The following is a 72,089-nucleotide window of genomic DNA, read 5'->3' as shown; positions in this document are numbered from 1 at the left end:
CTACGAGCCTTAATATGACAACTGAGAGTTTTGCTCTCACTAACTATGTTGAAGGCGTGACTATTCGTGTAACAGCCCGATTCTGGGCCTAGTCGGAATAGTGGTTTCGGGACCACAAATCCGACGAGGGAAAATATGGTTATTATTATATTTTTATGGTCTACAATTTCACGGAAAATTTTCGTAAAAATTTCGTTCGAAAATTTCGACGTTTGGGCACTCAATTTAGTCAAAAGGACTAAATTGTAAATAGTCAAAAGTTGAGTTCTACATCTTAGGGGTGTCTAATTGTTATGAAATTTTAAATTGGAGGTCTTTATGTGGTAATTAGACCATTAGTTAGTTGATGGACAAAATAGACATAAGAAATGGGTGAAATAGATTTTTTTTAAATGGGGCATTTTAGTCATTTGGTTATTAAATAGAATTAAATGGGAAAAAGATGGCAAAATATGCTCATCTTCTTCATGGTGAACGAAATCAGCAAGGGGGAAGCCATATTTAGGGTTTTTAAGCTTTCAAGCTCCATAGTAAGTGATTCTAAGCCCCGTTTTTAATGTTCTTCGTATTTTTGGAGTCCCGGTAACTTGGTTTAGCTTATTCTACCATTAATTAGTGTTAGGGTTCATATTTGGAAAAATATCCATAGGTGAAATGTGTTTATTTTGCTGTTTTATGGTGGAATATGAAGCTAGAGATTATGTTAAACAACTTTTGCTAAGCAATTTTAAGCGAAAACGGGTAAATAGACATAATCGGTAAAAATAATTAATATTCAAAAGTATGTGTTGGAGTGGGAATTTGATGTTGCCATAGAAGGAAAAATGTTCAGCATGTTATAAAACTTAAGAATAAGTGATGAAGTTTAATTTCGAGCTTGGGGACAAAAGTGTAATTATGCAAAAGTTTGGGGCAAAATTGTAATTTTCAAAAAGTTGGGTGGTGGATTATTTTAATAAATGTGAATAATAAACGAGTTAAATTTGCTATTATAGATCAAGAAAGACGTGAAGAGTATATCAAGCGGGAAAAGAAAAGATAGTGGAGTAAAGTGCAAAATTACGATATTTTGCACCGAGGTAAGTAAACACGTGACTTAATGTATTATTTTGATATTATTTGATATATGTTGAGATTTATTTGGAATTAAAATAAATGTTTGGCAATATCCTAAAATGTTGTTAAATCGGAAAGGTGATAAAGGGTTGCAATATATGGGTCATGGGTTGAACACTCGAAATAAGTAGGAGTATGTTGTATATAAAAGGGGTTCTTGTGTCTGATTCCCGATTTATGGGTGGTGCTATGTGCGTGATCCACCATATCTTTGAAATGTGAAAGGGGTTGGTATGTGCTGATTCCCCAGGGGTTGCTAAGTCTTGATTCCCGATTTCATTGGTGGTGCTAAGTGCGATATCCACCATATCTTTGAAATGAAAAGGGGGTTGCTATGTCTTTGATTCCCCAGGGGTTGCTAAGTGCTGATTCCCGATTCATTGGTGGTGCTAAGTGCGATATCCACCATATCTTTGAAATAAAAGGGGTTGCTATGTCTTTGATTCCCAGGGGTTGCTAAGTCTTGATTCCCGATTCGGTGGTGGTGCTAAGTCGGGATCCACCAATAACGGCTAACATTCCAGTGTTCAACGAAAAAGTGTGGAAGATGAATATTGCCATATGGTGGAAAATTTTATGGGGTAAATATTGAGTTGAATACTAAATCGACCCATGTATGAGATGGGAGAAAATATCAAAACGCAAAAGGAACGATTTAATTATAAACCGTGTTGAACAACAGCAATTGTGTAACTTTGAAAAATCACCATAAATGGTGGAAAATGAATGGGAAGCTGAATAATATATGAAATTGAAGTTGAATGTATCTATTCTCATATGAAAGAAATAGAATAAGCAAAGGAGTTGTATTTTTGGAGATATCTGAATTTTACTGAAACAGGGCTGGATTGATTTCGAGATCCCCTGTTCTAACTTTGGAAAATTACCAAAAATTGAAAAAAAATAATTATGGCATGAAATTTATATCCCTGGAATCCTTATTGAGTCTATTTTTATTAGAAACAAGTGAAACCATTTTTCAAATTTTGTACAGAGAGTTAAGTGAATTTTAGTGAGTAAGGGTCAGAACCGTTGGGCAGTGAAACAGGGGAAGGTTTAATGAATAAACTCTACTAATTGGCTGGGTTAAAAATTCTGAAATTTTTATGGTGAAATGGTATATGAGTCTAGTTTCAGGGAAAATTTACGGAACTCAATTTGGAGCCCTGTAGCTCCAGATAAAAATAAATTAGCGACTATGACGCAGAAAAACAGCTTGCTGGAAATTGCCTAAACAATAAAGTTATTCATGAATAAGTTTATATTTTGGTGTAGTTATGGGAGTAATTACTTATTTATCATGTGTTTACTTACTAAGCTATATGCTTACTCGATTTTATTTTTCTCTTGGTTATAGTGACTTCCAACAACTCGGAAATTGGAGCGAAGTCGGACAATCATCTACACTATCCTTCACATTTGGGGTATTTTACTACTAGTGTTCAAATTTTATGGCATGTATAGACAATTTATGTAATGTGGGATCATCATGTAAATATATGTTATGGTTCCCTTTTAAATGTAGTGTTTATTAATAGTTAAACTATATGTGTGTTTATACAAATGAAATTGGTTGGTATATTGGAATGTGTTCTAAATTTGCGGAGGTTTAAGCAAAAATAAGTAGGAATGTTTGTCGAAATTTTTTAAAATTTAGTAATACCTCATACTGTTCGGTAAGGAATACGGGTAAGGGTGTTACATTTTAGTGGTATCGAGCTACGGTTTAGTCGGTTCTCGGACCAATAAAATACGTGTGGAAGTCGATCTATACATGCCATAAAATTATTGTGATAGTGTGATGATTTCGACAATTTAAAATTTTGTTTTATATAGTAAATGGATCTGATCAAGTGTGGCGATGATGTTGAAAGTAACGTGCTCTCTCAAGCAAGGGACCGTCTTGAGGAAGAGAGTAGACATGAGACACATGGACAGGATGAGGCTCGGGAAGCCTTCCTCCGAATGATGAGTGATTGGTATATAGAATATGTTCGTGTAAATCCGAATGTTCCTCCTCCTCCACCCCCTCCTATTCCTCAATCGGTCCCCGTAGCTCCACGGAGTGCCGAATTGGTGAGATCAAGTAAGCCACCTGTTGATAGAATTCGAAAGCATGGGGCTGAAGATTTCAGGGCCAATGTTGATGATGATCCGGAAAAAGCCGAGTTTTGGCTTGAAAATACTATTCGGGTATTTGATGAATTATCTTGCACCCCTGAAGAATGTTTGAAATGTGCTGTGTCTTTATTGAAGGATTCGGCATATCGTTGGTGGAAAACATTGATATCGGTGGTTCCAAAAGAAAGAGTTACTTGGGACTTCTTTCAGGAAGAATTTAGAAAGAAATATGTAAGCCAACGATTTATTGATCAAAAACGCAAAGAGTTTCTCGGGTTGAAACAGGGCCGAATGTCCGTAGCAGAATATGAACGGGAGTTTGTTCGGCTTAGTAAATATGCCCAGGAATGTGTGCCTACGGAGGCTATTATGTGTAAAAGATTTGAAGAGGGGCTAAATGAAGACATCAGATTGCATGTTGGGATTTTAGAGTTAAAAGAATTTGTGGTGTTAGTTGATCGGGCCTGTAAAGCTGAAGAACTGAGTAGAGAAAAGAGAAGGGCAGAGATGGAATCTCGAGATGTAAGGAAGAGGACAATGGGCAGAACATTTCAATCTCATCCGAAGAAGTTTAAAGGGATGGATCCACGACCAACTGGTTCAGTTGGGTATTCACGCAGAGACCGAGGGAGGTCGTGACGGAGCTACAACTCGAGCTACCTCTGCAGCAAGTGTGGGCAATGTAGGAAACACCTACTGAATGTCAACAATGTGGCAAAGCGACATATTGGTTAGTGTTGGGGATTTAAACGAGCTTGTTTGGTGTGGTTCCCAAGAGCATTATGTAAGAGATTGCCCGAGAGAAGAGAGGAAGAAAATTTGCCAAGAGTGGATCGGGTGATATTGTTAGTAGAGGAGACCGCCGAGAAATGTGGGAAGCAAAGTCGATGGTAAAAGTGTGATGAAAGATGCAATGGAGGATCGAAATTAGGCGCTGCCGGGACTTATGCCATACGTGCTTTCGAGAGGATGCCTCATCTCTCGATGTGATTCTTGGTACATTTTCTCTTCATGATATAGATGTTATTGCTTTGATTGATCCGGCTCTACTCATTCATATGTATGCATGAAATTGGTATCTAGTAAGAAATTGCTGTTGAAAACACTTGAATATGTAGTTAAAGTATCAAATCCATTAGGCAAGTATGTCTTAGTTGATAAGATTTGCAAGAATTGCCCCGATGATTCAAGGTCCTTTGTTTCTGGCTAATTTGATGTTGTTACCATTTGATGAGTTCGATGTTATTTTGGGGATGGATTGGTTGATATTGCATGATGCCAAGGTGAATTGTAGACGAAAATTCTTGAATTAAAGTGTGAAAATGGTGAAATTCTCGGATTGAAGCAGAGGAGCCGAATAAGTTGCCTATGGTGATTTCGCACATGTCCTTTCGAAATACTTGAGAAAGGGATGTGAAGTTTATCTTGCTTATGTGTTGAATCTTGATATAATCGGGTGAAGCTTGAATCGGTCTTAGATAGTCCGTGAATTTCGGATATATTTCGGAGGAATTGCAGGTTACCTCCGATTAGAGAAGTTGAGTTTTCTATTGTTACGTTACACTGCATCGCACCGATTTCTATTGCACCGTATCGAATGGCTCAATCGAGTTGAAGGAATTAAAAGCCCGATTACAAGAGTTGTGAGATAAAGGATTTGTGAGACCGAGTTTTTCTCCTTGGGGTGCTCTGTGTTATTTGTGAAAAGAAGGACGGCTCTATGAGACTTTGTATTGACTATCGTCACTCAATAAGGTGACCATAAAGAACAAGTATCCTTTGCCGAGAATTGATGATTTGTTTGATCAATTAAAAGGAACATGATGTTCTCCAAGATCGATCCGAGGTCCGGTTACTATCGGTTGAGAGTTAAAGAGTCGATGTGCGAAAACCGCCTTTAGAACGAGGTATGGACACTATGAATTTCGGTAATGCCTTTTGGGTTGACTAATGCTCCACTATTTTATGGACTTGATGAACCGAATTTTTAATTTGTACTTAGACAAGTTCGTGGTGGTGTTCATAGATGATATTTTAATCTATTCTCGGATGAATCGAACATGCGAACATTTGAGAAGCGTGTTGCGATTCGAGAGAAAAGAAATTGTATGCTAAATTCAGCAAAAGTGAGTTTTGGCTTCGTGAGGTTGGATTCTTGGGACATATAGTTTCAAGTGAAGGTATTCGGGTTGATCCAAGCAAAATTTCAGCAATTGTTGATTGGGAGCCACCAAAGAATGTGGTGAAGTTAGAAGCTTCCTGGGCTTAGCTAGGTATTACAGACGGTTTGTCAAGGGATTCTCGATGATTGCTTCTCCTATGACTAAGTTACTGCAGAAGAATGTCAAGTTTGAATGGACCGATAAATGTCAACGAGTTTTGAAAAGTTGAAGGCATTATTGGTGAGGCGCCGGTGTTGGTGCAACTTTGAGTCCGGAAGGAGTTTGTAATTCTGATGATGCATCGTTGAATGGCCTTGGGTGTGTGTTAATGCAAGAGGGCAAAGTAATAGCTTATGCTTGAGACAGTTGAAACCGCATGAGAAGAATTATCCGACGCATGATTTAGAATTGGCGCCATTGTTTTTGCTTTAAAATTTGGCGTCATTATTTGTATGGTGAAAAGTGCGAATCTTCACCGATCATAAGAGTTTGAAATATTTGATGAGTCAAAAGACTTGAATTTGCGGCAACGAAGATGGCTCGAGCTAATCAAAGACTATGAGCTAGTGATTGATTATCACCCCGGAAAGCTAATGTGGTTCTTGATGCCTTGAGCGAAAATCTTTATTTGCTTTGAGAGCTATGGGTACGATGTTAACTTTATCTGATGATGGCTCAATGTTGGTTGAATTGAGAGCTAGACCGTTATTTCTTCAGCAAATTCGGGAATCTCAAAAGAATGACAGTAAATTGCAAGCCAAGAGAGCTCGATGTGAAGCGGTGTTGACTCGATTTTCAAATTGGTTCGAGATGATTGCACGATGTTCGAGGGACGTAATATGTGTACCGAGAAATGATGAGCTAATTCGGACTATTTTAGGTGAGGCACACAGTGGTGATTTATCAGTCCATCCGGGTAGTGTGAAAATGTACAATGATTTGAGGAAGTTGTATTGGTGGCCGGGCATGAAAAAGGATATCTCGGAATTTGTAACAAAATGTTTAATCATCAACAAGTGAAGGTGAGCATCAAGTGCCATCGGGTTTACTTCAACCGATAACGATTCCGAATGGAAGTGGGACAGTATCACGATGGATTTCGTGACAGGATTGCCTTTAACTCCAAAGAAGAAAGATGCTATTTGGGTAATTGTGGATAGATTGACAAAGTCAGCCCATTTTATTCCGATACGCATTGATTATTCACTTGACAGGTTGGCGGAATTATATGTTGCTGAAATAGTGAGACTACATGGGGTGCCTAAATCTATTATATCGGATAGAGATCCGAGATTTACTTCGAGGTTTTGGATAAAGTTACAGGAAGCTTTGGGTACGAAATTGAATTTCAAGATCGCATTTCATCATAAACCGACGGGCAATCGAAAGGGTGATTCAAGTTCTTGAAGACATGCTCGGTGTTGTATTTTAGAAATGAAGGACAGTTGGGAGAAATATCTACCATGGTTGAATTTGCTTATAATAATAGTTATCGATCAAGTATACAAATGGCACCGTATGAAGCATTATATGGGCGTAAATGTAGAACCCTTTATATTGGGTGAACTCGGTGAGAATCGGATTCATGGAGTCGACACGGTGAAAGAAGCGAAGAAAAGGTGAAAATAATCCGTGATTGCCTAAAAGTCGCCTCAGATCGGCAAAAGTCGTATGCGGATTTAAAGAGAAAAGAAATTGAGTTTCAAGTGGGTGATAAAGTGTTCTTGAAAGTATCCCCATGGAAGAAGATTCGAGATTTGGTCGAAGGCAAACTAAGTCCACGTTTTATTGGACCATATGAAGTTACTGAGAGAGTTGGCCTCAGTAGCATATCGGTTAGCTTTACCGCCAGAGTTGGAAAAGATACATAATGTATTTCATGTGTCGTTGTTGCGACGTTATCGTTCGGATCCTTCACATATAGTTTCTCCTCGAGAGATTGAGGTTCGACCGGATATGACTTATGAAGAAGAACCCATAAAGATTTTGGCTCGGGAGGTCAAACAGTTAAGAAATAAAAGTGTAGCCTTAGTGAAAGTGTTGTGGCAAAAACATGGAATGGAAGAGGCTACGTGGGAACGGAAGAAATTATGAGGAAACAGTACCCAAACCTCTTTTAGGTAAGATTTTGGGACGAAAATCCCTAAAGGGGAGAGTTATAATGACCGGATTGGGCCTAGTGGAATAGTGGTTTCGGGACCACAAATCCGACGAGGAAAATATGGTTATTATTATATTTTTATGGTCTACAATTTCACGGAAAATTTTCGTAAAAATTTCGTTCGAAAATTTCGACGTTTAGCACTCAATTTAGTCAAAAGGACTAAATTGTAAATAGTCAAAAGTTGAGTTCTACATCTTAGGGGTGTCTAATTGTTATGAAATTTTAAATTGGAGGTCTTTATGTGGTAATTAGACCATTAGTTAGTTGATGGACAAAATAGACATAAGAAATGGGTGAAATAGATTTTTTTAATGGGGGCATTTTAGTCATTTGGTTATTAAATAGAATTAAATGGGAAAAAGATGGCAAAATATGCTCATCTTCTTCATGGTGAACGAAATCAGCAAGGGGAAGCCATATTTAGGGTTTTAAGCTTTCAAGCTCCATAGTAAGTGATTCTAAGCCCGCTTTTAATGTTCTTCGTATTTTTGAGTCCTTAACTTGGTTTAGCTTATTCTACCATTAATTGTGTTAGGGTTCATATTTGGAAAAATATCCATAGGTGAAATGTGTTTATTTTGCTGTTTTATGGTGGAATATGAAGCTAGAGATTATGTTAAACAACTTTGCTAAGCAATTTTAAGCTTAAAAGGTAAATAGACATAATCGGTAAAAATAATTAATATTCAAAAGTATGTGTTGGAGAGGAATTTGATGTTGCCATAGAAGGAAAAATGTTCAGCATGTTATAAAACTTAAGAATAAGTGATGAAGTTTAATTTCCGAGCTTGGGGACAAAAGTGTAATTATGCAAAAGTTTGGGGGCAAAATTGTAATTTTCAAAAAGTTGGGTGGTGGATTATTTTAATAAATGTGAATAATAAACGAGTTAAATTTGCTATTATAGATCAAGAAAGACGTGAAGAGTATATCAAACGGGGAAAAGAAAAGATAGTGGAGTAAAGTGCAAAATTACGATATTTTGCACCGAGGTAAGTAAACACGTGACTTAATGTATTATTTTGATATTATTTGATATATGTTGAGATTTATTTGGAATTAAAATAAATGTTTGGCAATATCCTAAAAATGTTGTTAAATCGGAAAGGTGATAAAGGGTTGCAATATATGGGTCATGGGTTGAACACTCGGAATAAGCGGAGTATGTTGTATATAAAAGGGGTTCTTTGTGTCTGATTCCCGATTTATGGGTGGTGCTATGTGCGTGATCCACCATATCTTTGAAATGTGAAAGGGGTTGGTATGTGCTGATTCCCAGGGGTTGCTAAGTCTTGATTCCCGATTTCATTGGTGGTGCTAAGTGCGATATCCACCATATCTTTGAAATGAAAAGGGGGTTGCTATGTCTTTGATTCCCCGAGGGTTGCTAAGTGCTGATTCCCGATTCATTGGTGGTGCTAAGTGCGATATCCACCATATCTTTGAAATAAAAGGGGTTGCTATGTCTTTGATTCCCAGGGGTTGCTAAGTCTTGATTCCCGATTCAATTGGTGGTGCTAAAAAGGGATCCACCAATAACGGCTAACATTCGAGTGTTCAACGAAAAAGTGTGGAAGATGAATATTGCCATATGGTGGAAAATTTTATGGGGTAAATATTGAGTTGAATACTAAATCGACCCATGTATGAGATGGGAGAAAATATCAAAAGCATAAAAGGAACGATTTAATTATAAACTGTGTTGAACAACAGCAATTGGGTAACTTTGAAAAATCACCATAAATGGTGGAAAATGAATGGGAAGCTGAATAATATATGAAATTGAAGTTGAATGTATCTATTCTCATATGAAAGAAATAGAATAAGCAAAGGAGTTGTATTTTGGAGATATCTGAATTTTACTGAAACAGGGCTGGATTGATTTCGAGATCCCTGTTCTAACTTTGGAAAATTACCAAAATTGAAAAAAATAATTATGGCATGAAATTTATATCCCTGGAATCCTTATTGAGTCTATTTTATTAGAAACAAGAGAAACCATTTTTCAAATTTTTACAGAGAGTTAAGTGAATTTTAGTGAGTAAGGGTCAGAACCGTTGGGCAGTGAAACAGGGAAGGTTTAATGAATAAACTGTACTAATTGGCTGGGTTAAAATTCTGAGATTTTATGGTGAAATGGTATATGAGTCTAGTTTCAGGAAAATTTACGGAACTCAATTTAGAGCCCTGTAGCTCCAGATAAAAATAAATTAGCGACTATGACGCAGAAAAACAGCTTGCTGGAAATTGCCTAAACAATAAAGTTATTCATGAATAAGTTTATATTTTGGTGTAGTTATGGGAGTAATTACTTATTTATCATGTGTTTACTTACTAAGCTATATGCTTACTCGATTTTATTTTTCTCTTGGTTATAGTGACTTCCAACAACTCGGAAATTGGAACGAAGTCAGACAATCATCTACACTATCCTTCACATTTGGGGTATTTTACTACTAGTGTTCCGAAATTTTATGGCATGTATAGACAATTTATGTAATGTGGGATCATCATGTAAATATATGTTATGGTTCCTTTTAAATGTAGTGTTTATTAATAGTTAAACTATATGTGTGTTTATACAAATGAAATTGGTTGGTATATTGGAATGTGTTCTAAATTTGCGGAGGTTTAAGCAAAATAAGTAGGAATCTTTGTCGAAATTTTTTAAAAATTTAGTAATACCTCATACTCTGTTCCGGTAAGGAATACGGGTAAGGGGTGTTACAATTCGCCTGCGAGCCTTAATATGAAAGTTGGGAGCTTTGCTCTCACTAACTGCGTTGGAGGCTGCAGCTCTTCGCTTGCAAGCCTTGATATGACAGTTGGGAGCTTTGCTCTCTATAACTATTTTAGAGGTTACGACTCTTCGCATGCTAGCCTTAATATGACAGCTGGGAGCTTTGCTCTCGCTAACTGTGTTGGAGGCTACGACTCTTCATTTGTAAGCCTTAATATGAAAATTGAGAGCTTTTCTCTCGCTAACTGTGTTGGAGGCTACGACTCTTCGCCTGTAAGCCCTAATGACATCTGGAGCTTTGCTCTCGCTAACTGTATTCAAGGTTGCGGCTCTTCACCTGTGAGCCTGAATACGACTCGAATGTTGTCGGGAAAATTTTTTCATTCATAGGATAATGAGTTATACATAGTAGTTTTTGAGATGCCACGCATTACAAGTTCACAGTACCATTGTGCCCTCTATTGTTGCTAGCTTATATGCTCCATAACCTATTTTATCTATTAGTTTGTACGACCCTTCCCAATTTAGAGTCATTTTTCCTCATTGAGGATTGGATAGATTGGCCTCTGTATTTCTTAAGACAAGATCACCCACTTGGAATTACTTGTTTCTGACCTTGGAATTATAATAACGAGCTACCTGTTTTCTCTGAGTTCATCAATCAGATCAAGGTTGAGCTTGAGGGCCTTCTGATTTGCTTCATCATCAAAGTGTTGAGTTCTTTACAACCTCAAACTAATTTCTCTAGGGATTACAACTTCTACACCGTAGACCAAAGAAAAAGTTATTTCTCTTGTCGTAGTGTGGGGTGTAGTTTGTAGGGACCATAAAATTCCCAGTAGTTCTTCCAACCAGACGCCCTTAACTTTGCTAACATTTTTTTTCTTGAGGGCTATTAGAGTTTTCTTGTTCATCGCTTCCATTTGCTTATTAGTCTGTGGCGTTTTCACTGAGGTTTGAGTTAGAGCTATTTGGAGTTTAGTATAAATTTTTTGAATTTTCCCTGAAACTGTGTGTTTTTGTCTATGATGATCGTACGAGGTATCCAACACCTGAAGATAATTGATTTCCAAAGGAAAGAACCCATCTGCTTTTCTTTGATGGTTGCCAAAGCTTCAGCTTCAATCCATTTGGTGAAATAGTCTACAATCACTACTATGAATTTATTTTGTGCCATGGCTATAGGGAATAGACCAAGGATATCAATCCCCCAAGTTGCTAATGGCCAAGGACCTGGCATGACTTGAAAGGGCTTTGCCAGTTGTTGCTGGACTTTGGCATTCTTTTGGCAGAAATCACACGTGCAAACTAACTGATGTGTGTCTTCTTGGACTATAGGCCAGTAGTACCCTTGTCTAAATATTTTCTATGGGAGCAATCTGCCTCCTAAGTGATCCCAAAATTCCCTCATGGATCTCTCTCATAACGTACTCCGCCTCAAATTGCGATAGACACCGTAATAGTGGATGCAAAAATCCTTTTCCTATACAGTACACCCTCCAAGAAGGTGTATCAATCAATCATAGGATAAAAACATTTTCTTAATTCACCATGTAATGAGTTTGAAATAGTCAAATATTTGATTCATATATTGGGGGTTTAGCAAATATTTTTAATTTTTGATAATGACATACATCGCAGCCTTGCATTGTAGTTTTACCAGCTTTTTTCTATCTCAGTTGTCTTGTTCACCTTAGAGTGTGCAAATTATTGGAGCCATCCAGGTCTCCTCTTATGCTATACAAAGTATTCGGGGCGTGTCATAGCTTTGGGTTTCCCTATGCTTGAGTAAGATTTTTCCTCTTTGTTTGATGATGATTGAAGATGCCAATTTTGATAAAGCATCGTGCGCATGTTGTCACTTCTCTTGAGCTGTTTAATTTGAGCTTTGTCTAATCTTGTGAGCAATTGAGTTGCCATTGTATGATATTTTTTAGCACTACTTCTTTCACATCGTATTCGCCATTCATCTGTTTTTTCACCAATTGTGAGTCTGTGTGGATAGTCAGATTCATCTGTTTTTTCACCAATTGAGTTGCCATTGTATGATATGTTTTTTCAGCTTTGCTTATAATTGGCATGCTAATTGCAATCCTGATGATGTTATTTGATGTTTAGAATCCAAAGGACAGTCCGTACTACCATTCATTGCCACTTGGATCGATTATGAGTGCACCTGTCCCTGATCCTGTTTTGGCTGTGGAGCCATCAACATAAACTAGCCAAATTTTTGAATTGTCAGTTGTATGTGCACTTTCTACAGGGGGTTAGCTAGTAAATGACGTTCAACAAATGAAAGAGAAATTTTAGTACAAAATATGGAGCACATGGTGCTTCATCATAAAATATAACTTATTGAATCTTTAGCATGTCATGCTTCGTCACAAAATGTGATGTAATAGATCAAGTTGTTAATATTCATTAATGTTCATGCAATGTACAATATTTACAGGATATACATCATCCAACATTTCGAATTGTAACCTACATTACTTGCTGTGTTGACAATTCTTGGAAAGGAACACTCGACTATGAAATCAACTAGCACCTATCCTTTTATCACGGTTCTTGAGGTGAAGTCTATCCCGTATTCAGCGAGCCTAATAATCCAATTCGTTACCCTTTATGAAGTGTCTACCTTGGATAGCACCTTCTTTATAGGCTGATTGGTAACCATAACAACTATGGGCTTGGAAGTATGGTTGTAACTTGTAAGCTTCAACAATCAAAGCATAGATACACCTTTCTATTTTTAAGTACCTTAGTTCGCCATTTTGGAGTACCTTACTGATGTAATATACTAGGAATTGGTGGACACCCTTTGATTTAACTAGTACTGCTGCGATTTTCTCTTTTGAGGTAGCCAAGTCAATATAGAGTGTTTCTCCTACCTGAAGTGATTTCAGCAGTGTAGGGGAGGTGAGGAATAGTTTCAGTTCCTCGAAGGCTGCCTGACACTCTTCTATCCATGAAAAGGAAGTTCTTAGAGCTTTCAAGAAAGGAAGGCACTAATATGCCATCTTCGAGATAAATCAACTCAATGTTACCACTCTTCCCGCGAGGCGTTGTATGTCCTTAATGGTATGTAGAGGAGACATTTCCATGATTGCTTGGATTTTTTCTGCTTTACCTCTATTCCCCTCTCTGAAATCATAAAGCCTAGGAACCTGCTGGCTCGCACCCTAAAAGCACACTTCTCTGGATTCAATTTCATGCTGTGAGCTTTTAGGACTACGAATGTCTCCGATAAGCTTCGCACATGCTCCCTCATGGACTTGTTTTTCACTAATATGTCTTCAATGTAAACCTCGAGGCCTCAACCTATCTGGTTCTTGAATATCCTATTACTGACCTTTGATAGGTTTCCCCGGTCTTCGTCAGAAATTTATTTTTCATACAGAATGTTGCCTCCACCATCCTCAGTATTAGTCTCCCAAAAATGGGGTTGTATGCCATTGGATGGTCCACCACATAGAACTGAACATATTCCGTGGTGGTATACTCTCTATCCCTAAGGTGACTGGCAAGGTGATTGAACCTTTCACCTCGATCAAGTGGTTCGTAAAACTATATAACGAACTAGCTCTATATAGCACCTGTTCTTTTAGTCCCATATTCTGATACACTTCCCAAGATAGCAACTCCACCGTACTTTCGCTGTCAACAAGTATCCTCTTAACCTCAAAACTAGCGATTGTTGTTGAGACCACCATCGAGTCATTTTTATCCTCATTACGGATCAGTTCTTCATCGTCGCCAAACTTGACACTCTATTTTTCCTATCAGTGTGGCCTCTTGGGAGCACTAACTAACATCATTCTCATGTGGGCCCTTCTTTTTGTGTTGGAACCTGCCCAGACGTCAATCATACCTATAGTCACATGGATGGTGCCTCTAACTTTTTTGTTCCCCTTAGGGTAATTGTGTGAGCTCTAACCTTGCTACAACCACTCTAATTCACGTATTCTATGAGCTATCCATTTCGAACTGCTTCCTCTATGGAATCTTTTAGTGTAGAGCAATCCTCGGTCGTGTGCCCCACGTCGTTGTGGAAAGCACATCGGTCTCTCGAGTTTTCCTTTCTCCCAATACTTCTCATCGAGAGTGGCTTGTGCAAGATGTCGAGGCTCTTAACCTAGCTGAGGATGTAAATGTGCGTAGCATTTAGGGGGTCTAAGCCTCAAACCTTCCCTGCGAGGCGTATCTCATGGCGGGTTCTTGCTAGGGCCCCTAGGGAGTCCTGAGGGTATCACTCTGGGCTTGATTCCTTTTTGGTCTATCATTTTTTACTTGTAATGATTGGCCAGGAGGACCTTGTCGGCAATGGGGTCCCTCTCTATTTCAGAACTGCCTGCCGTCCCTTTAAGACGTGGCACATGATGCTTTCTTTATTTCTTCTGCTTCAGCGAACTTATGAGCTCGCTTATACAAATCAGCTAGACTTAGTGGTCTGTTATCCATAAAGGAATATTGTACGTGGTCATTCTGCACTCCCATGATGAAGGCATCTATTGACCATTGGTCCTCCAAATTTTTTGTGTTGAGGGTCGTTGCATGGAATCTTTTTATGTAATCTTGAAGGGACTCCCCTTCCCTTTACTTTACCGACATCTGGCCTATAGGCGTAGTCACGATTGCCTTATGGGCCCTGAATCTGCCCAAGAACATCTGACCCAACAATGAGAAGTTTCGGATCGAACATTGTGGAAGGGAAAGGTATTAGTCCTTGGCACTCCCATTAACTGTTGTAGAAAAAGCTTTACATTTCATCACGTCTGATGCTCCTAGCACATTCATATAGTTGTTGTACTGTATTAAGTGAACGCGCGAGTCCCTTCTTCCCTTGAACATATCTTTTGGGACCTCAAAGTCATGTTGTAAACTTACTGTTGTGGTTTTGAGGGTTAATGGGTTATTAGAATAGAATAACTAGTCCATGTCTTGTGATTCAGGATGAAACGCCTGCACGCTTCTCCCCAACTCATCCATCTCGCTTTGCCATTATTTCGTTGGGGCATCATCCTACGTGTTTATGTTATCATGGGAACTGGAGTTGTTGACATGCACCTTCTTTCGCAACTCCTCATTCTACTTCAACAGCTCCTATTGGAAAGCCTATTGTTCTACAAACAGTGCTTCCTTAGCATTCATCTATTCCCTCATGAATTTCATCTACTCTTAGAGGACCAGGAATTTCTATGGCGGTGCCTCTTGGCTGGGATGGAGTGGCAACCCTTGACTGGTAGAGATGTTCAAGTCTAAAGGACTAGAAACTCCCTAATAAACCACGTTGCCAAGGTTTTCTGGTATATCGGTGAACCATCCGGCAAATTAGCCTATTTCATTATGCTGGTCGCCAGAACCTAATGCTTTGAGCTATCTTGATGAAGAGTTGTAGGGGAAATTTTTAATCGAGTAAGCCATTTTCTTTTTTAAAACTGAAGAAAACTTAATCAAACTTCAAAAAATATGATGATCAGAAGTCTATCCACGCTCACTGCACCAATTTGTTGAGTAATATTTTCTCGTGTCTTCATTAATGAGAGTGTTTGGGTATTTAAACTTGCTATTGATATTATTACAGCTCAAGATAAGGCCCCATTATTTTTTCTGGACTCCTCTGCCTCTAGTACTAACATTCTCTGTGAACTCTAGGTTTTCTAGGCATGTCTCTATGGAGCACGCGGTCCTTTCTGTTCTTGGGACTAACATTCTAGGCAAGCACCGTATTTTCTGAACATGTGTCTAGGTGGCCTGTGGAGCACGCGGTCCCTTCTACTAGCTCCCTGGTGTATGCGAGCTGAGACAGTGTGCGAGCTGAGACAGTGGCCCTCCTTAGGTTCTTGCAAGTTGGGTCTATGACCTTGCGTTGCGAGATGGGTCCCTGGTTTTGCCTTACGGGTTGAGTCCGAGAACTCGCCTTGTTTGGGGAGACAATCTAAAACAATAATTTTTAAAAAATAACTTACCAGACTTGACTCTCTCATGTGTCAAAGTAGAAATCAACCAATGCACAAAAATTCACAAATATATCCCAAAATAGAATTAATAAAAACTCTAAATTAAAAAAAATTACTTCAATTGCAGCTATGAGAAAATTACTTAAAAAAAACAACAATTTAGGGATTTTATCGCATAAACATGTTAACAACCTCCCCACACTTAAGATGTACATTGTCCTCAATGCACAAAAAATTATAGTTACAGAATAAGCACAATATCATAAAGGAGGGAGAGAACTGAAACAACCCTGAATATGGATGAATTTGCCGAAATACGGAAAACTAGAACTATGGGCAATTCTAAATGAAGTACATTTCTCCAAGCAAACTAATAAGAAAATAGACAGAAATAAATAAGATAAAGAGATAATAAAATTAAAAGAAAACAACCGATAAAACAAGAAAATATAAATTTCAGAATAAAAATAAATTAAAAAAAAGTCTCACAAATAAAATAAAAGAACTAAAAATAAAAATAAAAAAGTAGAAAACTAAATCAGGTAAGTGATCGACATCGTGCGAGGTGTCAGAATCGCGAGGTGCATGATCGGGAGGAGAGATATGGAAATGCTGGCATATCTACTGCATATACACCTTAATGTGATCAATCCACTCTAACTGCCATTGCTCGAAGAGGTCAATCCAAGAAAGTATTGTTGTTTAAAGCACTAAAACCACTCAAAAATATCGTCAAGTGTAACAGTAGGCGCAATAGTAAGGGATTGATCGAAGGACTTTTAATCGGTCATGGTGATGGTAGGGGTCATCGTCTAGAGGCTTATCATCTAAATGCTACTGACTCAGCTGAAGCAACATATACTGATTATCGAAGGGACCAAGCTAATGAGCGACCATCCTCATATGTTTCATAACATTTAAACCTTGTGGTGTCATGTCCTCAACCAAAGTAAGAGTACCAAGCTACATAAGAAGTATGCATCTAAGGTGCCCACAACGCTCGTACTCTCCTTTTGGCCAGTCAAAGTATGAGTTAAAATGGCGTGAATCACATGAGTGATACACTTGTAAACCACATGAGTGATGCAGTTGTAAACCTACTAAAAATTTGACTAACGCAAGTGCATCTATCAATTAATAGTTTAGTTATGGTAAGTAAAGATATCGTTCCCACAAAGACTAAAAGTACTAGTAATTACTATCTTTCTATTATTTAATCGATAAATTCAAATGATTGGTTGAAAACTAAAAATAACTGAATTAATTGCTAATGAACACGACAAAAAAAATTTAGGAAAATAATCAAATAATAACCAAGAAGCTAAACAGTACCCATGAGAGAATTCATCTAGATTTCATCTGTCATTATCAATCTAAATTACTCAATTTCTTCACTTAGTATATTGATTCGTAGAAATCCCTAAATTATGCTAATATCTTTCTTCAAGAATAAGAGCAACTGACTCTAGGTTGATTAATTGAAATTTTTTTCTAATTAAAACTCATATTATCGTATTAACTCAATCCATGGATTCCCCTATTAGATTTGAGTTTAAGCATTTTGTCTTTGTCCATATTTTTGAACCTTTTTAACTTCTTGGCAAGGATGATAACCCTTTCATCATCTTCATCCTCATTATTTCTTTCTTCATGGATGGATGTGTTGGAAAAATCAATTTAGAAACCAATTATTTTAGGTACAATGAAAGTTTTAAATTTTTTTAAATCAAGCCATTGTGTAATTTATAGCAATAAACCTATTGACCAAAATAGTACCTATACTTTGTATGACGTAGTTAAGTTAATCACAAATTTTAATCGATTGACCTTCTCCTCTGTCCTTGAACCACAAATTACCTTGAGTGTGAGCTTGAGCAACACAAACCAAATCATAGAATGAAAATTTTTAATTAACTTTTAGTAGGAAAGTTAATTTTTCTCTATATTAATTTTTCTCTATAACTGATAACTATGCAGTTTTCCGTAAAATAGAATTTATTCTATAAAATAAAATTCCACTACTTTTTGGAAGATTAATGACATCTATGAAGTGTTGTAAAATTTTCAACCAATAGTTCTTATTTATAGAGAAAAAGTACAAGAGTTCTATTTGAGTAAGGTCTAATTAAATAATAATTAAATAAAAAACACAATACTATATTAGAACAAGAGTACAGATTGCAGCAACACCCCTAGTAAAACACTAAGGTTTGCTGCCTTCAACATAGTATAAGGTCGAGTTGGGCTTTCTTGTATTGAATCCAATTATATATGCTTCATGAACTTTAATCCAACACTTATAATTTATCCAAAAAGAAATATTTATTTTTATTACCCAAAATATTATTTATTTAATTTAATTAATTTTCTTTAAATTAATTTCTCAACCCAATTCTAATTTCGTTAAAGTCATTTTAACTTTATTGTATTAGAATCTATAAAGAAATATATTTAATTTTCTTATTCGACAAATTCATAATGACTAATTAATTTAATTCTTTCTTCAAACTTCAATTATTAAATTATAATTAATTAAATAATAATTTGAAGAAATTAAATTAATTCCTAAGTCATTTTTGTACTTAGCGAGAAAACGCATTTATTGCAGATAGCAGTACATGTGATTTATTTTTCTTACTTCGTTATTTTCATTCATTCCATATTATTTGGTTCTAATACAATTCATTTCTAGTTATCTTGAGCTAGCAAAAAGACTGATTGAGCATATATAATTTGTAACAACTCAATTTTCAGTGGTGCCAAAAAAGGTGGCTTTGGAACCCCATTTCCATAAACTGAGTCTGTAAATATTAAATTAAAATATTTATAGAGTTAGTATAATAGAATATTAAAGTTTATTTCTTCAAATTTGTCTATTAATTACTTAATTAATGTACAAAGACTAACTTATAAGTCTTATAGCTATAAATTTTTAATTGGCCAAAGACTTAAGGAATTGAATGGAAATTAACCCAAATTCTAATTTGAAAAATAAACCAACTTGAAGAGATTATAGTGGACATGAAGTGAAATGCTTTAAGCATAATTATTATAAAAATTTAATTAAATTAATTATAAGTATAAAATGTATAAAAATATGACTTAAGTGGAAAGAAAAAGAAGATTCATCTTCTCCATTTTTCCACACTCGAATGTTCAAGAAAATAAACCAAGAAAAATCATCCCTAAGGGTTTCAAGATTTTGGCAATAAATTGATCAAGAATTGAATCAAACTGGAGATAATCGGGAAAAAACTAAAATTATCGATTAGTTCCTTGAGATTCAACTTGTTTGTTGTTTTTTCTGGTAAGTTCATATGGTTTAAATATATTTAAGTTATTATGTATTTGAATTGTGTATGCATGTTTGGTTGTGAATTGAAATGTGGTAAATTGATATAAAAGGTGAGAGTTAGAATAAATTGTAAGGAAATGCTTATATGTGTTAAAGATGCCCGGATGAACTTAGTAAAGTTTAGGATACTATTAACATGCCAATTAGGTTTTGTGTACTCTTTACGAGATTGATTACAGATGATATCGATATCCAACATTTGTTGCGAATTCAAAGATACATATGACATAGGTTTAGCCTGGACTGGTAACCTAATATCGTTTTAAAGGTTTAGTTCGGATGGGTAACCTGACATGTATATATTTAGCTTAGACAAGCAATGAAATGTAAAAAATTGTTATAAAGGTTTAGGATGGACTGGTAAACTAACACGAATATACTTAGTTCGGACGAGCATCTGGTGTGATGTAGATACCTATGTAACCGAGTCCATTTACTAGGGTTTATCAGGCTAAATGGATAAAGTGAAAATGATAAAGTGAAATAACATGCAATTTAGTAATGTCTTTACTTAGTTTTTATCTTTTGCACTTAGAGAATAAAATGAGTAATTTAGGTGTTTTATATGACCTTCTAGGCCAAATTAGGCCTAAGGGTAGACTGACATGTTAGGTGAGTGGGAAAGACATCAAATTAGGACAGAAAGACAATGAACTATTCCTGATGTTGCAACACGACACTTGGATGTCACAACATAACATCCAGAATACACTAAGGCGCTCATTTCCAAGGATGTTACGACATGGACAAGAGGGTGTCGTGACATAGCCTCGAAGACACAACCAAAGAAGTATTCTACCATCAATTTAGCAACACATAATTGAAGGTGTTATAACATCGGCTTGACGTGGCCAATTAAAAGAGCAAGGGTGTTTTCGTTCATAAAATGTAACCTAATGGTTTTTAATCAATCCAATAAGGTCTAAGAGAGCCTGTTAATGTCACAACCTCTTTTGTCAAGCTGGTTTGGTTTGGGAGACTACGCTGGCGAAGGATGTCACGCCATATATTTATTTATTTGTGCTAGTTCATGACACAAGGGATAAAATAACCTAGTGGTTAAGTGTGTGAATTTATTCCAAGTGATCCCAAGTTCAAGACCAAATAATCTCACCTTTTTAATTAAAATTTTGACAACTTAGGCTAGTGTGAACACCCTTGCCATCCAACACATCTTGCCATACTTACAAAGATTGTTTCCTTGATTACAAGGTCAATATTCCCCTTTTTCTCCCATTTTTATTGTCATGATCCCCTTTTCATGCCTTTGTCCCCTCAACATACCAAACTTCCTCCCTTACCTTACCTTGGTCGGCCATGTACCTAGACATATCCATTTCACTTTTTTTTTCATTTTTCTCTCTTCCCCTCTCTTTACCGCCCACCACCTTGCTCTTCCTTTGTTTTCTCTTTTTTCTTCCATTTCACCACCCAAGTCACCTTTTTCTTCTCATTTTTCCTCCACTCCACCAACACATCAGGCCACCGCACCTCCACCTCACCACCATCTCTCGTTTTCCGTCGTCGTACTGCCACCATTGACCACCACAAAAATTCCCTATTTTCTTCATTTCTCCTCCTCTTTTCGTAATTGATTTCTTTAACGTCTCAATTCTGATTTTTGTTCATAAAAATTTTATCCCACTTTCTTTTTTTTCTAACTTTTATTTTTATAATATGATTTTCTACATTTAGTGACGAATCCTTCTCTCCAATCAATATTTCATAGAAAAGGTTGAGTCATTTTCCTCCCTTACTACGTGTATAGTCGACCCTCTGTTCTTGTTACACTCTCGTATATTATATACATACATACTCGATTAAGACAACGCTAACCATTTCGATTTATGGGTGTCGTTGAAGTGTAAATAAAAAAATCTCGAATTCATACCCCCACTTGTAGAAGTGTGCAAATAAGTCGAAAGATTACGTAAGTATCTCACCGAATCGAATAAGTGAAGGATTATTTATTTTAGTAACCCATTCTAATACGTGTGAATGGTTTTAAACTTTGAGGCATGAGAATTGTAAACGGAAAATTATATAGGATTTTTCCTATATAATTCATCACCTTTTTACTTAAAATTGTTGTTAAAACCAAGTAATTGTTTAATAAATAAATGAAATATGTGAAATTATGAAATTAGGACATAGAAATTATTAAAATGTGATTTTATGTTTTATTATATAGTTTGCATGCATAAAATGACTTATTTTATTTTAATTTAAGCATATTATATTTTTAAGCTATGAAGTGGGTCATGCATGATTAAATTAAATAATAAAATATAATGTTATATTTTAATAATTCATTAATAAAAATTGGGTTTAATTAATTAAATAAATTGATTAATTAAAGTTGTTAAATTAATTTATTGGTCCTCTAAACTATTTGCTATCTTTGACAAGTCTAAGGATTTTCTTCTATTTGCAAAACCGTCCAAGTGGGGACTAAGTCAACCAAATTTTAGGTTGCACATGGCTGATTATAAAACAACATTTGGTTTAATTATACAAGGTCCTCGAAGAGTTGAAGAAATTTGAGATTTACCTGAAGATTTGCACTTGATTGAGTCTCAGTCCTAAATTGTTGTGGCATTCAAACTGACAAAAAATCAAGAAAAAATCAGCTTGATTTGCTTGATTTATGGCCAGCTAACCATGGGAGATTTTTCAAAGGATGAACACTCCTATTTTTACTAAACTATTCCCCTCTCTTCACCTATAAATAAAACTCTCTCATTCATTCATCCATCATCCCTCACTTCTCATCATTCTCTCCTCTCTCAACTCTCTTAGCTCTCACACCTATCACCATCCTTGCATAAAGGATTTCAGCAAATTAGCCTCTTAAAGAGCCCTTGGTTGGCCACCTTGGAGAACCATCAGCAAAGGAGCAACGCAAAGAAGCGAAGGAGCCTCGTCAATCAGAGTTTTAGGTGGTAGCCACTCTGAATTGGGTTTAATCTTTCTTTTCTTTAAGTTAATTTAAAGATGTTTGCTATGAGTTCTTTGTTCTTGTTTACAACAATGATAGCTTAATTTTATTTAAGCTAGGATGATTATTTTAATTAAATAATATTTATTTGATTCATGCTTATAATGTTTGTGCCTCAATCGATCATGTTTTCAATTAAAATCAAGTTTGTATTTCGTTCATACGTGATTGAAATGCACCTGAATTAGCTGAGCGATCCTAACCAGACGATGGCTAATGGACGCATAATTGAAATTTGCATGCTCAATTTAGATCTTAACCCGATTAAATTGTAGGTTGCATAACAACCCTAACCAGGCTCTGTTATCTGCATAGTTTTTAGATTTGTGTGATTAAATTGTTTCAAACCTAACACATCCCTGTTACCTCACATGAATGCTAAGAAACCCTTAGTAAATAAGGACCAGTAAAATGCGTATTTACTAAGTAAAGGATCCTAAAAGAACCTAATTTGGTTTCCAAACTCATAAAAGATCGAGTTGCCATGGAATATTTTTTCGAATATTATTAAGCATGATGATAATAAATTGAGTTTAAATAAAGTAATTGTCCTAATTTATTTATGTTATAATTGTTGCAAACTATGTTTAATTTTGCTAAAATCTACTTCATTTATATAGTCTGCATACTTAGGAAAACTTGCATTAGGGATCATTACACTCAATTTAATTTAGACACCACTTCTCAACTACATTGTGTTTTTATTTTTTTTTAAATTGTTAATATAATTTTACAAGTTAAGTGGCTTAGCACAAGCACAATCCCTGTGGAGACGATAACTCGATACTTACTTATTACTTGATAACGACTGTGTATACTTGCACAAACTCGAGTGTTACAAGAATCAAACTCACTCGTTAGAAGTTGGAATCGAGATCATTGCAAACAAAATTACAAAGGTGTGGGGATTTATTTTTGTTAACAATGGTTGATATCATATTTAATCGAGATAAAGATATTATTTCAAATAATTAATCACTGTTTAAATAATTATCTGAAAAGTGTATTGGGTGAATACTTTAAGTGTTCGTATGGATTGGTAAAAATCCGTTAAAAGGGGATTTCAAGTTAGTGCTTCCAAAACTTCAGATCTATGATGAAATATGGGGTTGTGTGATTTTTCTGTTAAAAATATTGATGTGTGATTTCTTTACACTCATGACATGTGAAATATGTTTTGTATGTCATATCACATGCATATGGTTGAGATAATGCGTGCAGAGGAAGTATTTAACAGTATATCTGCAATTTTTGGTGGCTTGACCGCAATATTCTATATCTAGAAATATATTTGCAATTATCTAGTGGCTCAACCACAATATTTTGTTTCTGGCAGCTCAACTACATTATCTGGTGGCTTGCCCACAATATTGGTGTGTTATTGGATGGATAAGTTCTGGAGAACTCATTATGATGTGTACGGAGATAGGTAGGATCTATTTTCTGAAATATTTGTACTAATTTTGAAAAATAATTGCATTGACATTATCATTATGCATTCTGATAAATGTGATTTTGTGAACTAAATATTGTATGAATATGATATGCTTAAACTGATGTTGTTATGAGTTAATTTTTGTTATTATGAATTGCAACCCACACTGGGCTTTTTAAGCTCACTTCTTTTAGTTCTGACTTTTCAGATAATAATCGAGGATAGGATAGGCTCGGCTTACGGAAATGCTCTCGGTCATTTTCAAAAAAAACTTATATATTTGATACTTGATATACTTTGGGGTGTGTTATTATTTTTGTGGACTTTGGTTTGAGACTTTCTTTTGGACCTTGGATTTATTTTGGTTTTTGGTTGGTTTTGTAGGACAAACAATTTAAACTATCACTTACATGTTATATGAATAATAATTGAATGATGGATTTTTCACAATGATATTAATCCATCACAACAATAAAGTTTTCGCACTCAATCCTTCGATTTTCAAAACTCAACACTACTTATTTAGTTAAACTAAAATTTTACAAGATATATCAAATCTAAGTTTTTCAAAATGACGAACTAGTCTAGTTATGATATTTTCCACTGTGACATTTATTTCAAACATGATGATTTCTGAAAACCATCAATACTTAAGGTTTTCTAAAATAGACAAATTCGATAAAATCTTTCAAAAGAAAATTATAAACAATATTTGGTTTCTTTAACTGAAATCACATGACGCTTTAAAAATAAGGACAATTATTGTGAGACAATTATTAAATGGTTTTCTACGCCATCAACATGGCCAATGTAATCTTTGAGATTTGGTCATAAAGTCTAGGCCGGGTTTAGGGGGGTTACAAAGACCTCCTAAGTCGCGAGACTTAGATTGGATAAGGTTGGTAACTTAGTGGTGAATTACTTTGTAAAACTTCGCCAATACTGCAGAGTTTCACTCTACAGAATGGTGAGTTCTTGGTTGTGGCAAAAACCTTATTAGGTGGACTTTCTTGGTAATATGTCCGCCACTTATGTTTTTGTGTCGCTACTGATGTAAGTGTAATAGTTAGTGGGACACGTTTAAGTAATCTTGCATTCTCGTAGAGGCCAAAATATGGTTGGTTGTTTCCACAATACTTTTGGGATGTTTCCATATTTGGACCCTAGCCTTTATCAAAATATTACATTAAGTCGTATCTTAGTGTATCTAGGGTTGAGTGGTCACCCTATATAAGCAACCTTAAGGTCACTGAAATTGGTGTGTAGACTTAGAGACACAATTGTTCAAATTGTTTTTTTTATTATATTTTTTTTGTTTATTTAGTCAGAACTTTTCTATTCCAATGTGAAGACAATTGCAAGTAGCGATTGCTCCAGATTTGCTATTGAAAATAATATCAATAAGCATTCTTTCTACTCTTCTATTTTACTCTTTTATTTATATTTCGTTAGCCTTATCAACTAATATTTGTGTTAATATTAAAATAATATATTGTGTTTTATTCATATATTGCGTGTTTTGTTTATTGAATTGATTAATTCATCAACTTGATTAATTAACAAAAGAATAACGGTTCACAACAGGATTAGTTGGTATAAATTATGGGTTCTTAAGCCCTAGGCTTGACAACCCTAGGAAGTTATCATAGGTTAAACAAGATCGGGAGATAAGTTTATCCGAGTAAATCATAGTTTATCTTGGTGGAGAAAGTGAGGTCGAGAGAGAAGCAAGTATCAACCCATCGATTAATTAATTAGTAGAGGCCGGGAGATAATACTAGTTAATTAATAGCTAATTCATATTACAACCCAAATTATGAAATTAGTTAATCTTCTGTTTATTAATTAGGAATTTAATTGATCATGGGCTAGAGGCTCGCATTGTTAACACTAGGAATAGGAAAGTCCATTAGGTTAATTTAGGTTTAATAATTTAATTAGTCTAATAAATCTATTAATTTGGAATATCACTACTAATTTGTGCCACGATTAGATTAGTAATTATTTTCGTAATTAATTTAATAATAATTTCTCAAATCTACAATCTTTTGGTACAATCCTCTAAATACTTACCAATATTTCGTTGTAAACTTAACTATATTACAATTTGACCCATACCATGGCAAACACCGCTAATTTAATTTCTTATATTTTTGGTGTGATATTTTTACTATAAACGATAACATGTTTATAGGCGGTCACCTAGTAGTGGAGAGAATACTTCTATTTCATCCTCTCTGTTAGTCTTTGTTATCATCGAAGAAACCCAGGAGACTTCTTCATCGTTAATGGGGGTGCTGTGCATTAAGCTTAAAGAATTTCTATCCTAGTTGTCTGCAGGTAAACTCTTAAACCTTCCTTTAAGTTTTACCAGATAGAAAGAATTTTTTGTAAAAGTGGGTTAGTAGGATTTTTATTTGGATACTAGATAGGAAGGAAACTTCTATCCAGAAACTATTTGCATGTCTACAGATTCATGTTATTTCATTAAGTGTTGGTTGTATTTGATGTTTAAAGAAGCCATTTTATTTTCTTTTAGCTAAAGAATTGAGAAAAGTCCCAGTACCACCGTAGAGTAGATAAAGCTCTGTATAAAGAATACTGGTGACTTTTTTCTTACCTTGAGTCTGATATCTATGTTATTCCGTTTAACCTTTATCATTGTACAACCAGGTAAGTGGCTTTGTCCTTTGGCTTTGGTGCTTGTTTCTAAGGAAATGTTCTTAAAGAGTCAGTGTATGTAAGGGTATAAATTGTTAAACGGACCTAGAAATCTGATATATAGAAGGTGTAAATACTCCTTCCTTAGTGTACAATCTCTGTATCTAGACTGGTGTAAAGAGGCAATGGAGGAATGTTGCGTGTGATGATAAAAAAAAGACACAAAATAATATGTTTTGCCTTCGATATGACACTCTGGTGCAAACCACGACTAGTGAAAACCTGACCTTGCGGGGGAATACTGGTGTGTCTGAAAATAATGAAAGATGTTACGGGTACGAAGGTGATGTCTGGTAAATAACCCTGATTAGGAGTATGAAGGTATAGGAAATATGGTTCTTTGGAACTAGGATTAGAAGCTAACACAGGGAAGGGAGTATGTGGGAAAAAGGGTGCATGTGTGTAAAATAAGAAGTGCATGTTGCATGAATTGTAAACAGTAAGCCTGACAGTTAATAAAGGGTAGTCCACACAAGTGGCATACACGTAGAGCAGTTGTGCCTGTGTCTGCCATATGCGAGATTCCAAAATAGTTAGTGTCTACTGGTAGGCTGAGTCTGATCATAGTAGTGTCCTCCAGCTGATACTTCAGATCAAAGAGAGTTGTGTTTGCCAAATATGGCACGCTAGTCTGTAAGTTCAGTCTAATCTCGTAATGTTTAATAGTATTTATTGTAGGATTTATGTTCCGGGAACTCACTAAGTTCTCACGAACTTACCTAGTTATTCTTCTTATTTTTAGGTTCTTAGATTGAGCATTATGCTAGTAGGGAATCAGCCAGATCAGCGGCCCATTTGTGGGCCTTCTTTATTTTTTGTGGGTAACATGTACTTGTTGGGGGTTTTAAAATGGTTGTTAGATACCGCCATTTAAAAGTCATCAAACTGTATTTTGAAAATGATATTTTGTAACATGTTATATGGATCTGGTTGGATCCCTCATAGTGTTGCTAACGAATTTTGTGTATTGTAGCGAAGAAAGAAAGAAGGAAGAATGTTGATAAATTCTAGAAATGCTAAAGTGGAGGAAATAGAAAGCAATACCCCTCCATCAATGAGCAGCCTTGCGCCTTCTGAGAGCTAGGGAGTTTTGGGAACAGAGGCTAAGGAGGCCATGATGGAAATGATGGACTATGCTATGAGACAATGGTTCGATAAATACATGGAAGCTGCACCAACCTCGTCCCACAGATGCCATGGTGAATCTATAAGACCTGAAGAGACGGTGAGGATGGCAGAAATTGTACACCAATGAACCCTACACCTTCATTCCTAGTTGTAGTAGCATATAGAGGGGACCTTTTGGAGACCATTCGTAAGCGACGTGCCAAAGAGTCTCGAGGTGGTAAAAAAGATAATCCAGCTGTAGCTTAAAACTGACTTTCTCAAGTTAGTCATGGAACAGAGGAGCTGTAGTGCTCCCCAACTAAGAGTTTGAGATGTGCCATCTCCTTCCTTGAAGATAAGGCATATCAATGGTGAACTACGGTAATCAACATGGTCCCAAGAGAGTAAGTGACCTGGGAATTCTTCCTAAAAAAGTTTAGAGAAAAGTTCATCAACAGACTATTCGTCGAGTAGATGAAGAAAAGATTTTTGGAACTCAAGCAATGAAGGATGACAATATTTGAATACGTGAAGGAGTTTATCAGATTGAGTAAGTACACCGAGGACTTGGTTCTAGATGAGAAAGGCTTGTGTATTAGGTTCGAAGGAGGATTATATGAAGAGCTTAAGGTGTTTCTATTTGCCCTCGAGAGCAAAGATTTTGCTGCCTTATCTGTGAAGGCTCAAAGAATGGAGAAAACCATTTAGGATAGAAATAAGTTCAGAGACAGAAAAGGAGCAAGTGTGGAGCTTTTAGCGCAGTTTCTTACGCTGGGTTCAAAAGACCCAGAGATGTAAAAGGGTAATTTATTGCCTTATCAAGGGAGTCGCAGGCTGCGGGTTTCCACCGAGAGCGAATGTCACAACCCATTTTTTTCACTTATTGTTAGTTTTTAAACAAGATTGGGTTCTAGCCTAGTGGTTAAGAACAAGTGTAGCTATCCTTAAGACCTAAGTTCGAGTCCCCTCTCTTACATTTTATTTTAATTTTGACACACCCCATTGGTCCACCCTCTTTTCCACCCAAAACACTTGCCATATCATAAGATTCTTTCCACCCTCTTTTTCCTCCTTCCTTACTCCCCTTTTGACTCCTTTTGTAACCTTCCTTTCCTTTTCTTTCCCTGGATTTTCTCCTTTCCATTTTTCCTCCCCTTTGACTATGCTTGTCGTCCCTAGTAGCAAAGAAAACATTCATTTTGTTTTTTCCTCCATCATTTCTCTCTTTTCTCCTTTTTTTTTTACTTCTTCACCACTTGTGTCACTGTATTTTGTTTCCGCTGACACTTTAACCACTATTAGCCACCATTGCACCGCCAATCAACCACCATTTTATCATCATTTTTCCCTTATTTTCCTTTCTTTTTCGCCACCATACCATCACCGGACCTCCACCATTGCCACCGTCGCGTCGCCATCGCCACCACTAATTTTTCTTTCTTTCTCTACCTCTCTTCTTATATTTTTCCATTACTCCTCCCACAACTAAAGTTTTTGGTTAAATCATAATTTTCCAATCTAGCCTGGTAAAGAGTAAGTGATGATTTGTCGACTGTAATGTCAATTCTTTCTTTTATTTGATAGGGTTGAATCTAATGTCTATATATGTACATTATGTTTTTATTAAAGGTTCTAATCTGGATCGCTCGGATTTACTTTAGCGCAAGAGAAATATTTGGATATTCGTTCCAAAGAATAATAGAGTAAGTGATTCTTATTCGATTTCATAAAAGAATTTTATTAGACTATATAGACGAAACTAGCACATATGTATTTATGGTGTTGGTACCATTATTCTATAACCAGATCGAGGCAAGATTTGGTTAGATCTGAAGCGTAGGATTGTGAAGGAGTAGATCTAGTATTGTGGGACTTTCATTCAATGTGTGAGTTCTAGCCATTAGAGAACTCTGGATGTTTCGTCTATAACTAATATATATGTTTAATCAATAATAATGTTAGTATAAAATCTTGGTGTACTTATGACTAATCAATTGCATAAGTGTTCTTAGTGAAAAATAAATCCTTTCTTAGGATTGGCGACAAGTAAATGCCTCTAATCTAAGAAATTTGTGTTGCCGAATATGTATGTATGTTATTATATGATTCCCTAATATTTCGCATGTTTTGTGATGATAAAACACGTACTTGTTTTATTATTGATACTAATAGCATGATAAATCATGTTCACTGAGACTAATAAATCTGATTGCATGTTAAATACGTACCATTGTTTCCATTAAATTCGATTACATGTTAAAAACATGATTACTGATACTAAAATACAAGATGCATGATAAATCATGCCTAATGTTCTGCCACTAATTGCACGTTTAAAATCATGTCTATTGGATTGATCTTATTATTGATATGGCATGTCAAATTGCATTGCATGGGGTTGTGTCGATTATGAAATGAGGAAGTAATGGCAGCTTGTTTGCAACACTGGTGGCTTGACCACATATTATTGGCATCTTGTCTCAATACTGGTGACTTGTCCATAATATTGGCAGCTTATCTGTAATATTGGTGGCTTGTCCACAGTAGTGGCAGCTTGTCTGCAATACTGGTGGCTTGTCCACAATATTGGTAGTTTATTTGTAATACTGGTGGCTTGTCCACAAACTGGTGTGTTATTGGTTGGATAAGTTCTAGGGAACTTTTATTATTATGTGTAGTGGAGTTGGGTAGAAACTTTTCAAAAATACTTAATTGACATGTTCATGCATGTCAATTAAGTAACGAAAGCTTGAATAATCAAGGACCGAAAGCTTGAATAATCAAACCTAACTTCCCCCCCTTTTTTTGTGAAAGAGGATGATGAACCAAGCTAAATAAAAATGTTTTCCTTTTTGTTCTTTGTTTTCCTTTTGGGATTTTATAATATAAATTATATCACAATAATTAAATAAAATCCCACTTACTATCCAACATTATTAAAAATGGTATATTTATCGTTTAAAACCTTTAACAATATTTAATCATGCTTTTTTGTTAATAGAAATCAATAGGGATTAAGTTTTACATCTTTTATGATTTAGTCCTTTTTCCTTAACTAACTAGCCAAACACCAAAATTATTGGATCAAATCTTAATACGACACTTACATAAATTTGTAAGTATTAAATAAATAATATTTACGGATTCGCATGTCAAAATTGTGGTACCGAAACCAATATTTCTAACACTACTAAAATTGGGTTGTTACAATTACAATTTGACACGTATACTAGAGGACACCGCCGATTTGCTTTTATATATTTTTAGTGTGATATTTTTACTATAAATGATAACACATTTATAGGCGGTCACTGGCCTTAAAAGAGTTACTAAATCTCATAGACTAGCTAAAAATGCTCTAATAAGACTAATGTCTCTGTAGGACAATCTATTAGTGCAAATGAAAGTCAGCCTCGGTTGAAGCATGGTAGACCAATCAATTCCAATGATAGAAATCCTCGTAAAAGAAAAGGAGCAAACACTCAATATGATTGTATTGTGGAGGCTAGTACTAATGAAGAAGACCAATACATAACTAATTATAACACCCCAGAAGTGGTTCAGGTTCTTGAAACAATGAAAATGAAGAGATCCCCATAAGTTATGTCTCTACAAGAAAAACATGGAACCGAAATGAAAAAGTTGTTGACAATGTTTTTGCATAAAATACTGCAGTTGAAATAAAGAATGAAAACGAGGATCTTGAACCTAAATCTATTGAAAAATGTAGACACAAAGATGATTGTCTAAAATGGAAAGACGCAATTCAAGCAAAATTAAGTTCACTCTCAAAACATGAAGTTTTTGGACCAATAGTTCAAAATCTTGAAGGAGTAAAACTATTGGTATAAATGGGTATTTGTGAGAGAACAAAATGAGAAAAATGAAGTTGTATAATACAAAGCACGATTAGTAGCACAAGGCTTTTCACAAAGGCTTGATATTGATTATGAGGAGACATATTCTCCGTGGTGGATACAATTGCTTTTAGGTATCTGATGAATTTGGAAGTGTAAGAAATGCTAGATATGCATCTAATGGATGTTGTTACAGCTTATTTATATGGTCCACTTGAAAATGAGATTTATATGAATATCCCTGAAGGATTTAAAATGCTAGAAGCATGTAAAATTTCTTAAGAAAATTATTTGATACGTTTGCATAAATCTCTATATAGATTGAAATAATCTAGGCATTTATGGTATAATCGAATCAGTGAGTATTTGTTGAAGGAAGTTTATAAAAATGATCCAACATGCCCATGTGTATTTATAGAAAGATTAAAATTGAAGTTTGTTATAATTGTTCTTTATGTTGGTGACTTGAATATTATTGGAACTCCTAAAGAGCTTCAAAAGAAAATTTATTATTTGAAGAAAGAATTTGAGATGAAAGATCTTGGAAATACTAAGTTTTGTCAAGGCTTGTAAATCGAGCACTTATCGAGCACTTATCACCGCGCGAGTTTTGAAAATCAAAAGACAAGCTTATTCTTGAGGACTAAAAATGCCGTGTCCTAACGTATTGGGTGTGACATCTTATTACTTTGAGATCAGTCGATCTTTAGCATCCGTTTTGATTTATCCAGGCATCTTTTATAAAATTAACATTAATCAAAAAGGAAGGATCGTATTTTAAAATCTTTTCATATTCTCGACATTAAGACATTAAACAATCAATTCGGTACCAATTTTGGGTGTTACGAGGGTGCTAACCCTTCTTCGTGCGTAACCGACTCCCGACCCTATTTTCTCAAAATTTGTAGACCTAAAATCATTTTCAAGGTGATCTGATCACACCTCTTTAAAATATCGGTGGCGACTCTAATTTTCGTCTTTTAAGTCGACAACTAAATTTTTTTTTCAAAAAAGGTGGTTTCGACAGCTTGGCGACTCCACTGGGGACATTTAGAGAGTTAGGCCGTAAAATTGATTGTTTTTTTTCTTTTTCTTATTGTCAAAAATTGAAAATTTGATTTAAAAAATTACGATCCTCTCATTGCATTGTTTGTGATTGATTACTATGGATTGAGTTTTATATTTTGGCATCATATTGCATAAAGACTGTTTAGTCTTACCCTTTAAGTGGAAGTGAGAAACTACTCCTTCGTGAGGTTTTCACCTCCGTGCAGGATAGTGGATCACTTTCGGAATACATCTATACCTATGTCTTCGTGAGATTTTCATCTCCGTGCAGCCATAGGGAAATGTATTCCCCTGAACCGAACTCGGTCTGTATGAGCCTATAATGGGTGAGGATTGAGGAATCTGCTAGTTCGGGTACCTTGACTTTAGAGCCAAACCGCATGTAGAAGACCTTAGGAACCCATCTTAGGTAGAGCCACTCCAAAACCCTAGTGGTTACCCGACTAGGAACTTTTGTTTTCCTTGCTTGCTTTTGTTTTATACTAACTCCTCTTGTTGTGTTTTGATTATGATTGCATTGCATTTGCATCTTAGAAAAGAGATGTTGATTCAAGTTCGATTACTAGCTTAGAAAGCTTGTCATGGAATACGGATTTCTTGATAAAGTGGTAGATAGTACAGTTGCCCAGATATATTCCAAGAAACATAACAAAAGAAGGGTGATGGAGGAATACATGACTTTACTTCATGGCCCGAGAATACAAGCTGATTATCCGAGAGCCTTCGACATTCCAACTTCTTTAAAGAAGTCGATAAGCAGCACGAGGATGGGTAGATGATGGATCCCAACCAGGATCAAACAAAAAGGAGATAGATGAGACATTCCTATCTAAGTAAGGCTTATCTTAACATCCGGATCGAGGAAAGATTGACGTTGTTTCTTGGAGTATGAGGGTGAGGCCGTACATGCATCTGTTTTTTGTAAAGAAATTTGACTTCTAGTAAAGTTTTCTAAATGTAATTGAATCAGATTCAACGTCTCTTTAGGCATTCATTTCATGCATTTGCATTACATGCATTAAAATCCATTGAAAGAGTCTAATTGAGTAAATTTATTTCTGCTAATCTGGAAAACCAACCAACCAAACACCCTTACAGTACTCGTCGCAAAACTAAAGAAATGGATCAAAGATTAGAGAAACTGGAGCAAATGCAAAAAGAAATGCAAGAACAGCTACAGATGCAAATGAAGGAGCAGTTGGAAAAAATTCAGCAAGATATTAAGGACGAAATGCGAGAGTCTGAAAAAGACATGATGAATCAGTTGACTCAACTATTGACAGGGGAAATGATAAAGGAAAGAGCCCTATGACTAATGCCGAAGAAGGAGACAATGACAAATCTCTCTATCCTCCTAGCTTTACCCCTCCACATGGGCAGACCCAAGTGGAGATGCACCCGTGTAATTCCTCTGTCACAATCAGGCCTCAGCGGTTTCATGCCGGTGTCTCAGTGCCAATGAACTTCCAAAATGGATCAGGAATTAACCCTGGAGATAACCCTGTTAATCTCGCTATCTTTGATTTCGATGAAATGGCTGGAAAGGACAAAGCAAATAAAGAATTGCCAAAACAGCTAGAACAAAGGTGTAAATGGTTGGAGGAAAAATTCAAAGCCTTGGAAAGCGCTGATAGTTATCATGGAATCGACGCTAAAGATCTGAGCTTGGTGCCAGACTTAGTACTTCTTTACAAGTTCAAAATGCCTGAATTTGAAAAATACAATGGAACTAGTTGCCCCGAGGCTCACATCACTATGTTCTGCAAAAGGATGACTGGCTACATCAATAATGATTAACTGCTAATACACTGCTTCCAAGACAGTTTGGTGGGGGCATCGTCTAAATGGTACAATCAATTGAGTCGTACCGATATTAGTTCATGGAGGGACCTAGCATAGGCTTTTATGAGGCAGTACAGTCACGTATCAGAAATGACTCCTGATAGAATCACCGTGTAAAATTTGGAAAAGAAATCGAATGAAAGATTTAGACGGTATGCACAGAGGTGGAGAGAGGTTGCAGTCCAAGTTCAACCGCCACTCCTAGAGAAAGAAATGACGATGCTTTTCATCAACACACTGAAATCCCCGTTCATCACGCACATGTTAGGAAGTGCTTCAAAGAGTTTCTCAGATATAATCATGAATGATGAAATGATTGAAAATGCCATCAGAAGTGGAAGAATAGATGGTGGAGAGAGTGACAAAAAGTCAGTCTCAAGGAGAAAAGAAAATGAGATGAATAACATGTTACTCAAGATCAATTACTGTAAGTCATCCGAGAAAGGGGGTTACTAGTCAACAAGGTTCATTGAGACAAGAGCCCGGAGTGAAGTAAGGTACCGAAAAGCTCCAGTTCACGCCAATTCCAACGCCGTATAAGGAACTGTATCAAAGCTTGTTCAATGCGCACGTTGTTTCCCCTTCTTACTTAAAACCCCCACAACCTCCGTATCCCAAGTGGTATGACGCGAATGCACAATGTGACTATCATGCGGGAATTACGGGGCACTCAATAGAGAATTGTATCACCTTCAAAAAGCTAGTGGAAAAACTCATCAACATGGGTGTTGTCAAGATTGGTGACTCATCTAGTGCAGAGAATCCACTACCCAATCATGATTGACAATGGGGTGAGTGCAAATATATGAAGAGGTGTCGAGAAGTATTCACATCAATGCCATTTATGAAGACACAAATGAAAAAGGGTCATTGTTAGATATTCGCCCTTATCAACTTAGAGGTGTTCTAAATAATTGGACTACGGAAGAAATCCCTATAGTATTTAGAATTTAATTAGAGTAATATTCAGAACACACTTGTTGCTTTTAGCCTAGAATCAATGAGAACTTCTTTGTGAAATAGGCTCATGTCTGAATGTTATTATTTTAATGAAATGCATCCTTGTGATCATTTTTGAGCCAATATTCTTTCAGTCTTTTTGAATAATTATTCTTTCATTCTTTTGGATTTCCTTCCACATCACTCATTCATTCATAATCATATTGTACAAATAATTATTCATAAATTTATACATTCTTTTGTATATTCTTTGGTACTTATTATTATGGGTCTCCAAATATCAATTACATGAATGACGCCGCTATAGACTCAGATTTTCCTTTTGAGTGAGGCATGTGTTTAGAGGGACCTCATGACTTTGAAAATGACATAGATCGTAGCTTATCTCCGGACTTGTTGAGAATGGTAGAATAAAAAGATAGACAGATCATTAGAAATTGTGAGCTTGGTGAAGATTAGAATTGACCTGACCGCAAAGACGAAGCAAGACCTTGTTGAGTTACCTCTAGAGTTCAAAGATGTCTTTGTATGATCATACCAGGATATGTCTGGGTTAACCGCTTATAATGAACTCTAAACAATAGCACGATTTAAGAAGTTTGCAGTATGAACGATGCAATTCTTTGCCGGGGCAATGCCTTTCTCGTTGAGTCAGCATAGCTTTGCCCATTTGAAGTGAGTTTCCATCCTTTCAAGATGTTGTTGGATTTTATCCTGATGGAAGAGGAAGATCAAAAGTTTTCAGTCGTAGTTTCGCCCCAAAAGGCTCTATGAAGGAAATCTGATATCAAATAAGATTCTTCGAAAGGGATAACAAGGATTTGCCTAACCCTATGAGTTCAGATTCAATATAAAAAAATTAAAAAAATAAAAAAGGAGAAAAATCAAAGTCAAAAGAAAAAAAGAAAAATTAATCAAAGTCAAAATAAAAAATGAAAAAATAAAAAATGATGAAAAAGTAAAAATGGAGAGGCTAAGGGGAAAACCCGCAAAGGTCGCCTTGAGACCAAAGGGGAATTGAGTTGAAAACTAGAAAGAGGAGGCTCAAATATTTATCAGAATGGGGCATGAGGTGATTAGAGCAACTCGAATCTTGGTTAGATTGGGGCATATGATAATCTTGCTATACCTGAATCAACAGGAAAGGGTAGGCGACATCTTGGAGTATCGACAAAGCACTGTAGATCTCCTAAACACATGTCAAACTCAGAATGGTTTTTAGAAAGTTTGTGCAGAGAATTTCAAGCTGCGATATCTGGGGCACCCAATTTTTTATACTGTTTATACTAAATTTGTTGTTCTTGGAATATTTCCTTCTTTTCCAAGATACACATTCCCAATCAATTCCTTTGTTATCCTTCTTTACTATTTTTGGTAATTTATTCATTTTGAGCTATGCTCAGAACCAACTTTATTCTTATCCATTGTTATGACCCTTTCTGCAAGCATGTTGCATTAGAATAATGATTAATGGACTAATAAAAATTTCACAAAGAAATTTTTGCATATTAATCTGAAAAGTTTCTAAATAATATAGGAACCTGAAACAGGACTATTGTTTAGAACACACCAAATTTAAAGGTTGGAAATTGGAGAAGGAAGAGTCTAAATTTGGACTTTCTTTTTGGATTTTGTTGTCAAAAACATTGATTGAACAAAATGGCAAGATGTCGGGTTAGTGATAAAGCTTAAATAAACAAGCTAGCAATAATCATCAAGCAATAGGAAGAGGTTACCTCAGAGAAGAGAGCCTTCATTTGCGCATGAGTTTTTGGTACGACACCTTGGGAATAGTGTAAGGAACTAGAACGATTTAGATCCTGTATCCTTGAATTGTGATAGGAAATGATTGAGGAAAAGCCACATATTTCTACCCTTGGATTACAGCAGGAGAATGATGGTACAAATTTTGCGCCCCAATGGATTAAACTTAGAGGTTCACAGTGGAGGGCAACCTGGCTAAATGTTTCTTCAGAAAAGCCAGTCAAGCAAGAAGGCGTTGTAGCACGTCAGTCATAAAGCCTTAATAAACTTTGAACAATGATAACTTAAGCGATAAAGAAAGATCGCTGTCAAAAAAATGACATTCTGCATTCATGCAAACATCATTTAAACATACCTAGTTAGGAGCATTTGACTCATTCTGATCATGACATCCTAATCACTAGGCATAATTAGGTTCATAAAATGAATTATACAGGTCATGTTCCCTAGAGAACAAACCGGTGAAACTATATGTCCTATCTCTTTGAACAGCAGTGGAATAGGTAGAAGATTGTAAGTCCTAGCTCCCTGACCAGCTATGGAATAGGTGGAAGACTTAAAGTCCTAGCTCCCTGAACAGCAGTGGAATAGGCAGAAGATTGTAAATCCTAGCTTCCTGACCAGCAGTGGAATAGGTGGAAGATTGAAAGTCCTAGCTCCCTGTACAGCAATGGAATAGGCGGAAGATTGTAAATCCTAGCTCCCTGACCAGCAGTGGAATAGGTGGAAGACTGAAAGTCCTAGCTCCCTGAACAATAGTGGAATAGGCGGAAGATTGTAAATCCTAGCTCCTTGACCAACAGTGGAATAGGTGGAAGACTGAAAGTCCTAGCTCCCTAAACAGCAGTGGAATGGCGGCAGATTGTAAATCCTAGCTCCCTGACCAGCAGTGGAATAGGTGGAAGACTGTAAGCCCTAGCTCCCTGACAAGCAGTGGAATAGGTAGAAGATTGTAAGTCCTAGCTCCCTGACCAGTAGTGGAAGGTGGAAGACTGTAAGTTCTAGCTCCCTGACCAGCAGTGGAATAGGTAGAAGATTGTAAGTCCTAGCTCCCTGAGCAGATGTGGAGTAGGTTGAAAATTACAGATCTTATCTCCCTCGGTTGTAGTGAAGCAGGTTGAAGATAGCAGATCTTGCCTTCCTGCATCGACAGTGAAGCAGATCGAAGACACAAGCCTTGCCTCCCTCGGTTGTAGTGGAACAGGTTGAAGATAGCAGGTATTGCCTTCTTGCATCGATAGTGAAGCAGATCGAAACCAATGGTCCTATCCCCCTGAAGTTGCAGTGGAGTGGATCAAAGCACAATTCCTATACCTCTGAAGATGCAGTAGGATAAAATTAGGCTACGTGAAGAAGAAGAGTACCAAGGTCCAGCACGACCGGGCAAAATTGGCCCTTTTAAGTTTTTGCTTCGTTCATGTTACACAACAACGAGTAAAGAGGGGCAACTGTAATACCCAATTTGCCCGGCCCAATAAAAGAACAAAAAAAAATATTAAAAATCCATACGTCCATTTACACTGCCCAATTACAACAAAAACTAAACCCAATTACAATGGCCCAAATACCCCAGCACAATTACATTGAAACCCAAAACGGAAAACAATTTTCAGAAACCCTTAGGGTTTCCAGAATATCTCAGTCGCCGCTCCAGCGCCTCTTTGGCTCTCCTCGCAACACGCGTACCTCCATGCCACGCTCCTCCAGGCCGTACCTGCAGCAAACAACAAGCAACCAAAAGGACAAAACAAAAAACAACAAAGGAGCAACAGATTTACAGCGAATTAAATTTTGTAACAAGAGAGAAAAAGAGAAGGAAAAATAGGAAAATAGGGATTTTTGTATTTTCTTTTTGGGCTATATAAATCCAAATACGAAATTTGTAAGGGGTTACACAGAGACATTGAATATAAAAAAAATATTCAGAGAAATCAAAACAAAAAACTCGAAAGGTGATTGCAGATTTTTCTTCTTTCTTTTTCTTCTTTGAATTCTTTTATTTCATTATTCGGTGCAAAATAAAAGAAGAGAGGAGTTAAAGGATAGGAGCTTACCGGCCGTCGGATCTCGACCATCTTCTTGCATAATCGAGTCTTGGGGAGGTCGATATGCGAGAACAGCAGCACCTTCGTGGGTTGGTACCTAGGGTTTTTTTTTTGTTAGGGTGATAAATCAGATTTTAAGTTGTTTTAGGTTTTTTTTTTAAGTTTTTTAAAGCGTGAAACGGCATCGTTTGAGCCTCATTACAATGGCTTCAAAACAGTGCCGTATCGTTCGACACCCGATGACTCGATCCAAATGCAGCGTGACCCGCGTGTTTTGGTAGGTGGAGGGTTATTTGCAACCATGACCCTCCACCTTGTAACAGTATTTCAATTCGATACTTTTTTATTTCATTTTTGTTTCGATTCGATCCGCAACAAAGTGCCGCGTTTTGAGGGACGGGAATATTTCCCTTTTGGTCCCCCTATTATTCGTGTATCTCGTTCAGCCCCCGCATTTTGATTTATTTCCATTTGTTACCTTTAATTCTGCTTTAAGTTAAAATTCGACCCTTATTAAGTTGTTTTATATTTTCTTTTTTAAATATTCGTTATTCCATTATTGTTTAAATATAGAAAATTTTAAATCTAATATTATTTTTAATATTTATACTTCACATCACTTTAAAGTTATTATACATAACATTTATCGTATAATATTATTATGTACTATATTTTAAGTTTACTACATATTATTATTTTAAACCTATTATGCATTTTTTTTATATTTCATCATGTATTATGTATTCATATTTTTGAAGTTATCGTATTATTATTCTAAAATTATTATGTATTATTACTTAAAAGTTATGCTGTATTATTATTTTATTATTTGTACATATTTTTAACGCATTTCATTTTATTTATAGAATTCTCCTTTATATTTTGTTGTGCTTTTTTTTTATTGCTCTTCGTATAAATAAAAAGCTCCCTCTCGGGAATTTGATACGTTGTGTCCTAATGTATTGGGTGTGACATGTTGATTTCTCGAGACGAGAATTTTCCAAAAAATAATGAAGGCAATATTCAATGCTCGTAATTTTGAGAAATTGTGCCCTAACGTATTGGGCTTCGATTTTTCATCTGACTTAAAGCAATTGAATATCCTTTTTAAAACTTCACCGCGCGAGTTTTGAAAATCAAAAGACAAGCTTATTCTCGAGGACTAAAAATGTCGTGTCCTAACATATTAGGTGTGACATTTTATTACTTTGAGATAAGTAGGTCTTTAGAATCCGTTTTGATTTATCCAGACATCTTTTATAAAATTAACATTAATAAAAAAGGAAGGATCGTATTTTAAAATCTTTTCAAATTCTCGACACTAAGACATTAAACAATCAATTCGTTACCAATTTTGGGCGTTACGAGGGTGCTAACCCTTCCTCGTGCGTAACCGACTCCCGAACCTATTTTCTCAAAATTTGTAGACCTAAAATCATTTTCAAGGTGATCTGATCACACCTCTTTAAAAGATCAGTGGCGACTCTAATTTTCTTCTTTTAAGTCTACAACTAAAATTTTTGTTTTTTCAAAAAAGGTAGTTTCGACAGAGTTTTCGTGGTAAGATTTTTTAATGAGACAGCATGATATACATATTATAGATAAGTGTACTTTTTTTCATTCACTAAGATTTTTTTCCCACAAGGGTTTTATCTTAGAAAGGCTTTAATGAGGTACACTATCTACCAATTCATATTTAAGGGAAGTTTATGAATATATTACCATTATGTGGATGCCCATCAATATCAAGATAAAGTTTGATGTATTTTAGAACTCTCTTATTAATTAGAAGTAGAATTTCATTCCATTTATACTTCTTATGTCTATAATATAAATTTTAGAGAAGTATTGTAAACATCCATTGTGATCAATAAAACTAAAAAAAAAAAAAAACATTTCCCACTACAAATTTTTTTCTTAACTATATCAAAATATTCTCGTATAAAATTTCATCTCTTGTGTGTTGAAAATTGTAAGTGGTTAAATTTAAAATGTCATCCAAAAAGATTATGGTGATGAATTTGCACCAAAAATTATAATGATCACACTTCACTGGAGGCTACCGAATTTAGGGTGAGTTTGGATGGGCGGTGCGTTTACCTGCGGTTAGTGTACAAATAGCGGTGGCGGTGAGATTAGATACTGTAGTGATAATGTAGCTTGAGACAAAAAGTAAGCTAAACGCACCACACCATACCCAATCGCCCATCCAAACCCACCCTTAATCAGATAGCAGTCATGGTGTTACTGATGGATTGCAAACGATAAGCTTTCATGACAACTTAAAATTAAGTTCAATGCTAAGTTTTGGATTCCAATCTTTGCGCCTCCTAAAATTGTACAGGGATGGCAACAATGGCGGCTATGAACCTAACATCTTTATAGCAACTTGTCGACAATTAGAATATTTGAAAGGGTTATGCAACTTTTATTAAAAAAAAAAAAGTAGATTGTTAAATTCTATGAGAGGCTAAAAGAAATGAGTTAAAAAAAAGTTGTTTGAAATATGAATGCACCTTGAATTTTAAATTCAAGGCCGAAGTTTAACTCAATTCATTTATTTTTAATATCGTAATATATTATCTAATTTATATAATATAAAATTAAATTTATCATTTTATAATATAATATAAATATTTAAAAATATGATAAGTTGTTTTATGATTATATTTAATAAAAGAAAAATAATAAAATAATTAACTATTAAATTAAAAGTAACATAAATTATTTTTAAAATATTAAAATATGGGTAGACATAAAACGAGCATACAAGTATGGTTAATCTAAGGGCTAGAAAAATGGGGCAGATGGTGGTCTTGACCCTTAAAATTGGTAAAATTTTCTTAAAGCTCCTTCAAATTTTAAAATATTATAAATTAATATAATGATAAATTTACATTTTGACACTCCAAAAATCTATAATTCATTTTTGACTCTCCTAAAACAAATTTTTAATTTCACCCTTAAATTAATTATTTACAAATATAAATAAATTTAAGTAAAATTGAAAATATAAATTATATTATATCATACAATAACTCAATCCACTTCACCAAAGCTTAGCGTTAAATAATAAATTTTCTCTCATTTTCAGTAACTTTAATGAAAAATTTTATTCACAATAGAGGAAATGATGATATTTTCTCCTATTTTACTCCACTTTCCCTTTCCCACCCCAATCGAAATATAGAATTAAATTATAACTCTAAAATTTTATACAAAGAAATACGTTAATAAAGTCTAAATTTTTTTAATATATTTTAAAAATGATAGTGTATAAAGTATAAATTCAAATATGAACTCAAATTTTAATACGCATCGAAAATATTATAGTGAGCAAGCATCATATTCATGTTTTAGAAAACAGTTCAATGACGAATATAAATAGAGTGATTGTTCATATGCAAACAAGCAGAGCAGCAATACCTGAATCAAATCACAAAATAGGGGATTATTCATGGATCCCTAAACTACTTAAGTTTGGTTTGGGGAATATCAAAGATGCGACAACAGTAGGTAGAAACCAGCATTTCAATCAAGAGAGGGAACTGCAACAATGTAAAGAAAGCAATGGGAACGGTTGAAAGAATGATGACCGGAATTGAAACCCAAGCCAGCCGTTCCTGGAGGGTGATGAAAATGGCGGAGCCAAAGGCAACCATCATGGTCACAATAGAGAAGAAAAGAGTGAAGAGACCGAGTATGGATTTCACCGGTAAGGATTGGAGGAAGTCTTTCTCGGCGTAGTGAGACGTTAACACTCCCAGGAACACTAGAACCGAAGTGGAGGAAGAAAAAAGCGAGAGAGAATTGGCGATGACGAAAACCAGGAAAGCATTGGATCGTAGGAAGATGGGGGACCCTGTTTTTTCGTCGATGCCACCCGGAACAGTGAAAGCCGACGTGAACATGACGGCGGAAATGAGAGTAGCTACCACCATGCAGGATGCTGCGTTGTTCTTCATCCACTTCTCCCCTTCTTTCATCAGCTCCTTGTGCTCATGAGAAAATAATGACGCTGGCGTTCTATTGTTTTCGTTCAATTCTTCCTCAAATTTTGGTGGTAGAATCCTCCTCAACTCCTAATCCAACATTATCACACAACTCTTTATATCATTTATGAATCCATTTAATTGTCCACATAAGATAATAACTAAATTTAGATAAAAAAAAAGTAATTGTATACAATATATCACCTCAAACCATTGTAGTTCTCTTTGCATTTGCAGAGCTGCACCAGAGATATGATCAAGTCGAGAAGGAGGGGACAACTTGGCAGCCAGGTGTAAGAAATTATTACGAAAGATATCATGTCGAAGCAATGTTATACGCTGCTTTTCCCCCAATCTGAAGACATGGTTGAAGATCTTCTCTTGACGTAGAACAATGGCGTTTGCAAAAAGGGTACGACCCTTCTTATCTTTCCTCCATATGATTTCAGGATATAGTTCTATAATTTCATCAATAAATTCAAACATGCCATGCTTGATTGCATCATAGATTGCTTTATCCAATCCAATTGTTTCCAGCTGCCGGTTGCTGAGCTTTGGTATCTCTTTAAATATGCATTTAAGGAGTTCCACAGCTTGATCATGTTGTAACTTTGCATCATGAATGTGCTTAAATTCTGGAATTGCAATTTGAAATATATTATAAGTAGACATGTTTATTACTGGGGTTTTGGTCCGAATTTTTTTCTCTCTTAATTAAGGTTCACTAATACTTATTATTTTATAATTAATATGTGTGCTTCATTCAAATAATGACTAATTTCTTTGAATTTGTCGCTATAAAATAAGTTTTTTTATTAAAATTGTATTGAAACAAAAAAAAAAAAGGATAACAATGGAATTAATAAGACAGTAGGCGGCCCGCAAATTTTCACTTATTCTAATTTTATGTTTTCCTGTGAGAATTTTGTGTTTTTTTATTTTATTCCAATTTTGCTAATTTTGTGTTTTGATTGCCTAGTACAATTCAAAAAAATTTCGAATTGTATTTGCATGTTTTAATTTTTTTTCGGGTTGCTAAAGATTAACTGAAAATTGAGTGAAAAAATAATTATTAAAAATTAAATATTAACAATTTCAACACTAAATTTAATTTATAAAATATGTTTGATACATTACTTAAAATTAATTGTGGAATATAATTACATTTTTAATAAATATAAATTTTAAATTATTAAAATTATTCTATATTATATCATTCATTTGTAAACATTTCACCCTATCCCTAGCAAAATTAAATCTTAATCGTACAGTTTTTATAGGATATATAAAATTGAATTGAATTAATTGAAAATATAAATGATAACTAGTTTATCCGCTTATTATTTTCCATACTATTTTACAGAAAAATTCTATTCGATTGTTTTTATTTTGGATTATCAAAGTATATTAAAAATTAAATCATTCAAAATGTTAATTTTCAATTGATTTAAATTTTCGTTAAAATGTGTCTATAGTCTTTGTATTTGTATTTCTAGGAATTTAAGTCCTCTACTTTTTAGATTTCAAAATTCAAGTCTAATTATTAACACTATTAATTTTTTTGTTAAATTCGTTGTTGTGGCAATCAAATAATAAAAACTACTCACTTGATAGCCATGTAATAAAACAATATTGTAATTAACCTGAATTTAATAACAAATTTAATAAAGATTGACAATTGGACCCAATTTCAAATTCTAAAAGGTAGAGAAATTAAATTCTAATTTTTAAAAGTACAAGGACTATGGATATATTTTAACCTCGAACTTTTCAACAATTAACAAACAATGCCTAAATTAAAATTTTCAGTTAAAATGTGCTCCATATCTTGTAATGCCCTAAAACCACTATGCTATATAAGTGAAGAGTTATATTATGCATAGTGAAATTTCTTACTTAAAAGAAATGTGATATATCCATGATAGTACAAAAGGGTATTGGGAACTGGAGAAAGTTGAAATAACTATTATGTTGTGAGATACTAATTCGAGCTATGGACTAAATTGTAAAGAAGTGAAAAGTAAAGGGTGAAAGATTAAAGTTGCAATTATACCAAAAGTGGGAATGACTCAATAGTAAATATTAAAATTTGTTAATGGCAAAATGATAATTTTGCAAGTTTTTAATAAATTACCAAAAATCCCTTGGACTTGTGTATTGAATTTGTTTTATGATGAAGGATTTAATATGAGCCGTTGGATCAAAGATAAATGTTGGCACAAGACGAGACATTGGATCTTAATGAAAAGTGAGATGAAATTATGGTCCTTGGATTGAAATTATGGTGTTGGGATATTTTTATTATTTTATTATTCTTATTGGACAATATTTAAAGAATAAAAATGGAGAATTTTCTCTATAATTCTCCACTTATACGTTCATAAAGAAAGGAAGAAAAGAAACTTTTCCTTTCATTCAATTTGGTCATTCCCCCACCAAATACTATCTTTCCAACTCAAAACCTTTTGAATTTCCATGGAAGCCAAAAAGAAAAATTAATGTTTAGACCTTGGTGAGCAAGGTGACAATAGGAAAGAGAAGAAAGTAAAGTGTAATAGACAAAGGAATGAAAGTGACAAAAGTGTGAAAGGAAGAGAAGAGAAGCAAAGGAAGTGAAATCTAGCTAAAGAAAGGTAAGTACTATAAATCCTACTTGTTTTCTAAAAGACTAGATTGAAATATGTCACAAAATAAGTGTGGTGTATGTGAATTTAATTAAAAATAATATTAGTGCAAATGATTCTATGAGAGTTTATAACTAGAAATTATAAGAATTAAAGTGAGCAAGTGACATGAAACTTAGAAGTATGAACAAATTTATGTGTACATGATATTCAAATTGTTTTGAAAAAAAAAAGGTAGTGGTACAACTTTATAAATTTACCAAAAATTGGAAAGTGAATTAGAATGAGAGCTTTATCTGCTCAGAAAGCTTCGTGAGTCTAGGTTTTAGGCTAGGATAAGCGTTGTTACATTTGTTTTGGCATTAGAGTTATTGTTTAATCGATGTTGGAGAATGCGAGTATATAAGTACATGTCATATAAGAAAACAGAAGTGAAAAGATAAAATGTGATTCCAAAACTTAAAGTGTTAATAAAGTGAGACCTAAATTGTTATCAAGAAAGTAATGATTTTCAATTGAAATTTTGTGGTAGATGTGAAATATAGACTAGAAAGAGATAAAATTCGAATTCATGATAGTGAATGTCTAGTGGGATACTAGTGATAGTAGTGATAGAGGATAGATGAGATAGTAGGTAGTGAATAAGTGAATGAAAGAATCATAATGGAAATTGTGAAATAAATTAGAAAGTATGAGAAAAGAATTATGACAATGTGATTATTCGATTACAAAGATTAAAAAATAAAAAGTGATTGAATCTTTAGGAATGAAAATAACTGGGGCAAGGAAAAAATTGTAGTGAAAGTTAGAAAGTTGCGAGTCGTGAAGTTAAAGAGGAAAACTTTGATAAGAGCAATTACGTCGAGAAATCTATTAGTAACAGTCAATTTAGTAGATTTTAGAGGTTTGGACCAGGGGGACATACTCCTGTCCACAACTGAAATGATTCGAAGATTTTCTAAGATAATTCGAGCTTAGATATCTTTGAATAAGATTTCTTTTCCTCTAGAGAAGATTAAAGGAAGCGTATAAAGGAGTTGTTTAGGAAGATGATAAGTGACTTAGTTATGGTTAAATGATGATAAAAGTGAAGATGAAAGCCTTGAATGCAATGGTAATGCAAAGTTGAGAAAAGTATTAAGCATAGAGACATTGTGGTTAATGTAGTACAAAATTGTCAAGGACTTAAGGCATTTGTTATAGAGTCTAAAGGAATATAGAAATAAGAGAAAACAAGAGGCACTATTTGAAGGAATTTAAAGGAATTACATAATCAAGGAAAAGAAGAATAAGTGATCTAGATGAGTTATCTGGAACTTGTCACACCCAGTTTCTTTAAACCCAAAAATTAGGAATAATTTGGGGATCTAATTGAATAAAACTGTAAACTGGTGGTCTCCACTGAAAAATCAAGAAAATTTAGAAATGAAATTAGACATGGTTGAGTTCCAAATCTAGTTTGGTTAGATTAGATGAGATGAGATTATATTGATGACTATTTGGCTCCATAGAGCAACACTGTGACGATGGACAATAATCTCTATAAGGCAACACTGTGGGAAATCAGTGTATAAGGGAAAATCGTGAAATTCGATAGCCCTTCAAATGATAGGCAATTGATTACAATAGGCTAAAACAGTTAGAACAGATGGGTATGTTACGAAAAAGAGTAAGGTAATGCGAGTAGGATGGGCTATAAGGATGTAATCTGATCTCTATTAAACCCAAGTGAGATTTAGCCCACCAGAGTGGTGTGGAAACTTGTTAGTTATTCCAACGAATGAAATGTGAGAAAATCCTATGGAATTATGGTAAGAAAAGGAGTCCGCCACTACTAAGCAAAATTGAAATAATCACCAAAAGCGAATATACCCAAGGACATATGGAGAGTAGGCCCAAGGGGCCACTATAATAGGACATTGTGAAAACAAGAAACCTACCTAGGGGTAGGGTTGAAAGAAAAGATATAAGTAATGAATGACAGAGTTTGTAGATATGAAGAGTTGTTTGGTAAACCATTAAATCGGTGCGGTTTAGGAAAGGATTGCTTAATGTCCTATCTGCCAAAAGATAAGTTTGAAGATAAATCAGAAATCGTCAGGTCGTATTGAGAGAATTTTCCCCAAATGAGTAAAGAGTTTATTTGTAATTTTAATATTATTTATTTGAACTCTGGCAAGGTGGGGTACGTTTTGTGTAATGTAGAAACTGACTAATTCCATTCGAACATACACGGGGTCAAGAACTCGAGGAGAGACCAAGTTATACCGTGTGAGATCAAGGAGTTCATTAGGAAGATGTCATGCACATAGGAAGGGAGATAAATTCAGAGACCTTGCCAAAGGGGCGTAAATGTTTTAACTAGTTAGTTCTTTTAGAGTCAGGGGTTGAAACAATAGACTTGTATTTTAAATTTTATAGAGTATGTTGTTGAAGTTTTTAATTAATAGGTAATATAGTCTGATTTTAAAAGTTAGTGAGTTCTAAGTATGTACAATTAACCCGATTTAGTTGTGACACTCGTACCTAGATCCGACGATTAGTTCAGGTGTTACAAGTTAAGTGGTATCAGAGCACAATTTAGTTAGTCCTCTGGACCTAGAAATTGGAAAAAGTACTCCTAACATGTATGACGTTTGATCTGGCTAAGTCCATCAAGTCCTTATTTTATTAAGTTATTATATGTGCTAAGTGCAGATATGATTGCTTAAAGTAGTGGTTAGAAATGAGAGTAAAAGCAAATGAATGGGAAAAGGAAATAAGGAAAAGATAAGCAAATACATTGATTGAAAAATACAAGTGCTGAAGAAAGAAAAAATTCATTAAGGAAAAGATACAAAAAGGGAAATAAGTATATTTATTCGCCAAGTGGGTTGTCGCCTCAAATGTATCTTCACCTCCTTGAAAGGGGTGGAAACACTCCTGCTTGCTATTTAGAAAGGAAGATCAAATGAAAGAGTTGAGGAGGAAGGTACACTTGGATGTTAGATTTGGTGTCTATTATACATGCCTTAAGGGATTATAGACCCTCCATTTTATAAGTGCACCTCTTTGTCAGGGTGTAGCTCTCACCAGTTTATTTTCTTATGCAAACCTTCACAAGGTTTGAATTTAGTCCTCTAAGTATGGAGAGCGTAGCGTAGGTAAACCCCCAACTCTGACAGGCAAACTCTTATAAATTAAAGAGATATATACGATGTACTATTCCAGAATGGATGACCCTCTTGAAGTTCAACCTATCTAGCTTCACTTCCACTTTGAAGGGCAGATAAGAATGTAACACCTTGTCAATAGTTGGAAAGAACGCCAGAGCTGATATGGTGGGGAGGTGAACGATGTTGACATAGTTTCCCCATGATGTTACCATATGAGTCACAATAAGTCGAGCCCTGGGGAGGAACAGGGAAGTTGTGGAAAAGAACTTCCCCAAATTTTAAGTTAGAACATTGTTTTATTCTAGAATGATCAAAAATGAAGAATGTTTGTAACCCTATGTGATAAAACATCTCCTCCAGGAAAGGAGGAGGTAGCCAATAGCAACCTCTAGCCAACACTCATCTTAGTTCACCCTAAGGACGAAGACAAATAAGGGAAAATAAATTTCTTGGGGTAATAAGGAAACCTCCATATCATATTCAGTGGGTGTATCCCTATAACTAAGTAATTATCGTCTTGCCTATGCCTTCAATTGTGAATTTGATCAGTGGACAGGCAAGGAAGGCAAAAAAATATTGGATTTGTTTTCGAGGTCTTAATGTCGGAGTGGAAAGGGGAGTGCACTCCAAAAATGTAATTAAAGGGAGAAAAGAATGAGAGACACTAGGAAGGATGATCAAACAAAAGATTTGTGGAGTTGTGACTTTCTTCTTAACATTCAAGTATATTTATAACCAAAGGAAAGCGTGGGGAGTTATCAAAATTTTAATTAATGGTAGGAAACCATTCATGGCTATCAATGCATAAAGGGACCTGTCAACATCAGGAAAATGGAGAATCCTTTAAGATCTCCAAAATAGGGATACTTGCCAACTATTGCCTATTATGAGGTAGCCCTTAGGAAAGTAGAACTAGCCGTAGGACTGTTCAATGACTACCTTATTCGAGTAAAATCGATAAGCCATGGATACGGTTACTATTGGAATAAGAACTCTGGAATCACAACAGTGGCTCTGGTATTCCGTTGAAGTAGAAACGAGAATGTTAGTTGCCCTACGATAGGTAAGGAATTGACCCATTAAAATGGACAGAGTTAGAGTATAAATGAGTCTAAGAATCGTGAGACTATCTACTTGAATTAGGGATAAGAAGATGTTATTCAGGCAATGTTCACTTTAGAGCACTCACCAAAGTTTTGATTTAGGAGAAATTATAGACTGAATACGCTTGATATCGGAATGGTCAGATACCCGCCAATGAGTCGGCATCTATAATTCATTAAGGGTTGAGGGGATCCATAAACTAGGCAGAGCAAGAATAACTTGAACATACAAAAGAGGAACCAATGTGAAGGTTTTGGTAAGGATGAAAGGTGATTGATTATGAGAACCCCACAAGGGAAAGAATAAAAAAGAGTTTCTCTAAGTTTGCCTTTAAGGATGGGCGAGATAGGAAATTTTGAGGATGAAATTTTTTAGGGTGGGAGACTTATCACACCCTATTTCTTTTAGACCCAAAAGTTAGAAACAATTTGGGGATCTAATTGAATAAGATCGTAAGTTGACAGTCTCCACTTAAAATTCAGGAAAAGCTAGAAACAAAATTAGACATGGTTGAGTTCTAAATCTCATTTGGTTGGATTAAAACCAACTGGTCCCTTAGTAGGGGACAAAATGATTGTAAACATATAAATTTTACATGGTTGAAGACTATGCAAGAATGGCTATAAATAGCGGAAAAGTGACTTTCAGGAGGGGATTCCTCTTAATTCTGTTTCATTCTTTCCTCTTATTCATCTTTCATGGTTGCTCCGGGGAAACGATGGTTATGGAAAGCTTTGCATGGAGTGATGATCCTGAGGAATTAGTTAGAAAAATAGGAAATTTGGAGAGCTCGCAAGGTTCTAAAATATAAAGCATGGAGGAGAATGTCGAAAGGATAGATGAAGTTAAGATGGGAAAAATAGGTGATTCTATTAGATACCACCATACGATATTACTGTATGCAAACTAAGATGTGCGAAACTCTGAGACTTGTGGGGGGACATTTCGGTATTCGAGTATCAATGTAAAAATAAGATGAGATGATATTGACGGCTATTAGGTTCTATAGAGCAACAATATGTTGGGAGACAGTAATATCTATAGGGCGACACTGCGATGACAATAAGGTCCTTTGAGACGACACCTCAAAGAGGCATAAGGTGTATGACCAAAGTTTGACTATGACAACCATTAAAGTTCATTGGGACAGTAAACACGGGGATTATAATAATAAAATAGGGTCTATTAGGACATTAATCATGAAGCATATTGTGTAAGACTATAGATAAGCTATGACAGCATACCAAGTCCATCGAGACAATAAATAAGGGATAGTCTGCCAAGACATTAAACATTGGGTGGTCTACCAGGATACTAATCACGGGATAGTCCACTATGACGTTAAATATGAGATTACATTGCATAAGATTCTAGCTCGACTGAGGCAACATACTAGAGTTTGTCGGGACTGAAAACACAGTTGATATTCAGGACAGTAGTTGTGGGAAATCCCAAGAATAAGGAAAAATGGTTGAAGAAATTTGTAAGTAATGGAAAAATCATAGTAAGCCAACGGATTATTGGGAAATCTATTGGATAAAGAAAAAGAAGTAGAAAAGGAAATAGTCTGCTAGCATAGGGATCAGAAAAGGGCTAGTAAGGCTTATAGGTGGTAACTCAGTAAGATTTAGACAAGGGAAATGATGTGCTAGTAATGATTGGGGTAAAAGCAAGCGAGAAAATATGTATCCAAGGATTGCAGATAAGGATTCGCTATTAAGTTTGCCAAAAAGCATTCAATAAATTCGGTATGCAAAGTGAAAAGTGCCAATAAAGGGTACCAAGTGATAGATACGTTTGTCAAAATTGTTTCACTCTTAAGGAATACTATTGAGAAAGTATCAGTCGAATAGTTAGTTCCATAGGAAACTATCATATAAGGGAAAATAATGAAATAAGATAGTCTCTCAAATGACAGTCAGCTGAGTACAACAGGTGAAAGTGGCCATAACAGATGGGCGTGTTACGAAAAAAGTAAGATAACGCGAGTAGGGCGAGTTACAAAAATGTAATCCTATTGCTATTAAACCAAGTGGGATTTAGTCCGTCATAGTGGTGTGTGACCTTGTTATTTATTCCAATAGATGAAATGTGAGAAAATCCTATGGGATTATGGTAGGGAAATGAGCCCGTCATCGACTAAATAGATTTGAAATGATCACCAAAGGGGAATATACCTAAAGGCATATGAAGAGTCAGCCCAAGGGGCCACTATAATAGGACATGGTGAGAAGAAGAAACCCACCCTAAGGTAGGTTTAAAATAAAGGATATAAGTAAAGGAAGGGAAGAGTTTGGGGCAGAGTTTGCAGATATGAGGAGTCGTTCGAGGAACCATTAAACTGATATGGTTGAATAAATGATTGCTTAACTTCCTATCCTCCAATGGATAGGTTCGGAGATAAATCAAAAACCATCGAGAAATTTCCCTAAATGAGCAAGGAGTTTATTTGTAATTTTATTATTATTTATTTTACCCTCGAAATGGTAGGGTACATTTTCGTGTAATGTAGAAACTCACTAAGTTCTTTCGAACATACAAGGGTTTAACATGTGATTATAGGATTCGCAGGGCAAGGAAATCATAGAGGGGCCAAGCTGGACCGTATGAGATCAAGGAATTCATTATGAAGGTGTCACGCACATTGGAATAGGGATACCTTTAGAGACAAAGGGGCGAAAATGTTATTAACCAGTTAAGTCCGGGGTTAAGACAATAAACTTGTATTTTAAAATTTATAGACTTTGTTGATTATGTTTTTAATTAATAGGTAATATAGTCTGATTTTAAGAGTTAGTGAGTTCTAAGTATGTACAGTTAACCTGATTCAATTGTGATACCCATACTCGAATTCGGCGATTAGTTCAGGTAAGAGTGTTACAAAACTCAAATGATAAGGAAGCTTGAGACTTTTGGAGAATGGCATAGAATAAAATAGATAGTGGTGGTGGATTTAAGGAAAGAATACAAGTGTTATGAAATTGTGAAGTGATTGCATATGAGCGTAGTATGAATGAAATTGAAATGATGGTTTCAATAAAATTAAATGAAGCAAGGATTAAAGAGAAGATTTTGTATGACTATGGCAATGAAAGGTTATAGTAATTAGAATAGTAAGAGAGCAAGTTTAAGGAAAAGTGAGAATTCATAGAACAAGTTTTGAGAAAGGAACATGATATACAAGGTAAAGGAATTTTAGAAATATGATAGTGTGAAAGAGGTTATCAAGAAAACATAAAGAAGATAAGAGATTGTGGAATTTTCAAGGAAGAAATTTTTATTAAGGAAGGGGAGAAATGTAACTCCCTAAAACCACTATGCTATATAAGTGAAGAGCTATATTAGGAATATGCATTGTGGAATTTTTCAATTAAAATAAATGTGATATATCAATATAGTAGGGAGGGTATTGAATATCAAAAAAGTTGAAATAAGTAGTATGTTATGATATATTAATTCAAGGTATAGTCTAAATTGTAAAGAAGTAAAAAGTGAAGGGGTCAAATTATAAATAATCAAAACTGGAAAGGTTAAATTAAAATTTTGGAAAGGTTGAAAGACCAAAGTTGCAATATGACAAGAGTGGGAATGACTTGATAGTAAATACTAAAAATATTTAAAGACAAAATGGTCATTTTGGAAGTGAGATAAATTTAATAAATTTATCAAAATGCCTTTAGATATGTGTATTGAATTTCAGGTACTGGATTTGCTTTATATCGATGGAATTAATATGGGCCATTGGATCAAAGATAATTATATTTATTAATTCATGAAACGTTGGCACAATATGAGCCATTGGATCTTGACAAAAGGTGAAATCAATTTATAACCTTTGGATTGAAATTATGGTATTAGGATTTTTTATTATCTTATTATTCTTGTTAGTTAATATTTAAAGAAGAAAAATGGAGAATTTTCTCCATAATTCTCCACTTATACGTTCATAAAGAAAGGAAGAAACTTGTCCTTTCATTCAATTTGGGCTTTCCCCACTAAATACTACCTTTCCAACTCAAAACCTTTGGAATTTCCAGGGAGCCCAAAGAGAAAAATTAATGTTTAGACCTTGGTGAGCTTGGAATCAAGAAAATCAAAGATGGAATTGAAGGAAAGTTAAGAAAGTTTAAGAAATCAAGGTGACATGAGAAAAGAGAAGAAAATAATGAAAATATAATAGAGAAAGGAATGGAAGTGACAAAAGTGTGAAAGGAAGAGAAGAGAAGCCAAGGAAGTGAAATCTAAAGAAAGGTAAGTACTCTTATGAATTCTACTTGTTCTCTAAAGAATTAGATTGAAAGATATGATGAAATAAATGTGGTGTATGTGAATTTAATTGAAAATAATATTAGTGTAAAGTATTACATAATAGTTTATATCTAAAAATTATAAGAATTAAAGTGAGAAAATGATATATTAAGTGACATGAAAAGTGGAAGTGTGAACAAGTTATTGTGTACATAATATGCAAGTTTTTAGAGGAGTTAAAAGTGTAACTGGAACATTTAACCAATGGGAAGGCTCCAGTTACCCTAGCTTCGACCAGTTACATTTTGACTTCTTATTATTTTAAATTTAGTTTTCATAAAGTTTGAGAAAATATATTTTATAAAAGTTTGAATCTAGCAGCTTTTTAAATTTAACTGAAACAGAAAGATTATATATATTAATATAAAAAGAAAACATAACAACAAAATTCAAAATATTGCAGGAAGTAGATGTTGCATACCAAACCGTTTTGTAAGCTTCCAAATAAAATTCATTAGCGAACCACGCACTGCAAGAAAGGTGAAATTTATATGTAAACTTACTATAATAAATAATAATATTTGATGAAACAGAGGAAAATATTTTAAAAGCAAAATAAAGTTAACTGTATAATAATAACTTTCAACATACCATCACTTGGACGCTGATGCTGCATTGTATTGCTCTCTAAATCTCTCCTTAACTCACCCTTGCTTATTTTCTCACCTTCTAATTCTCTGTTTGATATCTTTATACCTGGAGTTACCCACATCACATTTTTCAACAATTATTATACTACGTATATTATTGGCAATAATGAGATAGAAGTATCATAGAGGTTATTGTACAAGAAGTTGAATTACATTTTGCTCTTTATTTAGAAAATGAGCAAATTAATCTCAGAATTAATCTTTCAGTTAAAATTTCATCTGTTTCTATTATTACAAACTGGTCCGATACGTCAAAATAAGATACACATGACATGTCACATGTAATTTTCTAGCTATTTTGTCTATCACACAAGTTTTTTACGGTAGAATTTAATGAAATTTTAATAGAAATAATTAACTAGTTTACTATTTGATCTAATGTATAGGGACTAATTTATCTTTTTCTTATAGAAAGAATAAAATACAATCAGATTCTTATTACATGTATTCATAATAATTTTAGCCACTAATGAAAAAGTATAATTAAAATAAAGAAATTATAAAAATAAAGTATCAAAACTTACAAGAGTCATAGATCCAACGTTTCCAGAAGACGAAACTCTTACTGCTCATGAATGCCGATGGTTTATGGGCCAACAGCTTAATGGCGTAATTATTGTTTATATCTTCTGTAACCCCAAGTTTTGGATATGTTTTCACCAAACTTATCGCTAAATCTACAGTATTCAGTTCACCGTCACCAATCATAAACAATCCAAACCATTTGTTAATGTCTCAGCGATTACTAATTCTACTTGTTTATATTATACATAAAAATATGAACTCACCAAAAATGCCATCAGCGATGAGGGAATTGAGTAGTGTGGCACCGCTTCGATCTTCAGTTTCTGGATTCAGTATTTCCTTTGGTGTAATTTGGTAAAGATAACGAACCATTTCTTTGGCACTGAACAACGAAGCCACAACCACTGGGATCGCCCCATACCGATTCTTCAGCGTCAGCAAGTTGCTGTTCTTCTCCACCATGTCCTCCACCATCTTCCGGGATTCGTTGATGGTAGCAATGGAAAAGGCTGTCTCCCCCATGTCGTTTTTCATTTCCAGCTCCTCTTTTCCCATCATCTCCACCAATACCTTCACAATGTCCGTTCTTCCAGCCAGAACCGCCACGTGAAGCGCCGTGTCATCTTTCAGTGTAATCTTTTCTGTCAGGGCGTTAGGGTTTTCACGAAGGAACTCTTTTACTTCCTCCACTTTACCTTTTTCGATTTTCCGGTATAGCTTATCGTATTGGAAGACATTTGATTCCCCTGCATTGCAATGTATATCGTATTTCTATTGTTTGCTATTATTATAATTATTGATTCGCTAAACATCACGCAAATCAGGTTTTGTTTTTTATGTGCCGAGTGACCATTGAATAGCGGCCCACCGTTTTATCTTCGAATCTAGATAAAGTCTCTCGAATGATTGGATTAAACAGGCAAAATCAACGAACAGGGGACTTGAACCCAACTCTCTTTATTATTATTCAAGTATCTTCATATATAAAGTTCTTCAATTGTCATAGTTTTACCTACTTTTTTTCAGAGTTGGAGATAAAAATTTTAGGATATATTGCTCTTATGTGCAAAGACACTAAAAGATAACAAAATTAGATTTGTATGATGTTTTCAGCATGAACAATAATAAATAGAAAACCATATATAGAGAATTTAATTACCTTGACGGAGCAAGCAGCCACTGCCTTGTGGCAGTGGGGGGGAAACTTTTCTGCCAACCGATCCCACTGGTATTTGGCTGATTGGTTACCTCCGAATTTGGCAATACTGTGAGCCCCGCATGAGATTTGTAAGGCATGCAATGCCTTGGCATTGTTTTTCACCCACAGATCGTATTGGTTTTTATCACTTTGTGGTGGTTCCTTTTCTTCTCCACTCACTATGCCCCAAAGCCCCTGCGATTTCAAATAGCTTTCCAGACATTCCTTCCAATTCTCGTAGTTTTCTTCATTCAGTTTATCACTAACAATGCCTGTAAAAGCCATAGTTGCTTCAATTTATTTGTTATATTGAAAGTTGCTGTGTTTGATTCAGTAAGTGGATTTATGCATAATTGTATTTTTTATATATATATAAATAGAAAACTAGATAGATATATCTGATTTTGTTAAAATAGGTACTTCGTGTTTATCTTCTTAGCTTTGTACTTTGTTCTTCAAAGTAGCATCTAACTTTGAGTTGAGAACAAGTAATGCTTAGCTTCTCTGCTGAAATTCAACTCATGCTACTTTAATCACAAAACAATAAAACGATAGAACTAGAAAAGATTAAGTAAATATTAATTAATCAAACTTTAATTAATATTCCAATTTTGAGTCCTACAGCGTATATATCATATATGGGTTCTCACTTCATATGTCCATATCTATTATGGTTTAGGTCCAAATATATTACAGTTAAGGAGGATCCTTTACATCAATGTAAAGCTAAAATAGTTTGCACCCTTTCATATATTTTGTGGGATTAATATTTTAGCATTTGGTATATTTTAATGAATGAACCGTTAAATATTAATATATACCATATTTTCAATCGATAGAGATATTGGGTTGGTTTGAAATTTACATGCATAACAAAAACAATTATATAGAAAAATTTCATGATTGGATCATTAAACTATTAATCGTACATAAATATATGAAAGGAATAGTTTTACATCAGCACAAGTTGATCCTTCTTTTCTAATTATAAGTATATTTATTTGTGCATTATACTAAAATGATTTTTCATGACATTTAACGTTACGATAAAAAAATCATGAAAATTATTTTTTTTTACCTTTCATGACGTTTTTGGACAAAAGTAAGAAAGCGTCACGGATGTAGTGTAAATAAAAGTCCATGACGCTTAAAAAAGTCACAAAAAGATATTTCTACTGTGACTTTTTTAAATTTAACAAAAGGTACAAAAATGTCATAGAAAGTTTATATTATGTTACTTTTTAAAGTGTCACGTTGACAAATCAAAATAGTCACAAAGTGATTACCTCTCTTGTGACGATAAAAATGTCATGGAAAATTCAATCTAAACTGTAACAAAGTGTTTGCTTATTTTGTGACATTTATAATGCGTCACAAATACTTAGTCCAAACCTCTTCATTTAAAAGTGTCACAAAAATACGATCTAAAATATCTCGATTGCTTAGTTTGTGACATTTAGAAAGCGTCACTAAAAATGGATTAGAAATTAATGTTGTGTATTATGTGTCATTTAGAAAGTGTCACGAGTAATCAATTCAAAAACGTCACAATAGTTACTTTTATTTTTTTTGACTAAAAGGTAATGAAAGAATAAAACGTCACAAGAAGGATAGTTTTATTTAAACCTACTCATAAATTATCCAATCCCGATAAATATATTTCCTATGCCCAAAATATTATTAATTCATTTAATTCATTAATTAAACTAATTAAATTATTTTCTCAACTTAGTTCAAATTTGTTAAAATCATGACGACTTTATCAGATTACAATCTATGAACAAATTAATCTAATTAACTTATTATCAAAAACTATGATGACTTAATTAATTTAATTTCTACTTCAAACTTCGATTATTTACTTACAAATTAAATAATAATTCAAAGAAATTAATTCAATTCTCAAGTCATCTCTTGTTTATAGTGAGCAAACGTATTCACTGTGGATAGTGATACATGTTATAACATTCAACTGATAGGTCGGACAACCGACCCTTCAAGGTTTCAATTATAAACGTATGCAAAATAATTTAATAACCATTCAACAGTTCTATTATGTTTTGCTGTGAAGTCGCAATATATAACAAACTTATGATAATATAAGATCTTCTTATAGAAATATGATAATTTAGCCTCATTCGTCTAATTAAAATTTGAACTAAGGTTAAAGAGTTCTTATCCAAATACAAAACAAAATTTTAAGACTGTAAGTTGCCCTGATGTCTACACATGTTACAAAACAAAAGGTGACATGTTCACGATTGACTTTGAAGACTCTGGCTTAGTTCCTTCTTCTCCAATGAACAACAACTTAGAATACTTGAAACAAAGGAGAGAAACATGGTAAGTTCATAAAGAACCTAAACTGCCCTACAATTTGCACTACATTACTAGTTTTAATTCAAAATGCTAAGCCTGAATATGCGGCCTGACAATTCCTGGATTCAGATCATATAAGATTGGCACTACATGTTCTCTAATGGATCTGTCTCTTTCATCTACAATTCGAGGAATATCAACATCCCTTCCATTCTGATGTAATGGCTCTTCTCTAACCTGACCGTTTCTAATTCTTTCCATTTCTCATAACTCTTTTCTCCTTCGCCTTAAGGTTCTCTCAATCTCTGGATTAAAACAGTACTCTGTATTCTCTTGAATATTTCTACGCATGCACTAGCAACGATCTGAAAAAGAAAAATCAAAACAACTAATCAAACTAAACTAACAGAAATTAACAGATAATAATAAAACCAATTTTTCACCAATATTGTCGATCCCCGGCAACAGCGGCAAAAACTTGTTTGCGTGTAAATATGTAATGCAAATGTGCAAGTGTACACGTCGATTCAAGTAATATAATAATGAGTGAGTATCGTCTCCACAGGGAGCAGAAATTGATTAGAATTGGTAATTATTACTGTAGATTTAACTAATGAAACTGTGCAAAAGAAAAAGAGTATAAATTAGTGAAGGGAATTAATAAATGAACCAATAATATAAATTCTAACTGAAAAATGACAAATCAATCTAAATGTCGTGGAAATTCACAAAGAACAAGTAGAGAGTATTTCTGCTGTTGAATGATGAAGGTTGGAACTACTTAGGGAATATTTTCATAACATAATAATGCAATGGCAAAATTTTGATTAAACTACTGCCCAAAGAGTTACCACTACAGTCTACTTCTTTCGAGAGTTATACTTTAGTTATTATTCAGAGTCTGTGTACGTCTACAAGACTCGTGAATGATAACCAAACTAACGTTCTTCACCTGTACAGATCACAACTTCTATGTCTAGAGTGATGTGAATATTCTTTCGAGTACTCGCCTGTATCTATCGATTAATAATTTGATGTATTTAATCTTTTCATATTCAAATTCATCTAAGAACATAACATGCAGTTAACTATGTCTAAAGCTTGCATGCAAGCATTCAAAATAAACAAGAATCGAATGAAACAGTGATTTTAATTAGAATCCTATCATGTCCATTACAGATAATTCAATATTCACACAAATAATTCCAACCCAAAGATAATTAACTCATGGGTTGGGCAATGAAATCCAAAATTAAATCATTCATCAACATTCTTCAAGTTTTAGGAAACAAAGAAATTTAAACCAAGAAAAATAGAACAAAGGCAGAACTGCAAAAAGTTCTTGCTACACTCCAGCTTCTTCTCAAGATTTTATGCTAAACTCATGGCAGATTTCTATTCCCCTTCTTCACGTCTATGATCTCTTATTTTTAGCTGCTACCCCTTCTTCTCTTCTGAATTTTCCACACAATTTCTCCACAGAATTCTATTGTAGAGAGAATAACCGCTCTCTTCTTTTTCTTTTCCCCTCACAATCTGTGTGTGTTTTCTTCTCTTCTCTCTCGTCATTTTATGGGGCAGATCCATCCCTCTCAGCACACATATTTTTGATACGAGCCAAGGAGGTGACACTCAAAGGGTTGTCTTTCCTAGTGGTCCAATCACTCGAAGCAAGGCACGACAATTAAAATCAAAGATGAATGCTTTTGTCCAAGACTTTGTTGCAACAAATTTAATTCATCATGTTCGTGACATTGATAAATACGGGAATGCAATTCACTGGACCAATCTTGGAATAGTAAAAGCCCATAAATTGGTGGATTAATTTTTATGTATCTTATTATTATTATTATTTACTTAATTCTCATTGGTTGGGACACATCATTTATGAGTTAAGTAATTTTATTGGTTAGGTTATTATTTATTTATTTATTTTCTTAGATAATTTTAAAGAGTTTTATTAGGATTCAATTACTCTTTAAAGAGTTTTTATTAGGATTCAATTACTCTTGAAAGAGTTTTATTAGGATTCAATTACTCTTGTAATTTGCCTATAAATAGACTTGTTTTCTACACATTGAAGGGGGGAATAAAAAGAAGAGTATTTGTTTTCTTTCAAATTTGTGTGAGGCAAATTTTTTTAGAGTAGAGTGATTCTTCTCTTGCTATTTAGTTTGGAGTTGTTACTTTTGAGGGTATTTGAGTTGCAAATATTCAAATTTCTTTCCGCTCATCGGTGTTTCTAGAGGTTCTTCTTCTAGGGTTTCGAGAGGAGCCGCTCAATCATTGGCGTTTTTGGTTACAAGTTAACCAAGGGTTCCATAGGCAAATCTATCCTTTTATTTATTTATTTATTATTTAACTAATTTTATTTATTCTCGTTTTATTTCTAATTTGTGTTTCTCTTGTGTCTAGATCCGGTTTCGCATCGGTTGGTATCGATTCGAGCCATTCTTGTTATTTTCGAAGCTAAAATCAAATCCAAACGAGTCAAAATACCTAAAACACTTTTCACCGCTTTCTTGATTCTCTTTTGTGAAGTTTGTGTTTATTCTCCTCTTATTCTTTAAAAACAAAAAAGCAAAAAGCGCAAAAAAGAGTAAAAGCGCAAAAAAAAGCAAAAGCAAAAAGCGTAAAAAAAAGTTGCCTACCTTTCATACGAGGTTTCTTCTTTTCCTATTATTGTTATTATTTTTATTTTATTTTTCCCAAAATTGATTTTTTCCCTTCTTTCTTGACTCAAGTATAATTAAAGCTTCAATTTTGAAAATCTTAAGACACCAAACGCTTCCGATTTTTGTTTTCCTTTAAATTGGGTAGAGTTTTCTTAAGTTTTCTTCTTATTAAAGTTTTTCTTTGACTCTAGAGTTAGGGATCGTTGTAGGTCTACGTTTTTTTTTGTTTCTCTTACGTTTTCTAACACTTTGTTTCTACTTGTGTTAGCAGATATTAAAGGCACGCACAATTCCTTCATCCGTAGCCTCCATTACAAATTGCTTCGTCAAGTTTATTGGCCTCTTAAAGCAATTAGGATCTTCATTGTTTCTTTGAAGTTTGCACCTCCATTATTTGATCTTGATTAGTAACCCTCTCCAAACATATTTACAAGTTTTGAATCATTCAGGAGTTATTCTTTTGAGAGCTAACGAGTGAGATTATTATTATTTTTTCTTGTTCCTGTTTGTGTGATTTTTTCACAGATACCATGCCGATCACTAGATCCCAAACTAGTAAAAATGAAGAGGATGAGCAAAAAAGAGATAACGATCCTTTGGTCGAGTTGTTACAAAAAGAGATGAAAAAGTTGCAAACTCAAGTCGAACATCGCATGACCCAGATGATACAAGAGCAAAGGGAGTATCTTGATGCAAAACTTACAACTCAAGAGAGATACATTTCCGATAATTACAAGAAGTTGAACGAAGCCTTTATAAGCCAATCAAATTCGCGCGATCGAACTTTTAAACGAAGGGAGGACCATGTTTTTGATGATGACTTTGAGTCCGAGTATGTACCTAGAAAAAGGGTGGAACGAAACAATGACACCCCCAAACCAAAATTTCCTTCTTTCTCAGGAAATAATGATCCGGATGCTTACCTTGATTGGGAGGAAAAGATGGAAGCAATCTTTGCTTGTTACAATTACTCTGATGAGAAAAAGGTAACATACGCTGTCGCTGAGTTCATTAATTATGCACTAACATGGTGGAATCAATTATGTAAAAGCAGGATTCTTTATAGAGAGCAACCTGTTACTACTTGGGTTGAAATGAAGCGCATCTTACGAAAACGGTTTGTTCCACCATACTATTATCGAGAACTCCATTAAAGACTCCAACATCTTGTTCAAGGAGATAGATCTGTGGATGACTACTACAAAGAGATGGAGACTATCCAGATTAGAGCCAATCTTGTTGAAGAGGCTGAGGTGACTATGGCTAGATTCCTTGCTGGCCTAAAGCCTGAGATTGCAAATCGAGTTGAGTTACAACACTACATGGATGTTGAAGAGATGCTTCAAACCGCACTCACCATTGAAAAGTAATTACGAAAGCATGGGACATCAAGGGGTGCTAGTGCAATTTCTAATCCTGCTCGAAAAGGAAATTGGCAAAAACAAGATGATAGATTATGGAATGGGAGAGATGCACGGTTCAAGCCAAATGAGCCTAAAACTTACTCCAAAGATAGAGGTATGCCTAATTCATTTAAAGGTTCTACTTCTACTAATCGAGCTCCATCTTCTTCTTCTACTTCTCCTAGTGCCATTAAGCAGCCAAAAGATATTACCTGCTTCAAATGCCAAGGAAGGGGTCACTATGCTCGAGAATGCCCTAATAAAAAGTCTTTGGTGATTCGAGAAGATGGCAAGGTTGATTTTGAGTCTGATAACGAAGATGAGATGCCTCCTTTGGAAGATCTTGATGATGTGCATACTCATGATGAATATGAAGAATACTTGGAGTATGGTGAGAAAGCACTTGTTGCTCGAAGGGCTTTAAATGTCCATTTAAAGAGGAAGGCGCGAACAAAGAGATAACATTTTCCACACGAGATGTCTGATTGGTGGTCAACCTAGTTCATTAATCATTGATAGTGGAAGTTGCACCAATGTGGTGAGTTCTTCCCTTGTTGAGAAACTTGGCCTACCTTGTGTGAAGCATCCAAGGCCATACCGCTTGCAATGGCTAAATGATAGTGGGGAGGTAAAAGTATCTAAACAATGCTTAGTTTCATTTTCCATTGGTAGATACTCTGATAAAGTTTTGTGTGATGTTGTTCCAATGCAAGCTGGGCACATATTACTTGGACGACCATGGCAGTTTGATCGACGAGTAAATCATGATGGGTTCCTTAACCAATATACCTTTGTGTTCCTTGGAAATAATTTTACTTTGGCTCCACTTCCTCCTCAAGAAGTCTACAATGATCAACTCCAACTTGCTAGTGAGATGGGTAAGGGAAGTGAGGTAAAATCATTGAAAAAGGCTGAGAGTAAAGAGGCCATTAGTGTTAAAAGCCAACTTAAAGGCCCAACATTGGTGAGTGATTGCACACACAAGTCACGAGATGAGAAAGTGAGTTTATTCGCTAGGTTTCGAGATATCAAATTTGCTCTTTGTACAAAACAAACATTTGTAATAATTAGGTTTAGGGAAAACTTTGTTTTGACTAACCCTAATACACATTTGCCTAGTTGTTTTGTTGATCTTTTACGGGATTTTGAGGATGTATTTCCTTCTGAAATGCCTAAGGGATTACCTCCTTTACGAGGGATTGAACATCAAATAGATTTTGTGCCTGGTTCGAGTATTCCGAATAGACCAGTCTATCGAAGCAATCCTGAAGAAACTAAGGAGTTGCAAAGACAAGTTGAAGATCTCTTAGAGAAAGGGTTGATTCGTGAGAGTCTAAGCCCTTGTGCGGTTCCTGTACTTCTCGTCCCAAAAAAAGATGGTTCTTAGAGAATGTGTGTTGATTGTCGTGCTATCAACAAGATTACGGTAAAGTATCGATATCCAATTCCTCGATTAGATGATATGTTGGATGAGCTTAATGGTGCATGCATTTTCTCTAAAATTGACTTAAAAAGTGGTTACCATCAAATAAGAATGAAACAAGGTGATGAATGGAAAACTGCTTTTAAGACTAAGTATGGCCTGTATGAGTGGTTAGTCATGCCATTTGGCTTAACTAATGCTCCTAGCCATTCATGAGATTAATGAACCACATACTTAGACCTTTTTTAGGAAAATTTGTCGTTGTGTATTTTGATGATATACTGATTTATAGCAAAACTTTGAATGATCATGTTAGGCATGTTAAATTAGTATTGGATGTGTTAAGGCATGAACGACTCTTTGCTAATCTTGAAAAATGCACATTTTGTATGGATAAGCTTGTTTTTTAGGGTTTTGTGATAAGTTCTACAGGAATCCATGTGGATGAGGAGAAAGTAAAGGCAATTAAAGAATGGCCTATCCCTAAAACTGTTTCTGAGGTAAGGTCTTTCCTTGGGTTAGCCGGTTTCTACCGCAGGTTTGTTCGTAACTTTTCCACAATTGCTTCGCCTTTGACTGCACTTATTAAAACGAATGTATCTTTTCATTGGACAGATAAGCAAGAATTAGCATTTAATGAACTTAAAGATAAATTGTGTAATGCTCCTATTCTTGTTTTACCTAATTTTGAAAAGACCTTTGAGATTGAATGTGATGCTTCTGGTGTAGGTATAGGTGCCGTCCTCATGCAAGATAGTAAACCACTAGCCTACTTTAGTGAGAAACTTGGTGGAGCACATTTGAACTATTCGACCTATGATAAAGAGTTGTATGCCTTGGTAAGGGCATTAGAAGTTTGGCAACATTACCTTTTACCAAAGGAGTTTGTGATTCACACTGACCATGAATCACTTAAGCACTTAAAGGGACAAGGTTTACCAAGGACAAAGCGTGGACGAGATAGCATCTTTGTGGTTGTGGATCGATTTTCTAAAATGGCTCATTTCATTCCATGCCATAAGACTGATGATGCAACCCATGTTGCCGATCTATTTTTTCGTGAAGTTGTGAGATTACATGGAATCCCAAGGACTATCGTTTCCGATAGAGATGCAAAATTTCTTAGTCACTTTTGGAAGGTGTTATGGGGTAAGTTAGGTACTAAATTACTTTACTCTACTACATGCCACCCTCAAACTGATGGTCAAACCGAGGTGGTAAATCGAGTTTTGGGATCTTTGCTTAGAGCCATAATTGGTAAGAATGTTAAATCTTGGGAAGAATGGATACCCTATGTTGAGTTTGCTTATAATCGCTCATTCATTCTTCCACAAGTTTTACTCCTTTTGAGATTGTATATGGCTTTAATCCACTTATCGTTTTAGATTTGCTTCCTTTACCTTTGAATGAGATTGCTAATTTAGATGGTGAAAGGAAAGCGATTTAGTGAAAGAGATCCATGAGAAGGCTCGTAAAGCCATTGAGAAAAGAATGAGTCCAATGCACATCGAGTTAATAAAGGCTAAAGCAAGTCTTGTTTGAACACGGAGATTGGGTCAGGTGCATATGAGGAAGGAACGATTTCCTTCTAAGAGAAAGAATAAACTTGAAGCACGAGGAGATGGACCATTCCAAGTACTCGAGAAAATAAATGACAATGCTTATCGCATTGATCTTCCTGGTGAGTATAGTGTTAGTGCTACTTTCAATGTTTCTGATCTTCCTCCTTTTGAATTTGATGTAGGTTCAGATTCGAGGACGAATCTTCTTGAAGAGGGGGAGAATGATACGAGCCAATGAGGTGACACTCAAAGGGTTGTCTTTCCTAGTGGTCCAATCACTCGAAGCAAGGCACGACAATTAAAATCAAAGATGAATGCTTTTGTCCAAGACTTTGTTGCGACAAATTTAATTCATCATGTTCGTGACATTGATAAATACGGGAATGCAATTCACTGGACCAATCTTGGAATAGTAAAAGCCCATAAATTGGTGGATTAATTTTTTATGTATCTTATTATTATTATTATTTACTTAATTCTCATTGGTTGGGACACATCATTTATGAGTTAAGTAATTTTATTGGTTAGGTTATTATTTATTTATTTATTTTCTTAGATAATTTTAAAGAGTTTTATTAGGATTCAATTACTCTTTAAAGAGTTTTTATTAGGATTCAATTACTCTTGAAAGAGTTTTATTAGGATTCAATTACTCTTGTAATTTGCCTATAAATAGGCTTGTTTTCTACACATTGAAGGGGGAATAAAAAGAAGAGTATTTGTTTTCTTTCAAATTTGTGTGAGGCAAATTTTTTTAGAGTAGAGTGATTCTTCTCTTGCTATTTAGTTTGGAGTTGTTACTTTTCGAGGGTATTTCGGAGTTGCAAATATTCAAATTTCTTTCCCGTTCATCGGTGTTTCTAGAGGTTCTTCTTCTAGGGGTTTCGTAGGGAGCCGCTCAATCATTGGCGTTTTTTGTTACAAGTTAACCAAGGGTTCCATAGGGCAAATCTATCCTTTTTATTTATTTATTTATTTATTATTTAACTAATTTTATTTATTCTCGTTTTATTTCTAATTTGTGTTTCTCTTGTGTCTAGATCCGGGTTTCCGCATCAATTTTGCTCCTCTTTTTTAGGGTGATTTATATGGTACATGTACAACTGGTTGAGAGTGACGTGAATTGAGTGTTGCGTCATATTCTTGGAATTGCCATGGCATTTCTGTTGGCAATCTATCCCGCCATTTGACATGGCAATGTTTCACCTCCTTCGTTCTTTTCTCCTATTTCTTTTTTCTTTCTTCTTGTCTCTTTCATCCTACCTGCACCTACTACCAAAGACTACCAAACCTCTTTTCAACAATTAAATGTAACATAAATTTACAGTTAAAACACAATCCAAGCTTTAGTATGAAATGCTCTAGTAATAAGTCTAAAATGCAAACACATTTTCTTAATTACAAGCAAATACTTCAGTTTAGAGGCTTGAAATATAACTCTTTTCAAGAGTTATCATTAGGTAATAGTGTTTTCGATGATAGGGATTTGCCTAAACTCATCGTCATGAGTTTTTCCCCTCATCACCTGGTACTCACCAACCATCCTTTTCATCATTTCTCCACATGACACCATAGTTCCAGACTAGGCCTTACACTATGTGGTATTCATTTCCCCATATGATGTCGTAGTCCCAAACTAGGTCTTAGACTATATGGTATTCACTTGCGATGGCCATGGACTTCCATATAAGAACTCGTGTGTACTATCTTGACGGACTCACACGTAAGAAGACTTAACATCCAAACTCATGCTTGACCAACTCATTGCAACAGACTTCAACATGCAAATGCATTTACATTTCCAGACATGTAACTCAGATTCATTATGCAAAGACAATTATGCTCCAAACACACTTGTGCATGCACATACTTTCAGCAAAACAGAGACATATCATTCAGCTCATGCTTTCTTACATATTCATCGTTTTCATACTTTCTTTACATATCAGAGGCACATTGCTACTTAGGCATTACACTCGAACCCATCAAACACAGATCTTTCCCAAGATAGCATATCACACATGCATCATTCACATTTCCATTGCATAGAAGGCCATTTATTAGAGAAGAAATAAGAATATAAACATACATGCAACAGATAAATAAAAACACTCATTGTGTTCATATGGAGTTCACGAAGTACTCACCTGAAACCTTCGAACAGCAGCTTATGCCTTTGGTTTTAAGATCTTCCAATGTATAGTAGCGATAACTGCTTATAAAAGAGAAGATTACTATTAACAAACTTCTCAACTACCACTTTTTCCTTCATCTCAAACCCAGATGACTGATGGGCGTCGAAACCATAATATAATTTCTTACGCTCTAATTGAATAAAATAGTAGTATAGAGTAGTAGGGTTGATCCCACAAGGACTAGGATTCCTAATTTTCCTGTTTACGTGACCAAATTCCTCAGTCTAGGCAGTTATCGTGCCCACGACCTTTACATGTAGAGCTGAAAACAAAATAAGGGGGAGTTTAGTTTATAAAGAAAAATAAGTATAAAATAAAATGAAATAATAAAAAATTGATATTTGCAAAAATAAATTTAAGTAATTTAAATTAAGTTGGTAAATCAATGTGTGAATGCTTAACTTTAGCCTTAGTACACTCCAAACTCGAACCGATCCTTGAAACGGATTTTCTTTCTCTTAACGTTAAGTTGGTTAAACCAATCAAGGACACCCCAATCGCCAACTCTTCCTTGTGTAGTTGATTCCGGTACGACCTACAAACCAACCCTCACCAATTATCTAACCATGTAATACGTGTTTGCGATTTAAGATCTCGGCAACCTTATGATCTAGAAAATCCTAACTTCAGTTAACGACCTCAACCGCGTAGGTCATTTAAACCCGATAATTATCTCCTTGACAGAACCCAACTAGTTTTTTCCAATTGGACACGCCAATTTTTTTGCAGGAACTCAAATACGACAGACGACCGGCTCACTTTCCCAACTGTACACCCAAACACTCCCTCCCAACGTGCACTTTGAGTTGAAATTGAATCAACCTTAAGGGACGAATGTGACTATCCCATATAGTGGGGAGATAACGAATATCATATTGAAAAGTTTTGGTGTGGGTTCATATCTTACGATTTTCAATAGGAATGATAATCAGTCTAAGGCTAAATAGGATTTAGTTGAGCATTAAATTAATCATACTTGATGGGCATTTAAAAAGATTGGATTATAATGGAAAATAATAGGTCAATAAAGGTGAAAGGTGAAAGGTCTTAAAAGGCAATTGAACCAAAAATAAAAAAAATGAATGAAATGGCAAAGTGGTTTTGCCAATTTGCAGACGTGTGAAAAAAAAAAGAAAAGAAAAATTGCTTTCCATTAATCTTCAAGCGTGTCTTTTCTAAGCCACCATTATATGGTGTTTATACACTTTTCATATGTCAGATTTAGCATGATTCCACCTAAGATTATGCCTAATCAACCAACTAAAATCAAAACTTTTTTCTATTCATAGAGTTTGATAAATTCACAATCTAACTTTTTAATCAACCACCAACTCTGTAATTTTCCAATTTGACCTATTTCTTTTCTTTTTATTCCAATTCAATCCATTTTGCTTGATTTTGAATTTTGGCACTCCAAATTCGTCCCTGACAAAATTACAACAGGAAACACAAGCTTAGTAGCATTCTATTCAAAGTTTGACCACAAATAAGTACATTAAACATACAAATTTAGCTTGCTATCAAATCCCCCTACTTAGTCGATGCTTATCCTCAAGCATGATGTGCATTTCCATATTAAAAAGCATTCAACAATTTTTTTTTTTTGAAATCAAGTCTCCTTTCATAACCAAGCGTAAATCAAAAAAATTAGATGAAACAAGAATAAGCAATTGCTAGGTTTAACCAATAAGTGTTTTATAAAATTTCTAGCATTATGCAAAAATTTTACTACTTCACTTAATTAAAGTTTAATCAAACTTGCGAGACAATCGTACTCAATCAAAATTTTCCACAAGTTTGAGACGTAGTCGAATCTTTTTACACAAAATGAGATGACAACCCAAGCACCTCACTTTGGTTACTCAATTTGATACATCTCCAATCAGTTTATTTCTCCTTACTCAAGGCATCTCATTTAGCAAAGTGCTACAAGTTTTGGTTCGTCACTCGAATCTTTTTATGCGAAATGAGATGACAACCCAAGCATCTCATCTCGGTTACTCAATTTGGTCACATTCCAAAATCTTCACTCATAACTAAGCCATTAACCAAGTGTTTTTTTTTAGAAAATAAAAATTTCTTTAATGAGACTGAGTACTTTTATTAGGCAAGTTTAAAGACCCAACAATTTTTATGAAATATTAACTTAGCCATAATACTTGTCCATCAAAGTAAGCAATAAGCAATCATTCATGAATTACTCAATTATTTAAATAAACTAAACATAGGAATTGGAGGTTCATTTTTGAAACAAATTAAGGAATAATCTTAGTATATGAATTAACACATGCAAAGAAGAAATAGCATGGCATGTAAAACCCCCTACTTAGCCAACATTGCCTTCAATGTGAAATTTAAAAGAATAACAAAAGAGAAGGGTAAAGTGTACTCCCTGTGTATGTTTAATTTGGCAGAGGGTGGTGGAAATGACGGCTTTGCAATATAAAAAGGATATTTGAGATTTGAGCCTCCATCATTATTCCTAGAAAGCAACACATTAAAATAGATTAAATAATAATCTTATTATTATTTTTTATTTTCAACATAAACTAAATCGAATTCAAAATTAAATAAATTAAAATAAATATTTATGAGTTGCCTCCCAATAAGCGCTTTTTTTAACGTCGTTAGCTCGACTACTTGAATGTTATTCATTTGGTTCCTTGAGAATTAATTCTTTCACCATGTGCAGTTGGAAGTTCTCATAAAATAGGTTTCAACATTTCTCTAACACCCCCTAACCCTAAACCGTCACCAGAACAGGTTTACAGAGCATTATTGGACATATCGGATAACTTATAACTAATTTAAACATCATTCTACAACCATAATCACAATACTCTTATACTTAACCTATACATCACCTAGGTACATGCCACATTATCAAAACAAAGATACATCACTAAAATTTATCTGAGCTCCAGATTTCTCTGGATGCTAGACCAGACACTGACTTTCTACTAACCTGCGCACGGAAACAACTGTACGCTGAGTATGGGTGCACTCAGTGGTATTACCATAATTCAAATTTAATCCCTTATCAATACTAATTTTATTTTCCCAATCTAACTCCATATTCTCTCTCAATTCTTACTATAAACTCATTTTTTAACTCTTCAATTTCACCTTAAATCCCTAATTTTGAGATTCTTTCAATTTAGTCCCTACTATTCAAAACTTACACTTTATTTTACAATTAAATCCTTTACTAACTTCTAACTTGAAATTAAATCAATTTAACCCCTAATTCACCATCTTTCCCAACATGAACCATGTCAAAAAAATCTAATATCTTAAAATTTTCAACATAAATCCAATAATACTTTGTTCTAGGATTCCAAAAACATCAAAACTAAGAGAAAAATGACTAAATTGACTTACCAATTTAAGCTTGAAGCTCAAAAACCCTATTTTTCCTTTTTCTTTTCTTTTTCCCGTTCTTTCATTCCTTTTCGTGAGCTTCTTTGTTCTTTTTCTATCTTTATTTCATTGTTTCTTTTATTTTCATTTCTTTCTTTTGTTTAATTAATAATAATATAAT

General features: G+C 34.8%; 1 protein-coding gene across 2 annotated transcripts; it reads right to left on the bottom strand.

Moving 5' to 3' along the window:
• Positions 1-42,769: 42,769 nt before the first annotated feature.
• On the bottom strand, positions 42,770-57,359 carry LOC105789536 (uncharacterized). Of its 2 annotated transcripts, XM_052623446.1 has the most exons (7): positions 56,933-57,359; positions 56,037-56,519; positions 55,773-55,925; positions 55,190-55,294; positions 55,020-55,067; positions 43,612-44,042; positions 42,770-43,497 (listed from the first exon to the last, which is right to left on the bottom strand). In XM_052623446.1, exons 2-7 carry the CDS (start codon positions 56,329-56,331, stop codon positions 42,886-42,888), a joined length of 1,644 nt encoding a protein of 547 aa, XP_052479406.1. In that variant the 5' UTR covers positions 56,332-56,519; positions 56,933-57,359; the 3' UTR covers positions 42,770-42,885. The 2 variants fall into 2 exon arrangements, with proteins under 2 accessions (XP_052479406.1, XP_052479405.1); XM_052623445.1 differs by having other exon boundaries at positions 56,037-57,359.
• Between the last annotated feature and the right edge of the window lie 14,730 nt (positions 57,360-72,089).

Source organism: Gossypium raimondii, chromosome 11 (genome assembly GCF_025698545.1).
Source record: "Gossypium raimondii isolate GPD5lz chromosome 11, ASM2569854v1, whole genome shotgun sequence".
Classification (NCBI taxonomy): Eukaryota; Viridiplantae; Streptophyta; class Magnoliopsida; order Malvales; family Malvaceae; genus Gossypium; species Gossypium raimondii.
This window is presented reverse-complemented; position numbering and strand designations above follow the sequence as displayed.

Coding starts and splice junctions, on each gene's coding strand:
- LOC105789536 (XM_052623445.1), bottom strand. CDS start 56,331: ATGATGGGAAAAGAGGAGCTGGAAATGAAAAACGACATGGGGGAGACA. Junction 55,926..56,036: donor CATCGCTGATGGCATTTTTG/GTGAGTTCATAT, acceptor TGAATACTGTAG/ATTTAGCGATAAGTTTGGTG. Junction 44,043..55,019: donor GAAGCTTACAAAACGGTTTG/GTATGCAACATC, acceptor TTGCAATTCCAG/AATTTAAGCACATTCATGAT.